This window comes from Rhineura floridana, chromosome 7 (assembly GCF_030035675.1).
Source record: "Rhineura floridana isolate rRhiFlo1 chromosome 7, rRhiFlo1.hap2, whole genome shotgun sequence".
NCBI lineage: Eukaryota > Metazoa > Chordata > Lepidosauria > Squamata > Rhineuridae > Rhineura > Rhineura floridana.
In genome coordinates this window covers 16,497,255-16,555,030 of record NC_084486.1, presented here as the reverse complement: position 1 = coordinate 16,555,030, position 57,776 = coordinate 16,497,255, and the positions used below count along the sequence as shown (strand labels likewise).

The following is a 57,776-nucleotide window of genomic DNA, read 5'->3' as shown; positions in this document are numbered from 1 at the left end:
CATAGTATTTATACTAGGCCAGGGCAGTCAGGATACTTCATACAGTGTGCCAGTTGAAAGAATCAATACTGGGCAATTCCATTTCCTTTGATACTTGGAGAAGGCTCTGAGGTCTAAGTATACAGTGTCCCAGATATCTCACTAGGGTAGGTCTCAGTCTCAGATCAGGAGGTTTGAAAATGGAAAATCGACTGCCTTCAAGTCGATTCCGACTTATGGTGACCCTATGAATAGGGTTTTCATGGTAAGAGGTATTCAGAGAGGGTTTACCATTGCCTCCCTCTGAGGCTGAGAGGCAGTGACTGGCCGAAGGTCACCCATTGAGCTTCACGGCTGTGTGGGGATTCGAACCCTGGTCTCCCAGGTCCTAGTCCAACACCTTAACCACTACACCACACTGGCTCTTGTAGCTCAGGAGGTTTAGGTCTGGTCTATACATGAGCACAATAAGATGGTAGAAGCCTGAGGTGGTCGAGTGGGCTGGACCACTCCAGGCTACAGGTAAGGGGCTGCCACTTTGAATAGTTCACCCATACAAACAAGCTTCCTGCAAGTAAAGAATAAAAATGCTGAAACATCAGAATGAAAGTTTCTGTCACAGCCCGCTTCCTGCTGTACTAGTTTTCTGAATGTAGAGTGTCCTGCCCGAACTCGAGGAACTCAGACTCAGACACAGCTGTAGTTTTTCTTTCATTGAAGTAATAGAAAATTTCAGTTCAGAGCGCTTCATGAATCTATCTGTGGCTTACTCAGAATTCAGCAACCCTCTGTAACTAACTAGGCACAACTTGGTGTTAATAAGATGTTGACTCAGCAGTTAATCCTTCCCACTTGCCCAGCTTAAGTAGGTCTGGGTGGGCCCTGTGACGCCCTTCCCTGGCTCTCCCTGTCAGGTTCCTACCTGCTCGTGGCTACTGCCTTTCACTAGGCACCACCAGGGACTTCACCAGTCCGGACTGTACTTTTTTATGGTTTCTCTCTCCGATCTAGCACAGATCTCAATAGATCCCCCTGCTAGGCAGCACCACCAGTCACGTTCTACAACCAATGTTCCCAGAGACCTTGCCTGAGTCTCTCTATCCGGTTACATTCGTGACTGCGTGCCTATGCTGTTCCCAACCCCCTTGTATCAATGCAGATAACTCATAACTCGGGGTTGCTCTGGATACTTATAATGTTATCTTCTCCTCTTCACCGCTGCCACCATTTGTTACTGTTTCCCTTCAGCCTTGGTTATTACCTTACCCTCCCTTCTGGTCTGTGAATCCCCAGCCAAGGATCAGGCCTTCGGTAAACCAAAATAGTATTTATTAAATAACATTAATAACAAGATAACTTTGATAATGATCTACAAGCTTATGGTTTCATCTATTACTGTGATATTTGACTTATTACTAATCTGAACTCCACCTCCCTCTTTCTCCACACTCTCCTGACATACACCAACTCACACCCACCTCCAAACTCCACCAAAACAACCCACTCACGTCCACCCAGATTCAACTGTCATCCTTCCATTTATACTCTCAGCCATCCAAACACTCAGCCAATCATCCAGCATTCTACTGCTCATTTACTCCCCCCTCCTCTTTCATTCCACTTACCATGTATCTTCTATACAAACAGCACTTACCATATATACATTAATACAGGAACATCACATTTCCCCCCCTTAAAAATAACGGCAGAGTATTATTCCTGCTCTAGGATTCATACGCCGCGTTAACAATAAAACCAAGTCTTTATGGGGAAAATGTCTTTTTTTCCCCCTACGTCTGCGTCACGTCACTGCAGTCCCAGCCACATGCCTTGACAGTCCATCGGCCAATACATTGTCCTTGCCTTTTATGAACTGGAAGTCCACTTGATAGTCTTGTAGGGCCCAGGACCACCTCTGCAGCATAGTGTTATGGTTTTTCATAGTCTGTAACCATAACAAGGCCCGATGGTCAGTCGTCACCGTAAATCTTTGTCCCCACACGTATGGGCGCAACTTGTTCAGTCCCCACACGACCGCTAGGCACTCCTTTTGGACCGACAAATAATTTTTCTCCCTCGACATCAGCTTGCGACTCAGATACACCACTGGATGTCTGGTGCCTTCTCTCTCCTGCAGCAAGACGACTCCCAGCGTGAGGTCCGATGCATCCGTAGCCACGATGAATGGTTGCTCATAGTCTGGTGCTATTAATATAGGTCCTTGGCACAAGGCTTGCTTCAGCAGATCAAAAGCCTTCTGACATTCATCCGTCCATACCACACGCTCAGAACACTTTTTCTTTGTCAACTCATGCAAGGGGGTTGCTATTTCCCCAAAATCTTTCACAAACTTTCTATAAAAACCAGCCACACCTAGAAATGCCCTAACTTGTTTTTTAGTTAAGGGGATAGGCCATGATTGTATTGCCTCCACCTTGCTCCATAAGGGGGTGATTTTCCCACTCCCCACCTTATGTCCTAAATAGATTACTTCCTTCAGCCCAAACTAGCATTTCTTAGCTTTTATTGTGAGGCCTGCTTTTCTTAATGCCTCTAATACTGTTGTTAGGTGTTGGACATGCTCAGGCACCGACTTGCTAAAAATGGCCACGTCATCTATATAGGCCACTGCAAAATCTGACATGCCTCGCAACACAGTATTGATTAGCCTCTGAAATGAACTTGGTGAGTTCCTTAGTCCCATGGGTAAAGTCACAAACTCATATAACCCATCTGGTGTACTGAAGGCAGTTTTGGCTCTGGATTGCTCGTCTAGTTCCATTTGCCAAAATCCCTTACAGAGATCTATTGTAGAGATAATGGTTGCTGCCCCCAATAACTCTAACATTGTGTCTACCCTAGGTATAGGATACGCATCTGGGACAGTAATTTTATTGATTAGCCGATAATCAATGCAAAATCTTGTCGTTCCATCTTTTTTCGGAACCAGGACAATACTTGAGGCCCAGGGACTGATGGATTCCCTGATCACTCCTAGTTCCAGCATCTCTTCCACCTCCTTTTTGATCTCATTCAAAACTTTCCCATTCACACGGTACGGAACAGATCTGATTGGGGCATGATTTCCAGTATCAATGGAATGTCTGGCTATACTGGTTCAGCCAGGTTTATTACTAAAGAGATCTCCATAGTTTTTCAAAACTCTCAGAATCTCTTCCTTTACTTCTTCTTTCACCTCCTCCGACCATTCCACTTGATCTACCCCTCCTTTGTCTTTGCTTTCCTGTACCAAATCTGGAAGTTCAGGCCCACTTCTCTCAGAGAATAAGGTAACTTGCAACACCTTTGCATCCCTGGTATGGTAAGGTTTCAACATATTTACATGAACTACTTTGTTTTTGTTTAATTGGTCTGTGGTAATTACATACGTCACTGTGTCAAGCTTTTCCCTTATGGTATATGGTCCCTCCCAGTTAGCCTGTAATTTATCATGTTTCCTGGGTATGAATGCCATAACCATATCTCCCACATCATACACACGTTCCCTGGCTGTTCTGTCATACCAGTAACTTTGCTTCTCCTGAGCTTGACTCAAATTCTTTTGTACAGCTTCCATCATCGATGTTAATTTGCTGCGGAAGTCTAATACAAAATCAACTACAGATGTTTTGTACTCTCCCAGGGTTCCTTCCCATGAATTTTTTAACAGTTCCAAAGGTCCCCTCACTTTTCTAGTGAACATCAGTTCAAAGGGTGAGAAGCCTGTTGACTCCTGAGGGACTTCTTTGTACGCGAATAAGAAGCACCCCAAATGTTCATCCCAGTCTTGTGGGTGATCTTGAACATAACTTCTTATCATGCCCTTCAGAACCCCATTAAATCTCTCAGTCAATCTGTTAGTGGCTGGATGGTAAGTGGTGGTCTTTAGATGTTTTAGACCACAACACTTCCACATACATTGCATCACTTCTCTCATGAATACACTGCCTTGATCCGTCAGCACTTCATGAGGGAAACCCAGCCTCATAAAGATTTTTAACAAAGCCTCTGCCACTACAGGGGCTTCTACGGATCTTAATGCTTCCGCGTCTGGGTACCTGGTGGCAAAATCCACCACCACCAATAGATATTTCTTGCCATGCCTTGTGGGTTTGGAAAAAGGGCCCACCAAATCTACTCCCACTCTATAAAAGGGTTGTCCAATTATAGGAAGGAGCTTTAAGGGTGCCTTAGTCTTTACTCCACTTTTTCCCACCTTTTGGCATATACCACAAGATAGACAATGTTGTTTTACATCTTTGGAGATATTTGGCCAATAATAGTGTGCAGCCAATCTCCTCTTGGTCTTTTTTATTCCCAGATGTCCTGCACATGGGACATCGTGGGCTACCTCTAGCAATCTGGTTCTGTATTTGCTAGGTACTATCAATTGCTTCACTGGTTCACATTCATCCTTTCTCTCAGCAGGCATCCACAGACTATGTAAAATAACATTCTCACACACAATTTGATTCCTCAGCTTGTCAGTAAAGGGAATCTTTTGTGTCAGGGCTTGGTCCTTTATTTGCTTCAAACTTGTATCCCTATTCAGTTCTTCCCTGAACTGCTCTGCCTCTTCACTAGAGACCATTTGATACAAGTTGTTTCTTTCAGCAGGCTTTCCAGGGGTTGCTATGGTGACCGTAGGCTTGAAAACAGGTTCCACCCTGTTTCCTTCAGCCCCTTTTAACATGGCTTCTGTTTCTCTGCCAAGTTGTTGTCTGGTTACCACATATATTTTTCCTTGTGCCCCCATAACATCTCTTCCCAGTATCACTGGCTCTTGTTGTTGGGCATTAATACCCACTTTATATTTTCCCTCTCTGCCTCTCCACTGCATTTTCACTAGGGCCATGGGTAAGCTTTCTGGTTTACCCCTCACTCCTTGGATAGTCACCGTTTCCTGAGGTAATATTTCCTCAGATTTTATTAAATCTGGCCTCAGTAACGTCTGAGCAGCACCAGTATCAAGCAATGCCCAATAATTTGCCCCTTGTACACTCACTTCCTCTCTCAGACTTGAATCAAGGTCTTTTACTTCTGTCCAGTTTATCTGGCAGAACTGAACCTTTTTCGTTGTTAGATCTTTTGGTTCTGTTTTTACTGCCCTTGCCTGAGCAGGATTACCAATGGGGTTGGCAACCTCACATTGAAAACGTAGGTGCCCCGGTCTACCACATTTATATCATAATTTCTCCTCCATTTTAGGGTACACAGATCCACTCTGGGGTGTCCTGTGCCCTTCAGATTTTACTGGAGGACTCACTCGCTGTGGCACCCCATCCTTCTTGCCGCCATTATATGGTCTGGGTTTAAACTCTCTTGATGTTTTCCCCACCCAGCCAGTTCTATTGGAGGCAAAGTGATCCGCCATCTCTGCGGCCTCCTGCACCGATGTAGGGGAACGGTCTTTGACAAGGAGCCTTATTTCTGGTGGTAACTGATGGAATAATTGATCCAGTATCATGAGGCTTTTCACCTCTTCCACTGACTGAGCTTTGGCACTACTCATCCACTTTCCAAATATATCCATCAACTTTGCTCCTAGTTCAACAAAAGACCTCCCTGGTTGGATCTGACAGTTTCAGAATAACTTTCTAAAATAGTCAGGTCCCAGTCTGAACCTTTTGTATACTGCCTCTTTAAACTCGGCATATGTGACGGGCTTGTCTGAGGGGAAATATTGGTATACCTCTGCCAACTCCCCCTTGATCAAGTTCGATAAATATTGCATATATTTATCCTCTGGTAGCCCCCACATTTGAGCCGCTTTTTCAAAAGTGCTGAGGTAAGTTTGTGGATCTTGTCCAAGCTCAAACACTGCAAAATCTTTCGGTGTCACCTTTATTTTAGTTTCATTTCTGTCCTTTCTTGTTTCATCAGAATGAAACTTCTCTCTTTCAAACTTTAACTTTTCCACCTGTAATTCAGCATCCAATGCTCGTTGCTTCTCCCTCTCCTCAAACCCCATTCTCATTCTCTCAATTTCCAACTCCCGCTGTTTTTCCTTCTCTTCTGTTTCAAAGACCCTCTGCTTGTCTTTTTCCTCAGCCTCCCTCCTCAATCTCTCAGTTTCCAACTCACGTTCCCATCTTAACTTCTCTCTCAAGTACTCTATATAAGCGGGATTGCTTGAATACCCTTCTGGGGTCGCTTTCCTGACAGGTTGTTTTTGCTGGACAGTTGTAAAAGCTATTAGTGCTACCCTCATTTCATCTACCCCTTTACCCTCGTGAGGTAAATTGAATGTTATGCACTTCTCCACCAGCTCCTCTCTTTTCATTTTTATATATTCAGCCATGGTGTTGGAGTTCACTCACTCTTTTCCACACACTCTTTGCCAGTCACTCTCACAAGTAATCTTTATTTGTTATTTCTGTTTGCCACACCACTTTTAGGGATTCTCTAGTATTCGAATCTGGATTCTCTGTTGTTCGTATCCCACCGCTACAGCCAACACCTGTGACGCCCTTCCCTGGCTCTCCCTGTCAGGTTCCTACCTGCTTGTGGATACTGCCTTTCACTAGGCACCACCAGGGACTCCACCAGTCCAGACTGTCCTTTTTTATGGTTTCTCTCTCTGCTCTAGCACAGATCTCAATAGATCCCCCTGCTAGGCAGCACCACCAGTCATGTTCTACAACCAATGTTCCCAGAGACCTTGCCTGAGTCTCTCTATCTGGTTACATTCGTGACTGCGTGCCTATGCTGTTCCCAACCCCCTTGTATCAATGCAGATAACTCATAACTCGGGGTTGCTCTGGATACTTATAATGTTATCTTCTCCTCTTCACCGCTGCCACCATTTGTTACTGTTTCCCTTCAGCCTTGGTTATTACCTTACCCTCCCTTCTGGTCTGTGAAACCCCAGCCAAGGATCAGGCCTTTGGTAAACCAAAATAGTATTTATTAAATAACATTAATAACAAGATAACTTTGATAATGATCTACAAGCTTATGGTTTCATCTATTACTGTGATATTTGACTTATTACTAATCTGAACTCCACCTCCCTCTTTCTCCACACTCTCCTGACATACACCAACTCACACCCACCTCCAAACTCCACCAAAACAACCCACTCACGTCCACCCAGATTCAACTGTCATCCTTCCATTTATACTCTCAGCCATCCAAACACTCAGCCAATCATCCAGCATTCTACTGCTCATTTACTCCCCCCTCCTCTTTCATTCCACTTACCATGTATCTTCTATACAAACAGCACTTACCATATATACATTAATACAGGAACATCACAGGCCCCCCTTCTTGCATGTACCCAGAGTCACGATTGGAGGCGTGCACAAAAGCACTGTCTCTTTCTGAGCTGGGTTAGTTGAATCTCCTGCCACATCCACCTCCTGGACGTGGGAAAGGCGGGACCTCAGCTTCCATCCCGTTCTCTCTCTCTGCGGGTGGAGAGCTGTCTGGCGGTGGCTCAGGTGCAAGGAAAAGCACTACATCAGACAGAGGAGTGGGCGGCCAGTCCAGCGGTCTGTCCTGGGAGGTGTCTGGGATGACTGGTGGTGGCCCACCAGCATCCAAAGTGGGGGCTGCTTCAGTGTCCCCCCCTTCGCTGGATCCTTCCTCCATGGGAATGTCCCGGTTCAAGTCTTCCTTGCCCCCTTCTGCATGTCGGTCCACCCCTTTCTAGCATGGCTCACAACACAGAGAGGGGTTTTGTGTATGGAAGAATATTAAAAAAATATGATTCCACAAAATACTATTAAAGTTAAAATTATCACGGATGTAGAAGAAGAAGTCTTGCTGATGAACAATCCACATAGCTTCTGCAAAGGTATGTCCTGTCTTACTAAACTTTTAAGAGTTCTTGAGCATGTCTGCAAGAACATAAGAACAGCTGCTGGATCAGGCCAGTGGTCCATCTAGTCCAGTATCCTGGTATCACAGTGGCCAATGCCCATGGGAAGCCCACATGCAGGACCTGAGTGCAACAGCACCCTCCCCTCTGCGGTTTCCAGCAACTGGTATTCCGAAGCATACTGCCTCCAATTATGAAGCAAGACCATAGACATCAAGGCTAGTAGCCATTGGCAGGCTTATCCTCCATGAATTCATCTAATCCTCTTTTAAAGCCATCCAAGTTGGTGGCCATCACTGCCTCTTGGGGGAGCAAATTCCATAGTTTAGCTCTGAGCTGTGTGAATAACAACTTTCTTTTGTCTCTTCTGACTCTTCCAACATTCAGCTTCATTGGATGACCACCAGCTCTAGTGTTATGAGAGAGGGAGTAAAACATTTATCTGTCCTCTTTCTCCATGCCATGCATAATTTTATACACTTCAATCATGTTACCTCTTACTTGCCTTTTCTCTAAACTAAAAAGCCCCAAATGCTGCACCCTTTCCTCATAGGGGAGCTGCTCTATCCCCTTGTTAATTTTGGTTGCCATTTCTGAACCTTTTCCAACTCTACAATATCCTTTTAGAGGTAAGGTGACCAGAATTGTACACAATATTCCAAATGCAGTGCACCACAGATTTGTATAATAGCATTATGATACTGGCAGTTTTATTTTCAATAACTTTTCCAATGAACGCTAGCATGGAATGTGCCTTTTTTCACAGCTGCTACAAACTGAGTCAACATCTTCATCGAGCTATCCACTACGACCCCAAAGTCTCATTCCTGTTCAGTCACTCCCAGTTCAGACCCCATGAGCATGTATGTGAAAGTAAGAGTTTTTGCTCCAATATGCATAACTTTCCACTTCTTTACATTGAATTGCGTTTGCCATTTTACTGCCCATTCACTCAATTTGGAGAGATCCTTTTGGTGCTATTTGCAATCCAGTTGCTGTTGTGTATTTGGACTTTCAAAAAGCTTTTAGCATATTCCTCACTAAAAGCAATTGAGGAAATCTTGCAGTTATGGAATAAGAAAAAGAGTCTTTATATTAACTGACCAATGTTTGAGAATAAATGGACAGATCTCATGTGGAGGTCCATCAAGGATCTGTACTAGGACTGGTGCTTTTTAACTTGTTCTTAAATGACTTAGAGTTAGGGTGAACAGTGTGTCGGCCAAATTTGCCGCTCTCCCCGCCTGCCATTGTCTTTTTATGGAAAAATTGATCGGAAAATATAACAATTTTTAACAGACAATCTGTCTGTCAGCTTTCTCCAAATCTCAGTGGATGACCCAGTGCTTTGGTAGTAATCCAATTCATTTTGGGACACTTTGGGGACGGCTTGCATCACCTTGGACAAAGCCTGAATTGCTCCAGAACAAGTCTTTGATTCTGGATGCAGGCTTCATGGGAAACAGATGCACACCCCTACCAGATATTTATTTATAAGATTTATATCCCAACCTTATTTTATTTATTTAAGACACGTATATACTGCTTAATTACTTGCATTTCTAAGCAAATGATTTCCCTTCATTATAAGCGACCTCAGGGTGGCGTTTGGTCTGATCCAGTAAGGCTGTTCTTAAGTTCTTTAGCGGCTCCCATAATGCTCCAGTCACAAATAAATTGGGCCAATAATGGGCCTCAGGACAAGTGCTTAACATGATGGTTATGGGAATCCACAGTGGTCGGTTTTGTGCTGGCTACTGGATATGTGTATACTTCCCTAAAGCAGTTAGTGCAACTATATACCACCAAGGACAATTAATATTTACACGTCTCACACAGGGAGAAGACATAAAGTTCAAGTACACAATCAGCTTTCTGGGAAACAATACCTTCAGCTCTACTGTTAACAAAAAGAACGCAGTGTTCACTGTTACAGAGGGCTGTGTGCTGCTCCGGATGATTCAGGCGCACAAAGGACACTCCTTGGCTGACCTTTAGCTGCTGAAGCTCAGGTTCTTGCAGCAGAGAAGGTTCAATGGAATGGAGAAAATGCATTTCTAGCTTAGAATTCCCTCCTCCCCCGTGACATGTTCTTCTGAAGCCAGTGATTAAATAAACATACAGCGAGTTGCAGAGTGGGAACACATTTCTAAAAGGAAGAGAACAGAAGAAACTCATGAGCTCTTGTTGGATGTACACAAGCAGCCCAAGACAATGGAGTAGTCATGCCTCTGTTGTTTAAACAGATGGAAACAAATAAAAATGGCTTTGCACATTACACGGGCAAAGATTGTGAGATGTCACTAGATCTCATCCCCATTTCTCTTAACTAGTGTGAAAACAAACACCACCTCTATACAGCATTCAGTTCAAATTACCTTTTCCTCTAGTGCAAGGTGGGGCTTCCCTTGGACTTGACTTGGAAACTGCAGCTCATGCAGAATGCTGCAGCCAGATTGCTGACAGATGTGAGACCCTATCAGCATATAATTATTTATTTTATTTTATTTATTGAATTTCTTAGTCGCCCATCTGGCTGGCTATCCAGCCACTCTGGGCAACATACAAAATAGGCATACAAATATAATAGACGTTAAAAATCTGAAAACAATGATGATAAAATCTCTGCTCAGAGATACATAAGACCTCTGCTCAGAGAGCTGCACTGGGTGCTTTGTTGCTGGGCCATATTCAACATGTTACTATCGGTATATAAAGCCCTTGAGAGATTGGGACCAGTTTACTTGTAGGATCACCTTACCCCATATGTACCCACTCGGCCACTTTGATGTGTGGGACTGCCACTGTTACAGGTGCCACATAATCTTTGTTCCGCATTTTTAAGGAATAGACCTTTTAGCATGGCAACACCTACACTCTGGAACGCCCTTCCTAACGACATCAGGGCATCTTTGCTGCACCCTTTTGGGTGTTTTTTTTTCCAAATCCAAATGTTACAAAATGTGGCCTTTGGGCATTCTTGTCAGCCATCATGGCAGGCTAGGATGGGATCTTTTCAGGAGAAGGAGGAAGCACACAAATGGGGAAAAAGCAGCCTGTTCCCTGAAGAACTACCAAAGGTGAAGCTTGAACATTTTTCAGATGTGCTGTTGTTTACTTCAACAGCAGGGACAGCTCTGCAGACCCTTCCCTTTCTGCAGCACAACTGACCCACCCATTGCGGTGAAGAGGGAATACTCTGCACATGAGATGTCCATGTTAAGATAAATATCCTTCAGTGATATCCATTCATATAAGTTTTTTAAACAATATCTATATGTTAAAAAGACCCTCCGTGGCGCAGAGTGGTAAGCGGCGGTAACGCAGCCAAAGCTCTGCTCATGGCCGGAGTTCGATTCCAACAGAAGGAGGAAGTCAAATCTCCGGTAAAAGGGGTCGAGGTCCACTCAGCCTTCCATCCATCCGTGGTCGGTAAAATGAGTACCCGGCATATGCTGGGGGGTAGAGAAAGGCCGGGGAAGGAACTGGCAATCCCACCACATATATACGGCCTGCCTAATAAACATCGCAAGACGTCACCCTAAGAGTCGGAAATGACTCGCACTGCAAGTGCGGGGACACCTTTACCTTTTTTTATATGTTAAATAAGATATCCCTTTATATCAATGTCTTTTCCTTGAAGTGTTCATTTTCTTCCTAGTGCCTGTTCTTCTACTTCAGGTCATTTTTAAATAAACCATTCCCTTGGCTAACTGGTGATTATTAGTTGCCTTGTTCTAGCACCTAGGGGGTCCCTGTGCTGGATTTGTTCTTCCAGTCTGTTTAATTCCAGGACTTAATAATGTCTTGCTAATTGAAAGACAGTCTTTCCCAGAAGAAGGATATTGGTCAGTTGGTACAAAATAGCTTTATTTTTAGGCTTGTTTTTTAATGGATGGTTTTTGGGGGAACTTTGACAAGGCGGGTTTTTTTTAGAGAAAGCTTCCTGCTTCCTCTCCCTGCCACACACTTCTGTAAAATGTTTTTCTCTCTCATTTGCATCAGAATGAAATAAGAGTTGATGCACCTCCTTCTACTTGTTGAGTGTTAGGTCCTCAGCAACAAATGGTTAAGGCTGATCACTGGAAAAGGAAAAGCAAGCATTTCCTCAGGAATATTGCACATAGCAGAGGAGAAGGGCTTTCTGTCTTTCAGTATAGAATGAAGAAATTGTTTGTCCTTCCCTCTGTTTCTGACATTCAGAGGTGAGTGCTGATCATGTAGCCAAAATGGCACCATCCCTGCCAAGGTTTATAGAAGTACAACAATTCTTTAGGGGGAAAAACCCTGACGGAGTCAGAGACTCCCCAAACAGCCCAGTGAGAGAACTAAGCATGCTCAGTAGCTCAAGAATGCTGACCAACCGGTTGGGAAAATGGAAAGCAGAGGGTGGGGGATGGAGTATTGTGGAGGATGGTGTGATTCCCCTTGAATTGGCTTTATGTCCCACAGGCTTTTGATGATGGAGAAATTTGCTGTAACTTAAGGGTGATATTACTTGTGCACTTTCTAAGTTATTTGGTGTCCAAGTCTGGAAGAGCAAATGGTTACCACATGTTAGGGATCGAAAGATCTGTCAGTTCTCTCAGTTTCTCATTTTCCCAGTCTTACATTCACTTCTCTACATTTCTGCAGCGATTTGCAAATTTTTTATTAAAAAATCCTCATGAAAATTCTCCAGCTTTTTAGTGCAAATTTACCCTAATAAACACATTTTTGTAGGCAGTTTTGGCTAGTCTAGAAATTTTTGCAAGCCATTCATATAATGCATTTTTGTATGTTTCTTTTTTACTCAAATATTTATTTTTATACACATTTTCCCCTAACATATGCATTTTTATAAACATTGTTTGGTTCGTGAACTGCACTGCAAAATTTGAGTAACTCACAAAATGACCTGAGGCAAAACCAATCTTTCTCAATCTCAGCCACTTCTGCAATATCTGGACAATTATAGTGGACTATCTTGCAGAGCTATTATAAGGAGAAACATATATGAAGTGCTTATCATCATCATCATCTATATGATTTTTCCCTTGTGCAAATATGTGTGTTTTCTAAAAGGAAGCATTATACAGTCTTGGTGGATTGTTCTGGCAAATGCCTAAGTCTTATTCTGAGGATTATGACCATTTCCCATTTCCTGGTTGTAACTAGAAATATAGAAAAATGGCTTTTTGAATTTTTATAATCGCATAAGAAATGACAGCTCTTCAACTTGCCTACAGATCTTTGCTCTGCTTTATCCGAGAGACACACACAGCTTATTTTTAAAAACCCTTCCTTTTGAAAAACTACCTAATCGGAACTCCTGCAAGAGTTCCATTAGCACCGTATGCACAGGCTCAGATTAGTGCTAATACAACAAATGTGTAATGAAGTGCAAAATTAAATGGCCAGCAGGGACTTTCCATACTCTCTAACAGCTGGGAAGGGAAAGCAACATTCAACCTTTGTGTTATGTAAGACACAATAAAAAAGAAAAAGGGGAAAAAAGAACTGTTTGGTCAAGCAGCAAAGTGTTCAGTACACATCTGAGTCATTGTGATAGCATTTTCTGAGAAATAACATATCATCAAGTGAATCAGGTGCCCTCTAAGGTTCTTGGGCACCTTCTGAAAAGAACAGCCTGCCAACAATGAACAATTAGCAGTTTCACCACTTTTAAATACATTTATTTTTATAAAGTAGCCAGACAACTGTAGGCTGCAAGGCACCTGAAGTTTGATGTGGGGGCCCCTTTGATGTGCACAGTCAGTGCTCACTATGTTGCCCTCCTTCTGGATCGCTTAAGCAAAGATAAAATTGTGCTAACATGTTCCCATTTGAGTAACAAGCTGGCAAGTTTCTCTTTCAGTGCAAAAATGGTTTTATTATTTATATAATAGGGCACCAACAAAAAGCAAAACATGATGTGTTTAGGACAGGCCTTGATAATAAGGTGCTATCTATGCAACTTTATCAACAGAGAGAAGATGCTAACAAGAGTGGGAGATAGGTAGGAATGCACTAATGTGTCTCAGTCCATTCTGACATTTATTCCCATTTTCATCTGGTATTTTCGGTTCTGCTGCAATTGGTTTATTTTACACAAGTTTTTTCTGGGGTTTCTGTTGTCTGTTGATGCAGATATGCACATGTCTGTCAGTATTTCATAGTGCACAACAGACACACATATCTCATCTATTAACAGATATGTACATATCAGTTGCCTTCTACATATTGTTGCACGCCTCCCCAATCTCCGAGTGGTGAGATTTCAGGGGTCCCTGCGCTCATCCAGGGTTTGGTTTCCTTTGGGAAGAAGATCAGTGGAGACTGTGATGTCTTTATGAAATGGTTTAGTAAGTAAGTAAGTTTATTACGGTCAATGACCAGAAAGATATATCATACAGACAGACAGACATAGGTATTACAAAACAGGGTTAACTATACAGTAGCCACTAAAAGTATGCATATACAAGATATTTAGGCAGATGCTGCAAGGTGCGGTGTTCCCTGGCTTATAAGTACTTTGCGTAAGTCGATCGCTGCAGCAAAAAAATTTGCGACCTTATATGTAATATGAGAATCTGTGTCTGCAAAAAAAAATGCACATAGGAAGTTATGTCCCTACCCGGCAAATTCTAAAGAAAAGGGCTAATAAATCGTCTGCGGAGATCATTATAAAATATACATTCTAGTAAAACATGGTTTGCGGTCTCAATAGCCCCTGTATCGCATGGGCAATAACGTTCAGCAAGGGGAGTTTTACGGTACCTTCCCTCTAAGAGAGCAGATGGAAGAACATTATATTTGGCCTATGAAATGGTTTATTTAGTTACACACATTCCAACCTGAGCTTAGGGTGGAGGGGTTCAAGGTATCAGCAGTCCAATATCCAGCTTTTCCATCAGTGTTACAGGAGGCACCCCAAATGCCATGGTGCAGAGAGCCAGTCTCTCTGTCTGCCTCCAGTTCCCACCCATTCTCCAGACACACTCTACACACAAACCTCTGCTAGCTGCCAGGAGGGGGGGGAGGCTCTCCTGAAGAGTTTCAATGACAAAAGGATCTTCCTGGCCCATTCACCAGTTGCTGGGCACCTAATAGACCCATTAACTACCTGGCCACACTATTAGCTTAACAAAAGAAACTCCAGCACAGCCAGCCCCTCACCCCAAGGTACAGGATTCTAAATCAGAGGCTGGAAGGGGACTCACAGGGATCATCCATTCCAACCCCCAAACTCACAACAACATGTTCTGTGTATGCATGCCATCTATCCTGTTTTTTAAATAGTTTCATCACAATATTATCCAACTGTATATTATTCACAATTTAGATTTTCTTTAGATAATCTTGTAGATGGTTGGGTGGGAGATGTTTGAACAACCAGCCACATGGGCAGTGCCTGAATGCACGGCTGTTTTCCTGTAGGATTGGCATCACTTTTCCCAGCACAGTGCCGATTTTGTGGGAAACAGTCAGCTCTGGACCATTTGGTTGTGTCATTTAAACATTCTCCCAGGTATGCAGGAGCTGCTCACAGCAGATAAAGTTTTTCACACAGAGCGGGAAGTATGTTTAAAGGGCACTTGAGTTTTCAGAAGAAATTGACATATTCCGAGCAGAAAAGAAACCATGCCCCTACAAAGGTTATCTTCTGATACCAATATAATAATAAAATAGGCTGGATAAGGATGAGGCCACAGGGATTATGGGTAGACTTGATTATGATAGAGAGGTATTGAGATAGGACTTTTGATATTTCTAGAGCAATCCTCTGAAATGAATGGGGTTTAAATTGACACACATGCACACACAAAACTCAGACTATAATGGCCTACCTCCTTTGAATTTTATGGACTTCCCTCCTTGTTAACAATTCTTGATTTTAATCTGTTATTTTAAGAGAATTGTACAGGTTCCCATCTTGGTCTTTCTTCAAATTGTTAGGAATGCTGGTCAAGTAGTGAGAGTTGTGCAGGCCGTATCTTTTGTCAGGCAGATTGCTTGGGTGTTCAATTAATGACTCTTTATGGGAACTAATTGTCAGAGGATTGTCTAGAACCTTGGGTCTCTGGATGTTGCTGGACTCTAACTCCCATCATCCTAGCCAGCTTAGTCAATTTTCAGGGATGATGGAGGTTGTAGTCCAAGAACATCTGGGGACCCAGGGCTGAAGAACACTGGTCTAGAATGTGAAACTCTTTCAGATTCTAGCCAATTCTAGCCATTCACATTCTAGGCAATTTCAGAACCAGGGCAAGAGAAACGACTCAACCACCCCTCCAGCTGAAGGAGGGGCCAAACTAGATTTGCATGTGAAGAGAACAATAGAAGTGTTTAGGAAACAAATAGAGTTGGGGGGGACAGAAGGAGCTGAGAGCTGGAAGCTGTAGACTGGAAGACTTTGGGTAAGGGTTTCAGGTATTCCTCCTCCCTCTCTGGAGATCTGATGTGGGGCAGTGAATTCACTAAGGAGTTCTGTTACGGTGTTTGTCTTTGTCTATGCTCTACTTGTATATTTGTGAATAAACCCCAAATGCCATATGTCTCCAATGATCTTCTAAAGGAAGCCAAACCCAGGTAAGTGCTGTGCCAGAAACGTCTAACGTTGGTTGGTGAGGTGGGAGCATGTAACAATATTGTTATGTGATTGGAGGGGGGGGTTGGGGGTTGGTTTGAATGATTTCTTAGGGTCGCCTCCAAGCCTCTGATTTTGTATCTGTTAAGACTGGTGTCTGTAGAAGAAGGAATTGCTGGTTAAACCAGTTTCTTTGTTAAATTGTAGTTACCTGTCTAAAGAGCTGGGCAAGAAGAGATGTGTTGTCATGGGAACAACTGGCTGGTGATGCTCTTTCAGGAGGGGGTAGGCCTCCCCCCTCACTTCGCTGGAGGTGGAGAACCACAGCCCATGAGCTAGTCTTTTGTTTTAGTCTTGATCTGGATTTGGGAGCTGAAAAGACCGACAGGTTGGACTTGGTCTCTGCGCTGAGACCCAAGCTATGGCTTTGGGGACCCACTCTGGAAACCTAATGGGGAAGCAAGATCTGTTGGCGTGTTAATGTAGTGAGCCCTTCTGTCTTATGCTCAGGTTCTTTATTTGTGTAAATAAAACCATATCTTATAAAGACATCACAGTCTCCAGTGACCTTCATTCTAAGGAAACTGAACTCTGGGTAAGAGCTGGAAACCCTGAAGTCTCTCACTTTCATGGTAGTTGTGCTATGTTTTGTCCTATGATATTGTTTTGATTATTAAATAAGTATTTTATTTATTTGCTTTTGGTTCTGAGTTTGGTTGTTTTATTTTATTGCTTTTAGTGTTGTGTTGTATCTGTTTATTGTATGAGAGTCTTATTTTAAATTGTTTTAATTACTTATTGTGCGTTGCCTAGAGAACTGAGGTTATGAGGCGATTAAAACATTCAGTAAATAAATAAATAAGTGTACATCTACTTAATACAAAAACAAATCAGTATAGAAAAGATTCAAAAATGCTATGTTGCATGTAGATATATAGGAGAGTTTTATATTTCTCAGTGTTTCCTGCATCTCCTTGAAAATATTCAGTCAAAATACCCACTCAGACTTTTGAAAGCTCTTTTTTGTATTTGTGAAACACCAATTACTGAATATAAAGACATAATTTCTCATGAGGATTACAGAGAGAAGTTGTCAGCAGAGACAAGAAAAACAGAATACATATCAGAAAATGTACCATTGGCAGCCAGGGAATTCATGCTATTTTCCGGTGCCAGAAATTACATTTTGGCCTGTACAGCACGGCTCTTTTAGTCTTGACCTATGCAAAAATGAATTCCATTATTACAAACTTGATGCAACGTGAGATGCAATAAATTACAATAAACTGGTAAATGTAGAAACAGAAAATGCTTTTCTATGAATGTTAAGCAGTGATTTTCAAATGATGTTCCAGGGAATCAGATGCCTTTGAAGTTTATTTGGGGTGTCTTAATGGGAAATTTTGTAATGGTGGACAAACTTCTCTGAAAGACATGTTTCTAGAGATGCGGGAGAAATTCAGTTTAGTTTGCATTTTAATGTAAAAGTATCTAATTTGCACTTCCCGAAACAACCAAAAATGCAGGTATCCTTCAAAAGTCACCTTTCTTCAAATTTTGCAGTGCTGCACTCCAACCAAATAATGTGTACTTTAGGAGAAAGTGTGTATAAAAATGCATATATTAGTGAAAACCGCATAAAAATGCATTATATTAGTGAAAATTGCTGTGTATTTTCTGCATGTGTGATCCCTGAGAATATCAAGGGCTCCTTTAATAATCCAGCATGCCTAACAGCAGCGAGCCTGTTGCTTCTCTGAACTGTACAAACAGGATGTAAAAGTACAGCTTCTCCACTGTGGCTTATCCACAGCCTTTGGTATTAGGTGCTGCCTCTGAAAATGGAGATTCTGATTAGTTATAATGGCCAATCACCATAGAGAAGCCCCATGCCTCCTTCTCAGTATTCTGTAGTAAAACAAGCCACCTAATTTGACTTCATTGTGCTCTGTGTTTTCCTGCTCTCGCTCTCTCCACTTCATGGCCTTCTGCTTGCAGGGAACAGAAGAGGTGATATGCAGCTGCAAGCTCAAATTAGGAAATCTGACAGCCAAGCCCTTAGTCTCTGCACCACCAAAACAGCTTGCAGGTGATGGGTGACCTAATTTGCTCCCCCCACAGCACCATGCTAATAGCGGCAAGAAGAAAGCCTGCAACTGGTGAGCCCCAAGGAATCAGGTGATCTGAAGAGAGCCCCTGCTGAATGCTATCCTAGATTTGACTCCACAGTCTGAGCAACTGTCAGCCCAGTAGCTGTACAGATTCCTGTGCCTTGCTTTGCCTTACCTCTGCTGTCTCCCACAAGGCAGCTATCTGCCCGTGGTGGACTATATGCCACCTGCCTCGGGTCACTTTGATCTTTGCCTATCTGCCCTGGAACTTAAGCACAGGCCTTGTTTTGGACTACATTGCCTGCCTTTAGCCCTTCAGGCTCCTGGTTGCTCCTTTTGGCCTTGTCCCATGCCTGTCCTGGACAGCAGAATTTGCTGTTGATCCTGCTTGACACCTCTAAGTCTAGTTTTGCTTACAGCTAATGTTCATCAGTTCATCTTATGGGAATGAGATCCATTTCATACATTACTCAGAGGCCTGTATGTTGGGTTACCAGACCTCCGGCTTTCGGCCAGAGACTCTAGTTTTTGGGGGTCCTATGTGGGTCTCCAGGTGACTCACTGTAATATCTGGACTTTCAGCTTTCATTTTTTTAAAAATTAAGTTTCTAGGTGGTCTGGTTCCTGAGATAGACACCAAAATGTCAGCACCCCCCATAACTTCTGATAGTTGCTCTAAAATCTGCTCTAATCTCTGCCCTTTCAGGTTTTTAGCCAATAAGCAGTTAGGGTTGTGACTGACAATAGTAAGAGTTAAACCTCACAGTTTCCTTTTCCTGTTTCCATCAGGAATTCAGTAAATATATAGCTTTCAGCAGCATAAAGAGTACTTTCTCTGTACAGGATTAGGCTTGCTTCTGAGTAAACATGCATAGGATTGCACTACAACAGAAGATCACAGAAAGATCTTGGTAGGCATAAAAGTGTACATGTAAGGTTTTTTATTTACTTGCAAAAATGGTATATTATACTTTTTATTTTTCAAATAATTTTTGAATAGAAGTTTTAAAAAGTGTACATGCTGCAGTGTTATACTTTTCTAATTAAGAAGTCAAACAAACTTTAAATTTTACAGGACTGTGGAAGAGGGCAGCTTATTTGTCTTGTTCATAACCTGTTTTGAAAGCCTTCCCAATATGAAAATTTTCTGGGAGTAAAACTTCAATGCTAATTCCACATGTCTAGCTAACCCCATTGAACTCAGTAGGACTTCCTTTTGAGTACAGATGATTAGGATTGTGCTGAAAATCAATGGGAGTTTTCGGTGAACATAGAAAAGGATTGTGTTGTAAATCTTTCTCTCACCCTCCAATCCTTTTTTTTAAAGCAGTAAGGCAGGGCTTACTCAGGTGTCACTGTTATTTGGCAGGAAACTAATAGTTATTTTTTTAAAAAAATGTTCTGCAATGGCCAACTGGTTTTGACAATGAACTATTATATGAGGTGTATGTATTTTTACATCTCCAGTGTGTGCATATATGGAATATTTCCAACAACCCTGTGAGGTAGAGTTGGAAACCACGGCAGCTCACAACAATATGTAAGCCATTTAAAATCCAATAACTGTAAAACAAATATAGAACAGTTGCAAAATACCTTAAAGTGTCATGATTCTGAATTTTGGATTGGGTGAGTGAAGTTCCTTATCATTGAATTGCAGTCCCATGCATGCTTCCCTGTCTGAGTAAGCCCCATTGAATATATTGGGACTTGCTTCTGAGTAAACATGCATTGGATTGCACTATAAATATCTTTACAGGTTGGGTAAAAAATAAACAGCTTTGACATTCATGCTCATATAAGTATTTCTTCATAACATGTCTTGATTTCACACTATGGTTGTAAATTATTATTTGCAAGTGGTTACTTCCTCTACATTTTAAGTGTGCCCTTCTTCCTTGGGGTGGTCATGGTCCCCCTCTGTTCTTTTCACCCTGAGGGGCAGGTTAGGCTGAGAGATGCTGCGTAGCCCATGGTCACCAAGTAAACTTTATAGCTTATTTCTATTTGAAAATGTAATTAAAATAATTTATGCATAGGCAAAGTTTATGAAGTAATGGAGATCCACATAATACATTTAAAGCACATCCAACTCGTATTTAAAGCACATGACTTCTCCTAAAGAATCCTGGGAAGTGAAGTTTCCCCCTCACAGTTACAGTTCCCACCACTCTTAACAAACTACAGTAGAGCCCAGCTTTATAGCGCTTCGCTTTACAGTGTTCCGCTAATGCAGCGGTTGTCAATTGCAGAAAGGCTCCGCTCTTACAGCGCTTGTTCCACTTTTACAGCATTTTTTTTGCTGTCGGGTGCCATTTTGGTCAATGTTAGTCAATGGGTTCCACTTTACAGCAGTTTTTGCTTTACAGCAGGGGTCTGGAACATAACCCGCTGTATGAGTGGGGCCCTACTGTACAGTTCCCAGGATTCTATAGTGGGATTCATGTGCTTCAAATGTATGTTGAATGTGCTTTAAATGCATGGTGTGGATCCGCCCTAGTATGCTGCGCATTCATTAGTGAATTGAAAAGAACAATTTTAAAAGATACATTTTTTAAAAGGGCTATAATTCAGTGGTAGGGCACATGCTTTGCATGCAAATGTCCCAAATTCAATTTCAAGAAGAGACTATTGCCTGGAATCCTGGATAGCCAATGGTAGTCCATGTCATCAGTACTGAGCTAGATGGTACCAAATGGCCTGACTTGGTACACAAAAGGAAAGAGATCCATGGGCCACAGTGATTCCAAAATTTATGTATTTATTTTATTTACATTTATATACTGCTTTATTGTAAAAAAAACCCCTCAAAGTGGTTTGTAGCAGGAATTAAAGCAATACAATTATTGGCAAAAATGGGTAAAGACAGGTATTTAAAAACATTCAAAATAATAAAACCAACAAAGAGTTAAAAATAGATAAAAATAATAGCTTCTACATGCCTGGGTATGCTTGCCTAAACAAAAATATTTTTAGAAGGTGCCAAAAAGAGTACAATGAAGTCACCTGCTAATGTCAATAGGCAGGGAGTTCCAAAGTGTAGGTGCTGCCACACTAAAGGATCAGTTTCTTACAAGAGCAGAACAACTATTATGTGGCACCCATAACATGGAAAGCACACCTTGAACTTGGCCTGGTAGCAAATCAACAACCAGTACAGATTTAAGAGCAGAGGTATTATGTGCTGATAGCAGGGCCGGTTCCAAAGGGCGGCCAGGTGGGGCACTGGCTGAGGGCCCCTGGGGCTACAGGTGCCCCTGAGGGGCCCCTCTGCTCCCCTTCTGCAATTCACAGCAGGATCACTGCCACAGATCGCATGGCGGGAGCTTCAGGGCTCTGCAATTCCCTTGCTTAACCTACCTTGTTCTGCGGTTGTGCACGCAGTGCTGCCCTTAACAAAGATGGCGGCTGAGGTTTCCTTAAGGGGCCAATATATCAGGAGAGGCTTCAGCCCCTTAGGAAAACCTCAGCTGCCATCTTTGTTAAGGGCAGCACTGTGTGTGCAACTGCAGAACAGCTGAGAAATGTAGATTAAGCAAGGGAATGGCGGGGTGTGAGATCCGTGGCAGCGATCCTGCCACTAATCACAGAAGGGAGGTGCCAGGGGCTGAGGCAGGCTTGCGCCCAAGGGCCCAGCTTGTCTGGGGCAAGCCCTGGCTAATAGGGTCTCATTCATGTAAGCAATCGTGCCACAACAACCATCACTGTCTTCTGTTTTTCTTTTTCTATTGCATTTCATTTACCTTTATCCTCACTCCCTTTCATCCATAGAATCAACAACAGTGGTTCCATGTGCTCTGCTCAACCCACTGATGATGCACCTTGTTGTTTGTTTCTTGTCCAACAGTGGTCAAAGAGAATTCACTAACTGGGCAGTGTGGCACCAATTGTTGTTCCCAAGCTGCTGCCTATGAAGGTAGACCACATCACGTGTGCTTTCTCTCTGTCAGTTATATTCACTGGAATTGGGTTGGCTGATGAAGTGAGTTTATAGCAGCCCAGCGGGGAGACAGAAAAGGGTAGATAATCTTCTTACTCATTACTCTTTCTGAAGAGAAGGGTCAAATCTGTAAATAAATTTCAATGTTAAAAGTGTGGGGCAGGGCATTCCAGGCAGGGGGTTGCTAACCCTACTTGGATATGGATATCTTTGCAGAGGATCCCTAGTCAAGCTTTACCAGGAACACAATCCAAACCATATTACTAAGGAGTAAATCCTATTGAGTTCTATGGGGATTAGTCCCTTAGCAAGTGTGTTTAGAATTGCAGCCTTCGGGGGTATCCATCTTTACTCCTGAGTGCTCCCATCTAACATCTCCACAACACTAGGCTCCTTTCTTCCTACAATAGCCTTCTGATGACTAGCCTGGCCTGAGAGCACTTAAACCCTTTTTGCTAGAAGCGAGTTGGCTAGATTAAATGTTCCCTACTCAGGCTCCATCTTTTAACTAAGATTTCTATCTTAATTTCTAATCAGAGAAATGTTTTTGTATGAATTGTATGTGCCAAGGAACTTATGTTGATGCTTAATGTATCATGTTAATGATGTCACTCAGACCCGCCCCATGATGTCACTTGGACCTGCCCCAGGACATCACTCAGGCACACCCCATGACATCACTTGGGCCCACTCCCAAAATCTCAGGGTTTGGGATGCTTCTGACCTGTATGTAGGGCTGACAGGTGCATGTTATGGGTTCCCCCCTCCCTGTTTTTGAAAGTTATGCAAACAGGGCGTTTTCCAAATAGGATTCTGTCCAGAGGTCCTACATCACACATTCCTTTAGGTGTATGATGGAAATGCCTACCCATTCCTTCACACACAAGAGAGATCACCATGGCCAGTAATATAAGAATCATGGCAAAGGCTCGACTACATGTTACAGGCAAATGTAAGAAAATCCCAACAACCAGATTGTTCACTGCAAAGCATGTTTGAGAAGGAATAGTTTAGAGCAGCTTTTTCCAACGTTTGGGTCCCCAGATGTTGTTGGCCTGCATCTCCCATCAGCCCCAGCCAGCATGGTCAGCAGTCAGGAATGATGGGAATTGTAGTCCAGCAACACGTGTGGACCCAAAGGTTGGGAAAGGTGGGCACACACATGCCCCCCGCTTAATTCTCCTCTACCTGGCACTTTCCCCATAACCCTCCCTATGAAACAATTTCTTTCCCTTCCACTTTTCAGGGTTTGAACCATGTTTTAGAGGTAAAACGTATGTCTGGAACCCGGGACACATGTGCATGTATGTGGAAACTTTAGGTGAAAAATGTAAGAATAAAAAGCAGGAGACAAGCATCCTTCTTTCCCTGCTGCTCTCTGCACAGGGTTTTTGTACATATTCTTGCATAACAAGAAGCTGAGCCCTAACATCAGGGCAGGCCTAAGACTGCAAGTGGCACCCTCGATGCCAAGGTGCACAGCACCCAAGGCTGATCAAGTTATTTTGACACCTGAAAGAGAAAACCACACAAGTCCCTCTTCCCCTCTATGGCAATGGAAATACAATAATAATAAATTAAACAACTAACCATTTCCAGCTCTTTCATGACACTCCAAATCAGCTTCAGTTTGTCTAACGGTGGGGTCAGCTCTGCCTAAAACGCCAACAGAATAACCAGACACAACATGCCAGTATGGATGCACATAGGAAGTTCACTAACGCTGGGCCAAAGCTCCAGCAAACCGGGTTTTTCCTGTTTGGTGCTTTATTTTCGGCAGAAAACAAATTTTTCTCCAGTTCTCATCAACTCTTCCACACAAAGCTTGTTCATCTTTAATGAGAATCAAATTAGCACAGACTACATTACACAACACTGAAATTGGGGGATACATCTGTACATATCCATAGAGGAGAGCCAGAGTGTTCTTCAGAATGTGTGACAGCCATGTCAATCTCTTTCAATATTTTGCTCATCAGAGCATTCTGCAGGATGTACACCTAGTGTACTTGCACTCAGAAATCAGTGAGCATACCTTTGACACAATGTATGTAACACTGTAGGTGCTGTAGTATAGAAGCATACCCTTGCTGCTTCTACAGTGTGAAAATCATCCAGTAATTGCATGGATTGGGGGGTCAACTCCTAAAATATATCAACAATTTCACTCATTTAACATGTGACTGCAATTATATCAGAATACGATCTAGTGCACGATTCATAAAAAACACAGCTTTTAATTTGTTAAAAAAATAAAGGGCAAGTCTTGTCCTTTACCCCCTCCAGGTGCAAATATAAGTATCAATTATGCAAGTTGCTGAAGTTAAATGTTTTTTCATAATTAACAACATATTTGAATACGTACCGAAGTAACCTTTTGCATTAATGCTACAGCTAGTGCTGGCACAACAGAGTTCTTCTCCTCTCCTTTCCCCATGTGCACCTCACACCATCCCCAAACATGCTTTGGAGGTTTTGCCCCAGAACAGATATAGGGGGTGTGGGGGGAGGAGAGGGTGAGATTGTTCAGTTGCGAATGGAAAAATCCTTGCCCAGATGGAACGATTGCCTTAGCACTATGTTGAATACAACCCTATGCAAGTTAGACTAATATAATTTCTGGGAGGCAGTCTCGCATATGGCAGTCCTAGACTCAGAAAAGATGTCTCCAACTAAGGCTGGGAGACTGACAAGAGCGTCCCCCTGCCTCGGTGAAGATGGTGTGACAGAAGCATTGTTACCCTTGATGCATATATTGCCATTCCTCCATGCTTCAAGAATCTATAAAAACTTCTTGACCTAAGGTGACCATAGGTCAAAAGCTGTTTGCACAGAACAACAGAAACTTGTATGTAGAAACGATCCTTCCATCATGTCACTTTCAGCTACCTTAAAAATCATCTCTCTTTCTCCATCCTGGAGCAAAAAGTGAAAATTTGCTTGATTGTCATGTTACCAACAGCTAGCAACTTCACCCAGAGTTATGCTGCTTTGGAACTAGGGATGGGGGAGAGATTTGATCCAGTTCACATTTAAAGCCAAATTTATCAAATCCACACTTTCTGAAAGAACATGACAACTGAAACAGCCATCCTTCAAAATGTGTACTTACCCGAATTTTGCGATGTAGTCCTGCAACTAAGCATTGTTTGCAAAAATGCATATATTAAGGAAAAGTGAGCATAAACATGAATATATTAGTGAAAATGACATACAAAAATGCATTACATTAGGAGATATTGCTCGCATACATGTGTATATTAGTTAAAACTCCAGACAAAAAAATGTGTTTAGTAGGAGAAATTCTCGCTAAAATGCTGGAGAATTTTCATGAGGATTTTTTAAAAATAATAATCACAAATTGCTGTAGAAGCATGGAGAGCCAATTTTAAGTTTAAAAAATGAGAACCTGAAGGAACGAAAATGGACAAATCAATCCCTCTTTGGAACCAAGTTAAATTTCACAAACAATCAGTGCTTTAAATTCACAACCTACATCGTTCCATAATGCGTCCTCAAGTACTATAACACAGTCTTCGTTATGGTTATGGTCATTGGGCTCTCCTTGTTTCCAGTTTGTGTAACCTACAGGTGCACCATTCAAGTACACAAATCGTCCCTCAGTCTGAATATCGTTGATATCAAGAAAAGCAAACTTTGAACTCCTCTTTAGTACTTCTTTCAAGGCTGTGTTCTCAGCTGCGCTCTTTGGGCTGGCAAGCACTGCACCTGCGTTTGCACACATCTTTTTCCCGTTGGAGAAAGTGTCTTGTTGGCCAGTTGAAACAAAGATTTTCCCTCCGACTCTCATCGCCCCCTGCAACCACAGAACTAGATCAAGAGAAAACCATAGCACAGTGAGAATCTTGTGAGAAATAAATACCTGCAGCCTGAGTAATAATCGGTCCACACTACCCATGGGCATGATCCATTCAGAATTAAGCACTTTTAACTGTCATTGATTTGAATGACAGAGAGTTGACTACAATAGGGCCCCGCTTCCCGGCATTCCGCTAATGCGGCGGCTTTCATTCCCCGTTTTAAAGCCGATTTTGCGCTTTTGCGGCATTTTGTGGCATTTTTGTGGCATTTTCGCGCAACGCGCCCCATTATACTCAATGGGGTTCCACTTTACGGCAATTTCCATTTTATGGCGGGGGTCCAGAACGGAACCTGCCGTATAAGCGGGGCCCGCCTGTATATTCTCTCTCCCACTGAAATCAATAGGACTTAAAGGTACTCAACTCTGGATGACTTCTGCCTGATATCATTTCCTCAACCTTCTGCCCTCCAGATGTTTTAGACTACAACCACAACTCCTAGCCCCAGTTAGCATGTCCAATGGTCAGGGATAGTGGGAGGTGTGGTCAAACAACATTTGGAGTAGGGATGCAGTTTGCTTGTTGGTGCTGGTTCGGATCTCATTTCAAAAAGGAAAGGGGGTATAAAACCCAAATGACCATACCCCCTTTCCTTTTTGCATTGATATTTGACCATCACCCCTCCTCTTTTCTATCGGATCTCATTTCACCAACGTGGTGGGAAGTTATGGTTCACTATTCAGAATTTAATACTAATAATAATTCCTGCATCTTCAATACAAGTGACTTAAAAACAACAACAGGATGATGTAAAGTTCAGGGCCGGCCCCAGGCATGCCGGAGCCCTTGGGCATCAGCTTCCCCTGGGCCCTGGTGTGTGCGCATGTGCACACGCATGTGCATGTACACCTCCCCCCCATGCACCCCCACCTACCTGCCTCCTGTCTTTTAGCATTGCCATTAATCAAGATGGTGGCCAAGGTTTCTCTAAGGGGATGAAGCCTCCGCTGCTATCTTGGTTGATGGCACGAGTGCATGCTACACGCGCATATCTCTGCCACCAACCAAGATGATGGCAAGGGCTTCAGCACTTTATGGAAACCTCAGCCACCATCTTCATTAAGGGCACTGCTAAAAGACAGGAAACAGGTAGATAGGGCAAGGGAATGGCAGGGAGGTGGAAGCTCCTGCCCTGCGATCCACGGCAGCAATCCTGCCACGGATTGTAGAAGGGGAGCGGAGGGGCCCCTGTAGCCCCAGCGGCCCTCAGCCAGGGCCTCATATGGCCACCATTTAGAACCGGCCCTGGTAAAGTTGTTTGGCTGCCTGAAAACTGACATCCACAAAGGGAGTTTGCTTGATGTTGGGAGAAAACACCATTTTTTAAAAAAGAGGGGAGAATCAGGAGCACAAACCAGTCCCCAAACTAAGCACCTTTAAGGCTGCAATCATATACACATTTATCTGGGAGTAAGCCCCATTGAACACAGAGGGATTTAGCCTGGAGTAAACATATTGTAACTGTTGCAGCTGCAATCCTAAGCATATCTACTACAGAGGAAGCCTCACTACATTCAGACTTCCTTCTGAGTAAACACATGCAGGCATGCTTGCACTGCAGATCGTGCAATCCCTCTACAGTCTACTCAGAAGCAAGAAACCCCATTGACTTACATGGGCCTTACCTTCAGGTTAAGTGCACTTATATAGGATCACAGTGATTTCCGGACTGGCAGACTTGACCCAAGCACGTGGGAGGCAGTGGTGCTATGGGGAGTGAAGAAATACCAGGCACAGGTGGAGACCCAGGACTCAGGGGCAGGGAGGAGGACTTGGAAGAAAGCCTCTTGGCCTTCGTCTTTCCTCTCCCTTGATGCAAGGCAGGCAACAGACACATATACAGAGGCAATCTGCCATAACACCTCCTAGTTGTCTCCCTCATTCAACAAAAAATCATTTTTAAAAAAAGTATCTTATTTGTTGAAGAAATACTGAGTCTCACATTGTGGCTGCCATTTCTCTCTCTCTTTCTCAGCAAATATACGAAAGCTGAAATCCGAACCCTATTTTTCTGAGAGTAAGTTCAATTTTAAAATTGTGTTTTAAATTGTTTTTAAAATATGTGTTTTAAATTGTATATTTGTTTTAATGTTTTTGATTGCTGTAAACTGCCCAGAGAGCTTCGACTATGGGGTGGTATACAAGTGCAATAAATAAATAAATGGGTCTTACTTCTGAGTAGAAGCAGTCCATCTAGTCTGTCATGGTACACATAGTCTCTAACTGTCTAGCTACTCTCTCTGTGATTTTATAACAAAGTTCACAGTGGAAAACTGACCCAGGTGAGGTGTGGGAGAAGGCAGGGGGGAGGAGGAAGGAAAATAATGTTTAAAAATGGTCATCATTGCTATTTGTTTATGGTGGAGCCAGCAATATCAATTTCTGGCTGGTTAACTTCAAACATGAAATGTAAGGGCAAGAATTTAGCAGTGGTTCAGTTTTCAACTTTCAAAATTACATCACATAGCTCAAAATAAATTCAACTACACAAGCCTTGCTTAAATGCTGGGGGGGGATTTAATTCACTGTCCTCGGACAGATAGTTAGCCTGAGACACAAGACCTACTTGATTGGCAATTACCTGCCTGATTTACATGTGAATACAAAGAGACCACTGGCTACATCACAAAGTTTTTTTTTGGGGGGGGGGAAGGATCAAAATGGTAAAAACAGAAGAGAAAAGAAACATGAACCATAACCACCTGCCAGTTCGGTCAAATGGAACCAGTACCAACCAGTGAACTACATCCTACCTATCACTGACCTATGGCTCCTCCTTAGCAGCAGTGGCCAGGAACTGCAGTACCCATTGGTACATAGACCACTGGATAACAAAACGAATGCCAGAAATTATTAGGGAAGATAGGATAGAATTTTACTGGCTTAAATGCATCTAATGAGTGTATAGAGCACACCTTTTCCAAATTATTTATGTATCACCCAGCATGCACTTAGCGATCATAGGCTGGTAAGTGTTTGCACTGAAAGAAATCTGCTTGAGGACTTCTCCTTTACACCCAATGGGTGTACACCTAGCAGCAAGGGAACTGCTTCTTTCTGATGCAACCCCATGCCACAGGAGTGCGGGTGAATAACACAACCACTTGGGAGTGAGTTGAAGAAATGAATAATTTCCCACCAGACAGGCACTGCTCCCCTTGGGGGTGGGAGGATGCTAATTATGTGAGGAAGATCCACATAATTGACCCCATCCATGTTATTCCATTATATACCACATGGCAGTGGCTTCTATGCTGCTAGAGGCTGAGTGTAGTTTATGTCTTGCTTGTTGACTTCCCATAAGTACCTGGAGAACAGGATACTGGAGGGCCTTTGGTTTGGTGCAGCAGGGCTCACAAGAGGAGGGCCATAGATGAGGAATGAAGTGAAGAACATAATATGGGAGGAGTTTTCACACTGCCTACTTCATTATTAGTGGATTAGTTTTGCATATATGCAAAGCCACAAGCAACCTTTTAATAATAAATATAAAAGCAAAACATTGAAAATGCAACTTCCATCTTACTCTTTTTATACTTGGTAAGGTCAGCTTGAAGAGTCTGGATATCCCTTTCCAAAGCAGTTACCTGTCGTTGAACGGCATCAACAGCTATGGGGAAAAAATGGGGATGGAAGAATGCAATTAAGTGCAAATGGTTCCATTGTGTTTAACATTGGGAAATTGTCACCCAGACTGATGCCAATTCCTGCCTCTGTGCTTCCTGCAATCCTTTGTCACATGTGTATCAATTATTTTTATGTGACATTTCTATCCTGCCTTTCTTCCACGATAAGAGCTCAAGGCAGGATACATGGCATTCTCAGGGAGTCTCTCATCCAGGTACTGACCAGATCCAGACTTGGTCAGCTTCAGCCAAAGATCCTGCATAATGTGCCTTTAGTCCATTCCCTGGGGCATACGCTTACATTCACAAATACAGACACTGAAGCCCCTCTGCCTAAAAGAGAGATGTAAAGTATACAGTAGCTAAGTAAGAAGGGAGAGAGGAATGACTTGTTCACTGTGGCCGGGAGTAAGAAGCATTAGCCTTGAACTACAGCAGCCTTTGCCAACCTGGTGCCCTTCAGATGGTTTGGACTACAACTGGTGCTGGCTGGGCCTGATGGGAGATGTAGTCCAAAACATCTGGAAGGCACCAGGTTGGCAAAGGGTGAAGAACAGGAAGGGAGAGTTTTCTACTAATGTTTATTCCAATTATAGGGCCAGTTCAGCAGCAGATTAAGCTGCTTAGAGAGGTCTGTGGAATTCTGTTTCTTGGAAGCTTTTCTCTTTGGCATCTGTTGTGGGTGTTTTAGGTAGAGCATTCCTGATGTGCAGCAGATGCTCCACACGGTGCTTTCAGATTTCTGCAGTTTGGTTTATACATCCAGCAGGCTCCATGCAATTCCTTGTGGGAATGTGCTGCGGCCAGGTTCAAGGATCACGTGGAAACACTGTTGGTATGAACTGGCCCCTCCACTTTGGAGCATCCACAAGCCACCCTCATTTCAGTGATGACAGTGGCTAAAAAAAGGGCCACTTGAAATGGACGCTCTAACCCCATTGAGACACTGGTTGACACACTGGTGCTTCCACACCAACCCATGGATGGTTTTACGTATTCCCAGACACAATAACTTGGGGACCACAGGATATATCAATTGGGCCTATGATTTGCTAAGCGGAGCTTTAGTGAAATAATAATTCCTAAGTGCCAACCAGTCACTACCAGCTATGAAAAAGAGGATCGGTTGCTCTTGAAGCTCCCATTCATGCCTTCATGAGAGCTGAGGCTTTAATAGCAGTAGGATCAGGCTTAAGACATGGACCTGAGCAGCGGCTTCCAAACTCCCCTCCCATGGACCGCTTGAAAATTGCTGAGGGTCTTGGCAGACTATTTAACAATTTTTCTGCTTGTTGTGGCAATTATAATGTGCTGCGCTAGATGGTGTGTGATTTTTAACTGTATTTTTACAGGCATGCCGCAGACCATCTGAATGAAGCTTCATGCTGCAGATCACAGTTTTGGAACTCCTGGACTAGACCCTATGGGGGGGGGACTTAAGTACAAGAGTTCAGCGCAAAATGACTTGCTGAGGAGATAGCGGTGTGCTATTGCAACAATTCCAGTGGACTGGTGTCTGGTTTTGGTCTTCTCAGGAGCTTACCTGGATATTCACACATGATCTAAGGCAGCCTTTTGCCAGTCTGTTGCCCTCCAGCTGTTCTGAACTACAACTCTCATTGTGCTGGCTGGATCTGATGGGAGTTGTAGTCCAGAGCAACTGGACAGCAACAGGTTGGCAAAGGCTGATCTAAGGACTAACCTACACCAATGTGAGTGTATTAACAGCTTCAGGACGAGTGATGTGGGGAGAGCAAATCATGAGGGAGGAGGGTATGACTAACCCATCCCTTATTCCCCATGGTACTGTTGTACATGTTTGTGTGCTGTATGTAGCTAGTCCCTAATGCAGACAGAACTAAGCATCAAAACATTGATTTCTTACCTGTGGCTTCTCCCTTTTGTCCTTTCTGACCTGAGGGTCCTGCAATTCCTGGTAATCCAGGAGGCCCAGCCTTCCCAGGGAAACCCTGTTGGCCCTTCACTTGGACTCCTTGTGTTTAACAAAAGAAACATCTCTTGGACTTTATTCCTCCAAACAAATAGCCACCAGGAAAAGCCACTTTAAATAACACAGAGGTTGCATACACGTTTCTGTTTACTCTGCATCTAGTGTGCTCTCACCACTAGTTTGGGAAGGGTTGTGCAAATGACAATCCCTAACTATTCTGAAGTTGCTTATGAAATACTGTGCTTTGATGTGTTTCCTCCCAAACCAGCTTTGATCCAAACTGAGAAAAAGAACAACCTGTGTTTTAAGCTGCTAATGTGACACAGCCACACACACGCCTGAGGGCTCCCTTCATGTGCATTCAGCAGACAGAAGATGTCATTGCAACTGTTAATTGTCTCCTTGCTTTGTATATACGATAGGGGCTCTAAGGGGCTCTCCCCTCCTGCTCGCTCCACTCGCCAACCCTCCACCAGCTCCACCTGGATTCACTCTGCTCCACACTCTCCCTTGCACTACACAACACCCATGCGCATTCAACACGCATTTGCGGACCAGACACACATGTATCTCTCCCCTCCGTCTCACACACACTTCACATATACACAACCACATATACATTCGTGCCTCCTGCCTCTCCCCTTGCCCCACACAGACTGTACATACTTTCTCCAAGAGTGTCTCTTTCTCCTCACACCACATCTCCCTCCCTCTCTCTACCCAAAAGTGTCTTTCTCCGCCCCCTGCGCCTTCTCTCTCTACCCAAGAGAATATCTTCCTCCCACCGCCACCTACCTTCTCTACCTCTATTCTTTCAGCCCAAGTGACTTGCAAAAGCCCCCAGTCATGAAGGGAGAGAGGAAGCTATCTCATTGCTCTTCTCTCCCCCTCCCAGCTGTCAAAGAAAAGCCCCCCAGGGCTTGCAAACAGACCATGAAGTAGCCAGGAAACACACAGACATACCTACACACAGCTCAGAGAAAAAGCATCCATGGCAGGCAAACCACACACAGCTTTTTAGAACAGTGGACGCAGCCCCGGCCTTGTCCCCTCCCCTTTTTAGAATGTTGGGAAACAGTGCGACAAGGTACTGAAAATCTATTTTATAGAGAAAAGGGCTCAACATATAGCAATTTATAACAAAAAGGCATACACACTATCACACACATATCCAAGTAACCCAGATGAAATAATGTTATTTTATCTTTTGATGTATTTTTATTTTGGTACCATATGCTTCCCCCCCCCCAAATTGTAAGCTGCTCTCATAAGACACCAAACATTACCATATAACTATGTAAATGTACTGCCTTCAAGTCGATTCTGACTTATGGTGACCCTATGAATAGGGTTTTCATGAGACTGAGAGGCAGTGACTGGCCCAAGGTCACCCAGTGAGCTTCATGGCTGTGTGGGGATTTGAACACTGGTCTCCCAGGTCATAGTCCAACACCTTAACCACTACTCCACACTGGCTCTCTATATAACTATGTAGAGACCCACAATCATGATACCTTGGTCTCCCTTCTCTCCTTTGAGACCATCTTTCCCATCTCTTCCAGGTAAACCATTGAGTCCTGGGTTGCCGCATGCCATCAATGTGCAGGTATTTGTTTCACATCTGCTTGTTTCAGGAACAGAGGCCAATGCCAGTGATGTTCCCAGCATCACGGCAATGAAAAATTGGAGGAGATACATTGCTGATACCTTATAGCCTGATAACAAGTTAAGAGATTATTTTTAGGTGTGTTAGAGGTTGCTTATGGCTACTCTGCTGTTCTTAGTGCAAACAAGAGAGGACTCTGCTTTGGTCTCTTAAGATGAGGCTCACAGAAAGCCATTAGACTGCATGTCAATGTGTTTTGGAATTTTGGACAGTTGTTGCTTCACCGAAATGATCCTGGGTGTTTTAGTTGTATGAGGTTACTACAAATTCTGTTGGAGATCTCTAGACTCTTCACAGAACTATAGTTCCCACAATCCTTTGAGAATCAGTTTGCAAATTAGTTTAAAGATATGCATCACTTCCAGATAAGGGGCTCCATTTGTAGAAACAGGCTTCTGCATGCAGATTACCTGCTGGATCACACATTGTGAGCGCAACTCAGCTGTGCATACAAATACATATCTGAACGTGAATGTCATCTATCCAACTATGGCTGTGTACATTCCATACCTTTAAATAACATTCAAAGCACCCCCCCAAGAATCCTGGGAACTGTAGTTTACCACTCAGAACTACAGTGTCCAGAACTTTTACAACTATGGTTCCCAGTATTCTTTGGGGAGAAAATGTGCTTTAAAAGTATGGTGTGTACACAGCCTACATTCCTTTCAACTGCATGTGTGTCTGAATGTAAATCTGCATCCACTTTCTTGAACAACTAGTCACATATAACAATGCACAAATGAAGCTGGATTTGGGCATAGTCATGTCCTATTTTTATCAAAAGGGAATGGCATGCTAGGTTTCTTTTAAAGCCTTTGTCTGTCATTTTATAAATAAACAGAAAATATGCAGAACAAAAAATTAGTTGCAGGAGGTGGCTTCAGGAAGCTGTCAAGGTTACCTGATGGTCAGAAGAAAATGATGAAAAGTAAAACAAACCCAAACCATATCAAAACAGATAAATGATGTTTGTAAGTAAGGATCCCTCAGGACGCTTTACTGTTGGCTCACTATATTTTAGCAAACAAATGAACAGAAAAAGCTTTCCTTAACATAATACAAAGATTCAGAAAAAGACAGTTAAGGATGAATAATACACGTATATGAGAATTTAATATATCAAGCAATAAAAACCATCTTTAAAAAAAGTGATCCTTTGGTGTATTAGCCAAACAGGCTGTCGAAACAAGTTTGGCCAAAACACCAAAGGAACACTTTTTAAATAAGTATTTGTCTTATAAATTGGGGATATAGGTGCCTTTGGAAGAAGCATTTAAAGTTTGTTTTTATTGTTTGATATATTAAATTCTCATATTCATTTATTATCTGTCCTTAACTCTCTTTTTCTGAACCTCACTATATTTTTAATACATTACTCCATGAAACAAAAGCAAAAAGCTTCTTAAAAGCCTTACCTAGGAGTCAAATTTAGGTCCCAATTAGGGTTGCCAGGTTCCTGGCCTGAGACTGATCCTGTATCTTTAGGAGAAGAGAAAGTCAGCCAAGTGCAGGTGTTCTTGCAACACTGTAATGAGAAAAACCACAAGGTGGAATTCTCCCTTCCCCCTGCACACCTTTTAAAGATACAGAAGTCCTCTTGGTTGCCAGACCCAGCCTCCAAGAGGTCTTCTGTATCTTTCAAAGTTGTGCAGTGGGAAGGGAGAATTCCACCTTGTGGTTTTTCCCATTACAGGGTTGCAAGAACACCTGCGCTTGGCTGACTTTCTCTTCTTCTAAAGATACAGGATCAGTCTCAGGCTTTGAACCTGGAAACCCTAAGGTGTACTGACTTTCCTGTCCTTTACATTTCATAGAAAATAGTGTAGTCCAGTATCTCAAATGCTTGGAGAATGATATTGCCGGAACTTGCTGCAAGATGGTGTTATGTTCCGTGTGACTAGTTGTATGTGAGAGTGGGTATTCTGAGCTACACTACTACACAGATGGGGAAATGTGCATGCATACCCACCAGTAACATGCAGTGTGGATAGCAATGCATGTCTAGATATTATGCTCTCTCTCTCTCTCTCTCTCTCTCTCTCTCTCTCTCTCTCTCTCACACACACACACACACACACACACACATTCTGACAGCATAGATACACATCTCTTGCTGCCACTGTAATTCCCACCAAGACTGATGCAAATATGAGAAGGGACACCTATAACCCAATTGTCCATCCTATGTGTGCTGCTTTTGCTTGTCCTAGGCTGCAGTGCTGGCCTCCCTTATGTGGTAAACTTCACTGTTAGGTGTACAAATATCCCATGTTTTGGATATTCCTAATAATCTGCATTTCTTGGATAACTTTTGCATCAAATTTCAGCTTGGTGTGAGAGCAGCTTCTTTGGGGATATATAGTCCACATCCCTCGTTTGAGGGCACAGTTTCCCCATTTTAGATTAATCAGAGTGCCTCGGACTAGATGTATAATAAATTTTAGCTTTCTATTTTCAGAGTATACATAGTGTTCTCCCTTTGTGAGGTGTAACATCCAGGCTTACTCTGTGGATTGATCCAGCTGTATTAGAAATATTAAGCTGCTTTACTGATTTGTGATGTATTTTGCATTTGTTTCATGAATGTAATTTTATTGTTAATTTTATGCTGTTTAAACCATACCTTTTCTTAATAATAGAGGTATAGATATTGCTGCTACTGCTGCTGCTGCTACTACTACTAATAATAAACAACTTGCATATGTTCCATTTCAGACTTCTAGTAAACACAAAGCCTTAGACTAAGCATGTACCAAATTTCACCTAAATCATGAACAAACACATGTGTAACATGTAAGCACAGTCAATAAGAAATGTTTAGTTGATTAACAGCATTCCTTTCAACCAATTCATTGCTTAATCAATTAAATTTAAATAAATGCTCATAATACCAAATCTTCAAGGCAGATTCCTTTTTTGAGATATTGAAGGAAGTTTGAGGTAATTTACAACTGAACAAAGAAAGACTATTCCATATGGATAGAAAAAAATTAAATGGACTGCCTTCAAGTCGATTCCGACTTATGGGCGACCCTATGAATAGGGTTTTCATGGTAAGTGGTATTCAGAGGGGGTTAACCATTGCCTTCCTCTGAGGCTGAGAGGCAGTGACTGGCCCAAGGTCACCCAGTGAGCTTCATGGCTGTGTGGGGATTCAAACCCTGGTCTACCAGGTCGTAGTCCAACAGGCAATATTTAATATTTTATTTTCATTCCCCATTACAGGCAAATATCAAAACAAACAATCTTTAAAAAGTATGCCTCTAATTCACAGTCCTACAAGTCATACTTTGTGCTCACCAATTTAAATTGGGCCCCACCAATAAATTAACTAACGGCAAAATACTAACCCCATCTACTTAGAAGTAAGCCCTGTTGAATTCAATGGTGCTCACTCCCAGATAAGTGGAGTTAGGATTGTATTCCAAAGCTTACAGCCCTGTATTTAATATGTTGTGTCCCCTTAAACTCCCAAAACATAAAAAGCACTATTATCTTTGGTTCAAGCTTATCTTGAGAATGGAGATACAGCAGACGGATAAACTAGTTGTAAAATTTGAAGTGTTTAACAAGCAAAGGAATAGTTTTCATCCAGCATTAATCAAAAACAGCATTACTTACCAGATCCTAATATGTTTTTTTGATCAACTGAAGCAATTCATTTGACTTGAAAAGAGATTAAGACTAGGCATGGAAAGAGTGAATTTCTATTCTACTCAGAATGGTAGGGGGAAAACCAGAGAAATTACACAGGTGTTTTATTTTATCTCTGCTATTGCACAAGTCTGCGGATTGCAAAATTGGACTTCATACTTCATTTACTGGCACTACAAATAGTGCTTCAGCATAACCTTCTCCCACCCCCAACAATTTACTGGAAAACAAGAACAAATTCTAGATGTTGCCCTTGCCCTTTCAGATCATCACCTCTCCAAAACCACTTTTCCAGTAAATAGATCTAGTATCTTATGAAACAGAAGTCTATTATATTATGAATTATAGCAATATAGAAATCTACAAACACACTTGAGACTTTTGTATCATTATCAGAGAAATAGGGCTGCTCATCTATAACCATTATTTAATCTTCTGATAAGTCTATTTAGAATAACCTTTCTTGTAAGCTCTTAGGATAACTGAGATATGTAAAAACAAAGGGTAAAGATAAAATCAAGATGTTTTTGTTTCAACAGTCCATGTTTCCCAAAAGTAACATGTCCTCTCCATGCAGTTAAACAGGGTTCCAGAATATCCTGAGAGGTCATAAAACCCTTTGCAGAAGATTAAGCTGGAGATGGACAATAGCTTTTAAGGCACTTGAAATCTGAGAGCTCCACCTTCCACAGCGTACACGTGTATTTCTTTAGCCCCGGTTTTACCTCTTGTCAAACTTGCTAACCTTACCAACCAGAGGCAAAAGGGGGATGAGCCGTGATCTCTCTTTTTTTCAACCCTCTTGAGAAAACTAAGTTCTGTTTTCATCTCAGAGGATATTTCATATTCAGCTAGGAGCGATGAGCCAGAGAATGAGAAAGACTGACTGATGCCATTCCAATTGGGTTACACCAGAATCTAAAGTGGAAGCTGGGTAAAAGAGGTGGGCAATCATGCATTGTTTTTCTTTTCCCCCTGAAAAGTCGCCTTAACTTTTGGAAGGTATGGGGAAAACACAGAAACAAAGGGAGCAAGTACAGATAGAGTGGATGGCCATACCTGAAAAATAAGTGAGAAGCCAGAGAAACCCTAATGCGTTTCGTGGAGCAGCAACATCATAGGACCCAGCATGGCCTGGAAATAGGGTGGCTGTCAGGCCATGTTATCCTATTTGAAAGCAAACCCAGAGGTTTTAAAAATACTCTATATATTTTTGAGGTGGGTGGAAATCAGTGATTAACAGTGAATCCTTTACATGATCATCCAAAGTAAACTTCAATGGGAGTACAATGGGACTCCCAAATAATCATGTTGAAGATTATGTGCTTCTCACGTCAATAGGGAAAAATGGCTGAGAGACAATGAGGGAGTGGGACAAGTAGGAAGAGGGAAATAGCAGGAAGGTGAAGGGTTAATTAACCATCTGTGCTCCTGCCTGCTGCAACACTCCACTGCTGCTAGTGCTTTGGATTGGCAAAGCAGTCTCAGGAGTACGAAGCCATGCATAGGTTTTCAAAAGTGTCATTCCAACTTTAACTGCATCCTTTTACAGAGTGTCTCAATAGAGAGATCTAAGACCAATTCAAACAGGAGAGTTATGTACCAGTTTATCAGTCACCTTCCCTCTCAAAAGAAAACATCTGCTGCACTATTTTAAATCATTAAAATATATTAAGATTAGGAATGTTGATATTTTACATTGAGAGTCTCATTTCTGTGAGACTGACAGTTCAATGTGTTCAAACACATCAGTCCATCAAATACAGAATTCCATTCAAAATTGCAAATAGGCAGTCAAAGCTGCTACTCACTTTCAAAATATCCAAGCATTCAGTTTATGTAATATTTTTTATATTTTGAATTGACATAGTTGACATTTTTAAAACATTTATTTTTAAAAAAAATACATTTCTCCTTATCCGTAAATCATCATTAAATTTCCTTACAAACATTCAGAAGCTTGGCAATTCTGATTTGGTTGATTCTTCCTGCCTTTCCTAGTTCAAAGAATCCCTTTACTACCTTAGATGAGAAAAACAGAATATACACCATTAACTCTACTGTGCTCATAGGCCCATCAGCACAACATACTTATACCATCAAAACTGACATCTCTGAAGAATCCTGGAATTTTTAGTTTTCTGAGGGCAGGTAAGAAGTTTGTCAGAAATGACTCATCAACCCTGCACAAGACCACAATTCTGAAAAATTTCCCTTGGAAAATTCATGAAAAACTAATACAAAGCCAGTTCTAAGGCTGCACTGCAAATACTGGAAGGATGTGTTTAAAATTCACAGACAATGAGACGATGCTGGTTGCACGTCTTGTCATTCCAGGTTCCATCAGTATACATCTCCATGCACTTTTCTGCACCCCCTCCATTTGGCTCATTTTTATACCACTTCGTATAATTCACAGCTGAACCATCCAAATAGTGGAATTTCCCTGGAACAGAGCCTGCCTTCAATCCTAGGTAGGCATAGCGGTTTTTCAGTGTCAAAATATCCACAATAGCTTCATTCTCCTCTTCATTCATGGGAGTTGCAATGGAACCCCCATAATGTTGACATGTCTGGACTGTGGTTTTAAAATCAATTTCCTTCCCATTCATAGTAAATATTTTGTTGCCCACTTTATTTACCACTCCTTTCAAAGCGATAGCTGCATAAGAGAAGAAAAGTAACTGTTTACCATCCTGTATTCACAGAACCAGATCTAAGGATTTAATCACGTGTACACTCGGCAATAGAGGCCTGAAATGGAGACAAGAGCACTCCTGGCCTCTTGGGATGCTATTCCACAAAAGGCCATAGCAATAAACCTTTCTCTTTTTGTTTTAATAGTTGTGTTACATCATGAGTTATCATGACCCAGATCTACAACTAGTTCCAAGTGTCAACAGGGGCTCTGGGCTCGAGTGTCGCAAATATCAACTCTTCATGTCTCATAGCAAACCTCCTTTGAAATGGAGGTGGCTTGTGATATTTGCAAAAAATCTGCCCAACCCCTTGGATCTTGGCCCATGTGTGTATGTGACAATCATCACTCACTGTCATTAACATACCAAACATCATGTAAAAAGTAAAAAAGTAAACACAAGGTAATCATTCTTACACATGTATGCATGAGCTATAATGCATTTGGAGCTATCTGGTACCACTACCAGAAATCCTTTATTTTAAATGGCTGTTCCTTAACGCAAAACTGTTTTTTTACACAAAACATAGAGCATGTCTCTTCTTTCAGATAACTACCACTCTGTTGAATATCATTCAACAAAAAGGAGGGTTCTGAAATGTACAGTATATACAAAGTTTCAAGTGGATCCTAAATTTTAATTTTATCAAATTTTCAAATCTGATTTTAATTGTACTGGATTATTTTTTGAAAATTCAAATATTTTGGTGCAGAAATTTTAAACAAAGTCATTCTATAGGGGGTAATATGGGATACCACAGCTTATTCTGCACATTATTTTTTTTACAGTGACACTAGAGAGAATAACAACACAAAGTTTATGTCCTTGAAGCCTCAGAATGACTAGATGCTTCAGAAATTTGAGGTCTAAAAATTATTGTCTATTTCCAACCAAAGCTACTCATCAGTGGGTATTGCAGTTGAGGGGTGAAATAAAACACAGAGACATCAGCTTGGGTTGAACAAGGGCCACTTTATTTAAATTACAGTAAACAAAAACCCAATTTAAAGTGACCTGCAGAGGGAAACCTAGGTGCGGGAACTGTCTATAAGCAAGTAGCTTGCCACACAGCTCTCGGGCGACCAGCCCCTGTTGGGGCAAGGGCAAGCCCATCTGCTTACCCTTTACCCTGGCCACACCTTGCAGGTGAGTAGGGGGGCCTTCCCACATCATCCCCACCCGGGACCGTATAACCCCTGGGTAGATGAGGATAAGTTGGCCCCAGAAGCAGCCCATATCCTGCCCTAGAGCCGTAAAGCCCTGAGAGACAGGCCTCCGGAACTGCCAATCACCTTCAAAGGTGCCTAAGGGGGCCACCTAGCTGTCCTTACCTATTTCCCATTCCCGCACCTTCCCGCCACAAAAGGGGACAAATCTCTATTTAGTCCCCCTTTACCCCACTGCCGAGAAGCACCTCTCGCAGACATCTCTGCAGGTCTCCCAAAAATAAGTCGTTACCTGCGTCTGACAGTGAATGCCATCGGCCCTGTACAGTTCACCCTTCTGTTGCTGAATTTGGGGATGCGGAATGACTAACCCCCCTTGCCCGAGAAGAGCCAACCGAATCTGCCGGTTGACCTTCTTCCTTACTCGATCAACCCCCGCCAGGTCCCAAACATCACACCATACCTTGCGTGGAAGCAGGTCTGACCACATCAGACGTACCCAAGGCCAACGCTGCCTTATCGCTTGCATGTCCTTAGATGCCTGTATGATGAGGGCCTTGCCCTTCATCAAGCCAAGGTCATTACCACCCAGATGGATGACCAGCACTTGTGGAATTGTCTGCACCAAACCTTGCCGGAACAGAGCAGGTAGGAGCCCCTCCCAATGCATTCCTCGCCGGCCAAGCCACTGTACTGCAGCCCATCTACTGAGGCCCAACTGCGAGCCCATGCTCAACTTCGCTGCCCTCCGGGCTGCCCAGAAGACCATGCTGTGGCCGCATTTCCTCTCCGTCCCTGTCCAGCAACCTGCCAAAACAAATGAAAAGTGTTAGGCTTCCGCATGCCCTGCCCTCTAGAAGGGGCGAATGTAGCCCTTATACACATCAGAGGACCAACGCCCAACGGCCTGTACTGTCGCCTGGGGAAAACCAAAACCTGCTGCCGTAGAAGCAGCTCCTATTCTAAATTAATGTGTTCCGAATTGTGAGGCATCATAACCCATCCCATGCAATGCTAGTTTTGTTAATGCCCAAAACTGGTAAATAGAAAGAGGATCCAGATTTACATGGGTAAATAAATATCCTTCGGCTGATCCCCTGGTTCTTAGGAAATTATTTAGAGCCCGCACTGGGCAGAGGTGAGGCTCTGTTGATGGGGCCAAGCGCACCTGTCTCCCCTTACATTTTTGATCCATTTTAGACCATCTCAAAGTTATGCAAGCACAGCCTCCTTCTATGGAGACATCCGAAAACTGGAGGGCACGTCGAGACGTGTCATGTTTAGAGCCAGCCACCACCTCACCTATCCGGAAGGCTCCAAAAATAGCGTAAAGGCCACTGCCTGGAATAGCTTGGCTTCATAACTAGAAGAACAGACAGTTTCCCACTGATGAACCATCCCTAGTATAATATCCAGTGAGAAAGGTTGACGGGAATTTTTAGCCCACCCAGCCAACATGCGGCGGACCCTAAAGTCCCCGGTATGATCCAGAAAACCACCTGCCTTTGCTAAAAAGGAAAGCCCCGCCAGCTTACCTTGTAGCGTTCGGACTGACAGGCCCCGTTTCCTGTTGTCCACTAGGAATTCAAGCAGGTGATTTACCGAAATAGGCCACTCCGGTGCATAGCCTTTGGAGGCCCAGAAGTCCTGCATGTCCCTACCTGCTCTCTGGTAACTGGCGAGCGTACTGGGGGCAATGGAAAGGCTTATGGCCCTCTCCGACTCTGCTCTCCAATCTCCCATAGCGCAGGGGGCACGGCTTCCAGCTGAGCCCTGGCCAGCGGCGCCAGCTGACGGAAACGGTCCATCTGGTTCCGTGACAGACCATCAGCAACACTATTGATAATGCCAGGAACATGCCGTGCCCGAAAAAGAACATTAAAGCGCAGGCACTGGAGAACAAAAGAACGGACAAGACCCATAACCCTGGCATTTCTGGATGTGAGGGAATTGATAACATGTACTGTAGCCATGTTATCACACCAGAAGTGGACAGTGGAGTTCTTCAACTCCACAGCCCACAAATAGATTGCCACCACTATGGGGAAAAATTCCAAAAAGGTCAGATCCTTGTCTAGAGCATCTTGAACCCACGTCTGTGGCCATTGTCCCTTACACCAGGAAGACCCAAAGACTACCCCAAAGCCATAACCCCCAGACGCATCAGAGTGGACCTGTAACTCGGCCTCCAGGAGTCGGTCCTGCCTCCAAAAGGATATGCCATTGAAATCCTGTAAAAAGGAGGACCACACAGCCAGGTTGGCGCGTAAAGCCGCTGTATCCCGAAACCGATGGCGGGGTCGTAAGAGCCCCACCATGGCCTCATATACGCGCCTCAGAAATGCTCTGCCAGGTGCTATGACCCTGCACGTAAAATTAAGGTGCCCTGCTAACTCCTGGAGGGTGGAGAGGAAAACTTTCCTCGCACCTGTAACTTCCTTTATCTTATTGTGGAGGATTAGAAGCTTGTTCTGGGGTAGCCTACAGCATTGCTTCCCAGAATCAATTTCGATGCCTAAAAAAGTCAAAACTGGTGCTGGTCCTTCCGTCTTTTCCACGGCTAGAGGAACCCCCAGTTCCTCTGTCAAGTCCTGAAACTGGGCCATTAAGTGTAGGCATTCACCTGTGCCAGCCCCACCCGCAAATAGAAGATCCTAGGGTGGTTTACAATAATCTACTGATAGATTATTGATATTTTTTTAAAAAAAGAATGTTGTGCTGATGGCTAGAATCTACAACATAAACCCTGTTTACTCAAAAGTAACATTACTTACCAAAATCAAAACAGTTCCACCTGATTAGCTAAAGCAGACTGCAGAAAAGATAATCATTTTACTGAAGAAAAGATAATCAAAAAATGACAGCAGACTGGCCAAGAAAGACAGCAAAGAAACTTCATGCTAGCTTATCTTTGCTCTTGCACAATTTTATTGCATGTTTTATTTTTTGATCTTTTCTCACATTAATTCATGTGGACAGTCCCTTCTCTGAGTGCCTCAGAGGATGTTGCCCAGACTGCCTTTGCCACGGCTGGTGATTTAGGGTGTCTATGTGCCCTACATTACTGAGGATAGACCTGTATTTGAATGTGCACTCTGTTTGGAGGGCTGTCCGGTCCAAGTGCAGTTTTTTTTAAAAAAAAAAGGACTGTAAGAAGGGAGCCCATCAACACTGAGCAGCATCTGGACAGCAGATTAAGGAAGCACACAGGTCACAATTCTACTGCAAGTGTGGGCTATCTTTAGATCAGATGTTGCTGAACTGTAGCTTCCATCATCCCTGGCCATTTGCAATGCTTGCTGGGGCTAATGAGAGTTGTGGTTCGGCAACATCTGGAGGGTCAAAGGTTCTCCACACCTGGTTTACTGAGATACATAGCATTTCTATTAAAATCATAATAATTATTTCAGTTATGCATATAACTTGCATATGCAAACGTGCACTTTTTATGCAAATCTTTGTCTTCTTTTTCGGTGATGCATTTTCTCTTCTTTGGCAACCTGCAGTGGCCACCCTGCTGGGCCTGCCAATGCATTCTCTGTTCCCACAGGCAGATATAGGGCAGAACAACCTCACCTCAGCACAACCCTCTAAAGTAGATGGGGGGGGGCTGTAGGGAGTGAAGAGAGAAGGAAAGTTCGGTTGCAGAAGCAGAAGTCCTTGCATGAATGGAGCAGCTTTGTTGGATACAACCAAAACTAACTAATCAGTCAAAATATTAATCAGTAAAGAATTCTTTATCTGGTAGATAGTCACAATTAAAATGTATAAAACTGAGTATTAAGTGATACTTTTAAAAAAAAGAAATTAATATTAACTAATTATTAATTTTTTCAATGGCACAATTGAAGTCATTCCACAATCCATGTATAAGCAGCTCAATGAGCATCATTTGGTTCATGTTCTACCCAGCATGAGTATCCTACTGCTTCTCCACTTAGATACTGAAATATGCCTTCTGTTTGCATATCATTTATTCCAAGTTCTGCATTCGTATTATGTGATGCCAGTGCCACTATTTGTTGCAGAGCAGGGGTTCTTGGAGAAGCAGGCACGCCACTTAACTGCTCACATTTGGATTTTGCCACGATGTGCGTGGCTGTCTTTCGATGTTTTTTCACCAACACTTAGACCACAAGGATGAAGCAGAGCTAAAGAGATGCTGAAATGTCATTCACTTCTCTCACTTTCATCACTTTGTCAAGTTTTAATGAGCTTGGTTAGGAATGCAGATCCTTCTTCCCCTCTCCAGTCTGGATAAGTTAAGTGTACGGATGTGTGAAACTAACACAGAATTGTACCATGCATTCTGATTATCATGGTAAAGAATCATGAATTTCTCCCCAGAAAATCCACAGGGTGCATTTTATTCTGGTTAATCCCCTTAGCACTTCCATAATTTCTACTTTGGACATTATACAGATCCCAGATGGATTTCTGTATATATACTTTGTTCATTATGACACTAAAATCTCCACTATGTTCTTTATGGCTGCTGAATATATTCAAGACAAATGTAATATTTAGAGAACTGGGGTCCATTTGAATTTAATTTGCATTTGTTCAGAAATGATAAAATTCCTATGATGAACCATTCTGGGAATATTACTTCAGTTGCACGACTTTAATTTAGTTACAGTGGGAACTAGGGGGAATGATCCAAAGGTTTATTGGGAAAGGTGAGTTTAGAGGAGGGTCTTAAGAGAAATAAGGGAAGTGGTCACAAAGAGGCATTCTGGAAGGCAGTTCCAGGCATAATGCGATTATAACTGACAAAAGAAAAAATAATGAAAAGCAACACAATCCTGAAGGTTTTTTAAAAAAGCACAGTCCTAGTTCAAGTAAATACATTCATCATTTCATTTCATTTCATTTCATTAAACTTATAGACCGCCCCATAGCCGAAGCTCTCTGGGCGGTTAACAAGAACAAGAACAACATAAAAACACAATAGCATATAACACATTAAAACACAATTAAAATTCAAATATTAAATTAAAACAATTCCAATACATACGTACAAACATGAATAAAATGATTAAAATGCCTGGGCGAAGAGGAAAGTTATAACCTGGCGCCGAAAAGATAGTAACGTTGGCACCAGGCGTATCTGCTCTGGGAGGTTGTTCCACAAGCTCTAATACACAGCAATATAGAGGCCCAAACCCATGATACAGTGCAACTGTAAATTAAATGTCAATAGGTGATGATGATGCTACTTCAAGCTAAATAACAAAGCTGGAAGGAATTTTGAAGGATATTAACGTTCTCCCACGTATTCATTTTTGAGGGTTAATGCCCTCGGGGGTTAATTGATGACTCTGTTTATATGTATCCAAGATTAAATTTTACAACACTTGAGAATGTCAGTTTTCTGCTCAAACACTTCTCAAACAAACTCAATTGTTAAAATGTATCAAATATTCCTATTTGTGCTATATTCTGAGCTACAGCCAGTGCTTTTCAGGGTGGCTTTCTAAGTACTTTAACATGTCATATTTTGAATTAATGCCAATTTTAGCTTCAATTACAATGCTTGCATGATGCATCTCTATAAAACCACAGTGACTTCAGTGACCTTCAGGCTCACTCTCTTTCTACTCAGCATTATCCTTCTGCACATGCAAATTAAAGAAAAATGGACTGAACCTAAACAGCCAAAACCTATCACCTATCACATGCTTCTACAACTGGGGCACACAGCAATTTACCTTTCTGAGCTTTGCTAACCACTCCTTGCAAAGCAATTATATTTTCAAATGCTTCATCCGAGTTCTTAGCTGCTTGATGTCTCTATTCTCATAGTACTTGCTAGGGTCAAACCAAATGTTATACAAAATGGGATTATGTCTTTAATGTAATTAAATAGCAGGTCTCTGTGTGTAGTCTAATCTAGATTAAGGCTGTGGCATGGGTGGAGGGGGGCTAGGCCAGCGCCTGGCATCTTTGGGTAGTCACCAGCAGGGCTGTGGAGTTGGAGTCGTGGAGTCGGAGTAGGGAGCAATTTTGGGTGGAGTCGGAGTCGGAGTTGGGAGCAATTTTGGGTGGAGTTGGGAGCAATTTTGGGTGGAGTTGGGAGCAATTTTGGGTGGAGTTGGAGTTGGGAGCAATTTTAGGTGGAGTCGGAGACAGAGTCGGTAGAAATGTACCGACTCTGACTTCCAAATAAATTTTGATTGACAAGAAGAAATTTTGGATGGAGTCGGAGTCGGACAGTAGAAAAATAGAGGAGTTGGAGTCAGAGTCGGAGTTGGAGTCGGACAGTGGAAAAATAGAGGAGTTGGAGTTGGAGTCGAAGGTTTGGCGTACCGACTCCAAAGCCCTGGTCACCAGGGTCCCAGTATGCTGGCAGGACTCACACTTGATGCCAGCCCTCAGCCCTTTAGGGTTTTTTTTTCTTGGCCCAGCAACCAGAGCAGCACAGGGCAATTGGATCTAGCCACCATTTTCATTTCCCACAATACCTGCATAGTTCTGGGATTGTAGAAAATTGAAATAGTGGCTAGATCCAGCCACTCGATAGAGGGGACTCACCATAGAACACTTTGCCCGGGTCTCCTCAAACTGGAGCCAGCCCTGGAATGGGGAAGGGCTAACACCTGCTCCCAGAGTCCTAATCTTGGCTGAGGGCATTGCTGCTGTGAAAATACCCCCCCAGCCACATAGGAAGCTGCCTTGTACTGAGTCAGACCATTGGTCCACCTAGCTCAGCATTGTCTACACTGACTGGCAGCAGCTCCCCAAGTTTTCAGACAGAGAATATTCCCAGTCCTACCTGGAGATGTTCGGGATGAACTAGGGGTCTTCTGCATGCAAAGCAGATACTCTGCCATTGAGTTACGGCCTTTCCCAATATATCTGATGAAGATGTGACCATCACATTTGATGCGATAGGTGGTGAGATGGGTAGGTAGGTAAAGACCATCCATTTCCTCCTGCTCTTCCTCTCCCTGGAGTCTCAATTCCTTTCCATTCTTCTCCTTCCACAGTTTGCCTTTGGCCTCCCTCTGGTTTCTTCAACTGTAGTAGAGGAAGGACTCACCTCATGACTTCAGCATGCCAATTTCGGACCCACATGGTAAGGTTTATACAAGAAATCATCCCAGGTCCCTGTCTTTGTATGCTGTTCTGTCACTTTTACATTTGAAGAAAAAAATCCGAACAACCATCTTGCAATACTTGTAGCCCAGGAGGCCTGAGTTCCCCCCCGGGGGGGGATATACTCTTTGCAAGTTTATAAACAACCCATACAGACTGGGTTAGAAGGAACAAACTTCACTTAGCAGTGTGGTATTCAAACTAAAGATAAACCTGAAACTAGTTAAATATCCCTTAGATTGTTTTTCTTGCTGGTCTCACTCAGAACTGATTGCCCCCGTACAACCATTTCTAGATCACTATAGTTCCTACTCACATTAGAGGGACCCTGTATCCCACATAATCCTGGCCATCTCATCAACTGGATGGGTGATAGAAGCAGGCCAAGCATCTTAATGTAACAAGATTTTCTGGCATCATGAAAGCTTGTGATATTTAGTAGAAATAAGCACAAATATGTCACAGAAAACATTCTGAAAATGGCAGATGTTTTGTTCAATATATACTTTTTAGCAACTGCAAACCATTACAGGTCTAAAATAGTGACACATACCAAGTAAAATTTAGAGCAGGTATAGGCAGTGTAGGATCCAAGGGGCAAGCCTCCCTGCCCTCCAGTATATCCTTCCAGAATGCTATAGTCTGTAGATGAGTCACCCCATGGTACCAGAGCAGGGCTAGGGTTACAAATAATGCATCATGTGGGGCAGGTGTCCAAACCCTTTGGGGAGCCTGAGGGCATATTTGCAGGTCTAAGAAATTCTCGTGGGCACCAGAACATGCCTATTCATAGAAGAAAACTAAGACAACCCCCCCAAAAAACCCCTGCAAAACCCCTACACCTATCCCCAAACAAATAAAACACAGAAAGAAAAAAGCAGACAACATGCCCAAGTCAAACAATCCCCCCCTTAACTATTAAATAAAAATAAAAATTGGGACAGGCAGGGGGCCTTGACAACTGTCAAGGGGGTGTCTGAAGTGCGCACAACCACTATGTTGCAGACCCCAGACACAGGGAATGGCTTCAATTGCTGAAATTCTGTTTCACATGCAGTCATCAAAGGTCTAGAGCAGAGATGGGGAACCTTTGACACTCTAGATGGTGTTGGACTCCAACTCCCATCATCCTTGCCCAATGGCCATGTTGGCTGGAGCTGATGGGAGGTCGGAATACAGCAATATCTGGAGAGCCACAAGTTCCACATCTCTGATCTAGAGAACAGTATGGAAGTGCATGGAAGCTGAGGATGTCTCAGTCTGATCAGTACTTGGAAGAAAGGCTATCTGGGAACCACATAAATTCTAAACTTGCTTAGGATCAATTTTATGCAGACTTGCTTAGGCTACAATGCTGTGCACCTGGGGCTGTGGAGGAGGGGAAGGGATTAAGACTCGTTGAATTCAATGGGAATCAATTTCCAGAAATGTACAACTGCATGTGCATTGTTGAATAAACAAAAATAGGTCTGGCTTTTCTAAGAGCTTTCCAGCTATGTCTCCTCCTAATGAAATCATGTGTCTCTATACCTGAACAAAATGTAAACCATTTCTAACACATTGAATAATACATATGAGTTGACATAAATGGTAATTGAATTGATTTGGAAAGAAAAGCTATGCATGTGGACCTTTCTGAACACATTAACTGCTTTCATATGTTAATAGTACCATACCTGGCTCTCCCTTTTCACCTTTAGGCCCTGGCCACCCATCTCTTCCTGGTAATCCATTCACCCCAGGGACTCCATCATGGATAACACAAGTGTTCACTTTATCTTTACATCTGCATTGGTCAGGGTCAGTTGTCACCACCAATGCGCCCAGCATAAGAATGCAAAACATCTGCAGCTGCATTGCATAAGGGCCTTTCTGTCTAGGGGGAAAAAAGAATGAAAAAGTAACATAGCAAACTTCTTGAAGTGGTGGAATTCAAACTGTATTCTGGGGAAGCCTAGGTTTCCATGGAAGATTATCAAAAGGGTTTCTATATGAGAAGCTCTGTAATGGTGGGCAAACTCAAGAAATGGAGCTAATTACCTATTGCAACTCATGAACCATACACGGGGGTGAATATGCAAGTAAAATTCAACATCGGCTGATTCTGTACAATTCAACATCTGAGGTGCTCACCTTGATTCTGCTCACAATTCAAGTTGGGTGACCACATAGTAAAGCACCCATGCTTTAATTTTTTGCCCCATCCCTAAATGAACATAAGGGCTTTAAAATGAAAGAACTTCCACCCATACACCAACACAAAAATTGGCTTTCATCATCTGGCCTACTGAACTCTCATAGTACATTGTTTTGCCAAATGCCTAGCCCCCGGTCAGGCACAAAGCAAATTAGTTTGAAATTTCAGGAGGCAATGAACACTTTTGGTGGTGAAGAAGTTAAATGGTTTATTAAGGCAAGCTGGTTACATTGCTGTCATTTGCAAGTAGTAAAACACTAAAATGAAACTGCTGGCTAATGGGTCTCTTCCCCCCTCCCCATCTATGCTCTTATCTTATGTTTTGCACTGGCTGGAAGCCTCACGAACAGCCAGTGAGGATTTTTGGCTGGATACTCTGCTTGAAGCTTGGCCTTTCTTGATGCTATCTTGAGTCTTCTGAAACCTCTTGCTGGATGTTGCTTTGTGGATTTTGAGACCCCTGAAGGCTTAATCTTGTTGTTACTTTGAGGCTCAATCTCCCTGATCTAGGGGTCCTTTATTTATACCCAAAAGAGCCTCTGGGAGGGGGCACCTTATACCTGTTAGATCATTATCTTCCCAGCACGTTGCTGGGTCTTCACCTCAGGTGACTTTTGTTAATCTCTTAACATTCACTCCCTCTTCTTACTCATGCTTAATTTGGACTACCAAAAGCCTTTCTCTGACACTTGTTTACACAAGCAGGTGAGAATATTCGTAAACCAATTATGCTCACTGTCCCCTCAGAGCTTGGGAAAGCCACAGAAAAGCCCACCTAAGCAGAGTAAAAAACCCCTTTCTTAGCTGATTATCAGAAAGCCAGCATTTTAAGCTCTCCAGATTTCAATATTATGCAATTAAAGTGTGCAAAAGCAATAAGCACCCAATAAATCAGGGGTATGAGGCATGAATTATGGGGCAGAGACCAGACACATGCCATTCTAAGCCTCCTCGTACATTGAGATTCTTGCAGAGATATGTGGCGCTACATACATGAACACAATCTCATAAAACTTCATGTTATATTCTGTGCTGGAGAAGGACTTTTGGGGAAAATGCCACTTGGTTCATCATACATCTGAGTTTTATGAGCTGGACAAATACATGTTCCATACCAGGTAGCTATGAACTTCAGTGGCATGACTGTCATGAAGTTATAAACATACATGTGTCAGCTAGGAAGTATTTTCTGACATATGGGAACAAGAGAGGGATAGCCAGCAATATCCTATGGTTACCACCTTTGCTACTGACTCTGTCAAACTTACCTAGCAATCCCAAGGGTCATAGGAAGAATCTATGACTCTCTGCAAGAAAGAGAGCTCAATCCTTGGAGATCTAATGCCACATTCCTCTTCCCTCCCACCACGGAAACTTCTTCAGCCCTTCCCCTACTGATGGCAGAGTCACTGGATCTAGTGTAGTTTATTCTCATGGGTTTTCTTTCCATTGTTCCCAAAGGAAATGAAGTAGTTTTTAAACATGGAAAAGGATGTAGGAGTGTAAGAGATCTCATCCACTTATACCCTGCTAGTGAAAGCCCAGTAGGCCTTTGGATGGGCTGCTCAACTGCCTCTGCTTTTCCTTCATTGTCGTTGTCCCCATCTTGGGATTGCAGCCTTAAGCAGGTAAAACATTTCATGGCATTGAGAACTGTTCCACCAGTTAGTGTGGAAGCCTGAAGCTTTCTCCTGTGTCCCACTGGACAGAGAACCTATGTGCCTGGATGTACCAAACTTGAAAAAAAATATTGTTGTACCATTACAGTCCCACTGCAGATCTGATTGATTGTAATGACATCAGTCCTTATGTCATAATATCTTGTATATTTCATACCACACCTCATTCAGATTATTGAGACAAGGGCATAGCAGCTGTGCTACTCCTCCAAGAAAAGTTGAGGAGGTAAACTTTAATGTCTACTATTTCTCTGCAATGATGGACAAAATTATATAGTGGACTTGAGGCAAAATGGGTCCTATATAGGTTTGTTTACTTGTCAAAATCTCACTCTTTCTCGTCACAGGATTTATGTATTAGGAGTTCCGTGGGATTATGACTGAATGCCTCTAAGTCAGAATCCCCCCTAAACGTAACGATAGTGTTGTTGCGATAGTAATCCTGCTCAGTACGAGAGGAACCACAGGTTCAGACATTTGGTGTATGTGCTTGGCTGAGGAGCCAATGGGGCGAAGCTACCATCTGTGGGATTATGACTGAACGCCTCTAAGTCAGAATCCCCCCTAAATGTAACAATAGTGTATTAGGAGTAACGCTTTAGGAAGATATCTTGTACTATGTCAGCATCATTTTTTTTAACCTTTTGGTGTCTTGATTGCTGATGTGAGCTTGGGAGACTTAGGCAGGCTTAAATATAGCTTGAAACACAGTGTAGTTAAATCAAACACTGGGATTCAAGCCAAGTTAATTCATCCTATCTATGTATAATCAGTAGAATGTCCCACTGAACTCAGTGGGACTTACATCTAATAAATATACAGGATCGAGCTGCTGAATTCATTTGGGCTGAAACATGTAGTCATCCTAATTCCCCATTGTCTCCCCAGCTGTCTCTGAAGTATATTAATCACAATAGGTTATGTTTAATGTAGCCTTTACCTCCTTAATTCTAAATACCCACCACCACCACTGTTACCAAATTAAAAAAAAACTGGGTACATTATGAGACTTTTTTCATAGACCGTTGTTGGTTTGCTTCCTGAGTCCAAACTTCTGTGATGTTTTCATAAGAACATAAGAAGAGCCTGCTGGATCAGGCCAGTGGCCCATCTAGTCCAGCATCCTGTTCTCACAGTGGCCAACCAGGTGCCTGGGGGAAGCCCGCAAGCAGGACCCGAGTGCAAGAACACTCTCCCCTCCTGAGGCTTCCGGCAACTGGTTTTCAGAAGCATGCTGCCTCTGACTAGGATGGCAGAGCACAGCCATCACGGCTAGTAGCCATTGATAGCCCTGTCCTCCATGAATTTGTCTAATCTTCTTTTAAAGCCATCCAAGCTGGTGGCCATTACTGCATCTTGTGGGAGCAAATTCCATAGTTTACCTATGCGCTAAGTAAAGAAGTACTTCCTTTTGTCTGTCCTGAATCTTCCAACATTCAGCTTCTTTGAATGTCCACAAGTTCTAGTATTATGAGAGAGGGAGAAGAACTTTTCTCTATCCACTTTCTCAATGCCATGCATAATTTTATACACTTCTATCATGTCTCCTCTGACCCGCCTTTTCTCTAAACTAAAAAGCCCCAAATGCTGCAACCTTTCCTCGTAAGGGAGTCGCTCCATCCCCTCGATCATTCTGGTCGCCCTCTTCTGAACCTTTTCCAACTCTATAATATCCTTTTTGAGATGAGGCGACCAGAACTGTACACAGTATTCCAAATGCGGCCGCACCATAGATTTATACAACGGCATTATGATATCGGCTGTTTTATTTTCAATACCTTTCCTAATTATCGCTAGCATGGAATTTGCCTTTTTCACAGCTGCCGCACACTGGGTCGACATTTTCATCGTGCTGTCCACTGCAACCCCGAGGTCTCTCTCCTGGTCGGTCACCGCCAGTTCAGACCCCATGAGCGTATATGTGAAATGAAGATTTTTTGCTCCAATATGCATAATTTTACACTTGTTTATATTGAATTGCATTTGCCATTTTTCTGCCCATTCACTCAATTTGGAGAGGTCTTTTTGGAGCTCTTCACAATCCCTTTTTGTTTTAACAACCCTGAACAATTTAGTATCGTCAGCAAACTTGGCCACTTCACTGCTCACTCCTAATTCTAGGTCATTAATGAACAAGTTGAAAAGTACAGGTGCCAATACCGATCCTTGAGGGACTCCACTTTCTACAGCCCTCCATTGGGAGAACTGTCCGTTTATTCCTACTCTCTGCTTTCTGCTTCTTAACCAATTCCTTATCCACAGGAGGACCTCTCCTCTTATTCCATGACTGCTAAGCTTCCTCAGAAGTCTTTGGTGAGGTACCTTGTCAAACGCTTTTTGAAAGTCTAAGTACACTATGTCCACTGGATCACCTCTATCTATATGCTTGTTGACACTCTCAAAGAATTCTAATAGGTTACTGAGACAGGACTTTCCCTAAGAACATAAGAACATAAGAAGAGCCTGCTGGATCAGGCCAGTGGCCCATCTAGTCCAGCATCCTGTTCTCACAGTGGCCAACCAGGTGCCTGGGGAAGCCCGCAAGCAGGACCCGAGTGCAAGAACACTCTCCCCTCCTGAGGCTTCCAGCAACTGGTTTTCAGAAGCATGCTGCCTCTGACTAGGGTGGCAGAGCACAGCCCTCATGGCTAGTAGCCATTGATAGCCCTGTCCTCCATGAATTTGTCTAATCTTCTTTTAAAGCCGTCCAAGCTGGTGGCCATTACTGCATCTTGTGGGAGCAAATTCCATAGTTTAACTATGCGCTGAGTAAAGAAGTACTTCCTTTTGTCTGTCCTGAATCTTCCAACATTCAGCTTCTTTGAATGTCCACGAGTTCTAGTATTATGAGAGAGGGAGAAGAACTTTTCTCTATCCACTTTCTCAATGCCATGCATAATTTTATACACTTCTATCATGTCTCCTCTGACCCGCCTTTTCTCTAAACTAAAAAGCCCCAAATGCTGCAACCTTTCCTCGTAAGGGAGTCGCCCCATCCCCTTGATCATTCTGGTTGCCCTCTTCTGAACCTTTTCCAACTCTAGAATATCCTTTTTGAGATGAGGCGACCAGAACTGTACACAGTATTCCAAATGTGGCCGCACCATAGATTTATACAATGGCATTATGATATCGGCTGTTTTATTTTCAATACCTTTCCTAATTATCGCTAGCATGGAATTTGCCTTTTTCACAGCTGCTGCACACTGGGTCGACATTTTCATCGTGCTGTCCACTGCAACCCCGAGGTCTCTCTCCTGGTCGGTCACCGCCAGTTCAGACCCCATGAGCGTATATGTGAAATTCAGATTTTTTGCTCCAATATGCATAATTTTACACTTGTTTATATTGAATATTGGCTCTGCTTCAGCAAGGCTTGTTCTTCTATGTGCTTAGTTAATCTAGCTTTAATAATACTTTCTACCAGTTTTCCAGGGACAGAAGTTAAGCTAACTGGCCTGTAATTTCCGGGATCCCCTCTGGATCCCTTTTTGAATATTGGCGTTACATTTGCCACTTTCCAGTCCTCAGTCCTCCCTTTCCTCCTGTATTTGAAGCTCTTTTCTACCCAATAGCCTACTATTTTTCTTCTTTGGTATTTCTTGTATAATCCAGTTCTCTCTTTTCCTGTCTACTTTCATCTCCACAAAGGAGAGCTAGAGAAACCTCTTGTCACTTCAGAACTGCCTTGGTTGTGCTTTTAAAGGGACTGTTAAAATTTTCACAAACCTTCAGTTTCTCTGTTGAGCAGAGGTAGTTCTTAGATTTAGAAGACTATTTCTAACCAACCAATGAATCATATTTACACATGTGTGTGGGTTCTGGACAATCCCTAGAAAATAAGGAACAAGCAGCAGTTACGTTATTTCTGTTAAGAGATTTAATTGGTTTAGGGATGGGCAAATCAGTCAATTTTGGTTTCTCTTTTTTCCAATCTTAAGTTCAGTTCTGCACATTTCCACATCAGTTTCTGATTTTTTTAAAGTACACATGAAAATTCATCAGCATTTTAGTGTGAATTTCTCTTTGTATGCATGTTTTTGTGTGCAATTTTGCCTAATAAACATATTGTTGCACAGCAAGTTCCCCCAATATAATGCATTATCGTTTGTTATTTCCACTAATCTATTTAGCCTAATATATGTATTTTTCTACACATTACTTGGCTGGAGAACTTCATTGCAAAATTTAGAGAAGTGTGAATTTCAAAGGATAGCTGTTTCATTGTTCATTGTTTCAGAAAGTGGAAATCTGGAAGATTCGCCTTTAAATGTGAACTGAATTAACTCTGTCTCCTATCTCTACAACTGTTATATCTGTTAACAAATATAGAAAATTGAATTAAGGTCTGCCTTAAACATAATTATCTAAAGCAAATATTCATTTCAGTTTTCTGTAAATACTTTGAAATATTCATAAAGCCTCGATTATAACTTACCAGCACCACTTTTATTTGATCAGATGAAACAAGTGCACAGCAATGATTTTTGTAGTTGTTATCACATTTAACCAAATGAACAGTAAAATGTTTACTGAGTATTGGCTTGTTACGTAGTACTTTATTTACTTTTGTGACACATGATTTCTGGGAACATTTGTGTTCTCCAACTAACTCCAGGTGGGACATCAGCCACATCAGCTAGAATACAAAACCAGGGCCAAACTCAACTCTCACCATCTCATTCCAGAAAAGTGTTTGGGTGTTTTATTAAGAATTAAAATGATACAGAACCTTATCTTATGTTTTGACTGCATTCAGATTTAATATTAGAATACCTTGGGGGCATTTTGTCCACAACTGCGGTTAGCCCAATGTTTCTAGGAGAACGTCATGCAGGTCCTGATGCAAAGTATCATCTTAGCTGTCTCCCAACTGCTGATATTGAGAAGTGCATAGGCTCGGAAGATCCCACTGTGAGCTGGCATGGTAATAATTGGGCGACTATTCCAAAGAACATATCTAATTCTAATAGCTACCACCACCATCTTGTGTGAACTCCAGAAGCTAATACAGCAGGAACTCCAGTAAGCTTCAGTACTATTAAGTTGTGAGAGGCAGAACAGTTTATTTATTTATTAAATTTCTATCCTGCCCTTCTGCCCAGAAGGAGCCCAAAATATTTGTCTCCACATGGTTTATAGTTTTTATAAACCTCTAGTGTGTCCCCAGCTCAGGATGTTTCCCTGCTCTCAATAACAAACAAATGAATTAATAAATAAAAGCTCAAACGTCTGATCATTTTAGCTGCCCTTTTCTATCCCATCCCCAATTCCTTGCTATCCTTTTCCAGATGGGGCAGGTGACCAAAAGCTGAACATATTAATCTAAGTATGGGCACACCATAGAATTGTATTACAGCTGAAATGAATTTGCTGCCCTCAGAAATTCTACTCTGCAAATTTTGATGTCAAATATTCACTAGGTCTTATCTATATTGATTGATTGATTGATTGATTGATTGATTGATTGCACTTGTATACTGCCCCATAGCCGAAGCTCTCTGGGTGGTTTACAGCAATCAAAAACATTAAAACAAATATACAATTTAAAACACATATTTTAAAAACAATTTAAAACACAATTATCTAAATATTGTTTTTTCTATAATTTGACATAATATTTGATTCCAATATTTGATAATGCTTGTGTCAAAAGGTTCTTTGAGTCTAACCAAGATAAAGGGAAGGAACAGGCTCAGACTATCATCAGAGACCCAAACCTCCTTCCACAG

General features: G+C 42.5%; 2 protein-coding genes across 5 annotated transcripts; both read right to left on the bottom strand.

The window, feature by feature from the left end:
- Positions 1-24,231: 24,231 nt before the first annotated feature.
- On the bottom strand, positions 24,232-37,299 carry LOC133388739 (mannose-binding protein-like). Its single transcript, XM_061634971.1, has 5 exons — positions 37,173-37,299; positions 33,397-33,597; positions 31,817-31,924; positions 29,832-29,915; positions 24,232-26,255 (listed from the first exon to the last, which is right to left on the bottom strand). The coding sequence occupies exons 2-5, from the start codon at positions 33,578-33,580 to the stop codon at positions 25,879-25,881; spliced, it is 753 nt and encodes a 250-aa protein (XP_061490955.1). The 5' UTR covers positions 33,581-33,597; positions 37,173-37,299; the 3' UTR covers positions 24,232-25,878.
- Positions 37,300-38,935: 1,636 nt separating this feature from the next.
- Positions 38,936-56,556, bottom strand: LOC133388738 (pulmonary surfactant-associated protein A-like). Of its 4 annotated transcripts, XM_061634969.1 has the most exons (4): positions 56,483-56,556; positions 49,845-50,044; positions 41,534-41,877; positions 39,771-39,867 (listed from the first exon to the last, which is right to left on the bottom strand). In XM_061634969.1, exons 2-4 carry the CDS (start codon positions 50,023-50,025, stop codon positions 39,856-39,858), a joined length of 537 nt encoding a protein of 178 aa, XP_061490953.1. In that variant the 5' UTR covers positions 50,026-50,044; positions 56,483-56,556; the 3' UTR covers positions 39,771-39,855. The 4 variants fall into 4 exon arrangements, with proteins under 4 accessions (XP_061490952.1, XP_061490953.1, XP_061490951.1 ...); XM_061634968.1 differs by lacking the exon at positions 41,534-41,877 and having other exon boundaries at positions 38,936-39,867; XM_061634966.1 differs by lacking the exon at positions 39,771-39,867 and having other exon boundaries at positions 40,587-41,877.
- Between the last annotated feature and the right edge of the window lie 1,220 nt (positions 56,557-57,776).

Coding starts and splice junctions, on each gene's coding strand:
- LOC133388738 (XM_061634966.1), bottom strand. CDS start 50,025: ATGCAGCTGCAGATGTTTTGCATTCTTATGCTGGGCGCATTGGTGGTG. Junction 41,878..49,844: donor AGGTGAAAAGGGAGAGCCAG/GTATGGTACTAT, acceptor TTGTTTTGGCAG/GTTGCTGGACAGGGACGGAG.
- LOC133388739 (XM_061634971.1), bottom strand. CDS start 33,580: ATGTATCTCCTCCAATTTTTCATTGCCGTGATGCTGGGAACATCACTG. Junction 31,925..33,396: donor AGGAGAGAAGGGAGACCAAG/GTATCATGATTG, acceptor GTTAAACACAAG/GAGTCCAAGTGAAGGGCCAA. Junction 26,256..29,831: donor CCTTACCAAGTATAAAAAGA/GTAAGATGGAAG, acceptor CTCTTGATCTAG/TTCTGTGGTTGCAGGGGGCG.